Genomic DNA, 62,995 nt, shown 5'->3' with positions numbered 1-62,995 from the left:
TTACGCGTATAAAAAATTATATAACAAACTAAAGGACAGAAAAGAACCCAAAGAGCTAGTAATAAGGGCATTTGAGTGATTATGAGTCACATTTTTTATGTGATCACAGCATTATTTTTGTAGAAATACAAAGACACAAAAGCTCTAGCAGGGTGTATTTCATTAACCAAAGTGTTCTTTTTTGATCACTTTAGCATTACAAGTATTATTACTGCCAGTATTACATCTAATTTACTTTTCATGAAACAACCCTGAGCAGAATTTGAACAAATTCACATGTTCTGTATGTATCTCTTCAACATTGTATTCACAAAACATAATTTCAAAATTCTAAATAAGAAGTACTGTGAATATCAAATGCACAGATACAATTCATCTTCGAATACGTTATTTCCAGGGCCACAAACAAGCTGAGCCTCACATTCTGTGAGGAAGGGAACAACTTAGATGAAGAGAAGTAAATAGAGAAAAGACCAACAAAGAAAGCTTAGAGTGTGCTTTTCCGTGCCCTCTTTAACCCCTGCTGCTATAGAAACAGCCCTGCAGTACAGAGTTCCACACATGCTAGTACAGCGAACAATTTTTGTATGACGTACGAGTCTAAATTCAACCAACACCAGATAAAAAGAGAAAATGAAAACTAATGTGTAGAAGTTATTCATCAAGTCAAATACAAAAACATTTAATTGTTTTAGCTTCTCAAATGTAAGACTCTTCTTCTTTGCTTTACTTTTATTTAATAATGTAATTTCCAGTAACACATGTCTAGATACCACTTGGCAATCCCCTTGCCAGGAAAAATGTGTATTTTCTGACTGTTTATAGTTCCTGCCAATCCCTAGAGGAAACAGATCACAACACGGTGCACTGAAAACCTCCCTGTGACTGCTTTGCTTACTTGCAGGTTGCCGCATTCACCTACAGTTTGCAGAGGCAGAAGTGAAACGGTGAAAAGTATGATGCAAACAAGAAAGGAAACTGTTTCTCTTCAAAGTAAAGTGTTTGAAGCTTCTTGAAACATGCTGTTTGGCACGACTTTTACTGTGTGTTTCATGTTTCCTTTGCAGATTTTCAAGTTCCACTATGGCTAGAAAATTAGCTGATGTTCATAGACAAGTTAGTGTCTTACATGTAAACTATGGGTAACTGTAGCAATATGCTAGTAACTGATTTCACTGAGTGGCAGCCAACAACCTCTAGTGACTATTTGCCAACTGATTGGAGAATACACATTTTTCTCTACAGACTGGAGGTACCTAGGGAGTTCCTGACTCTAGGCCTGTGTGATATAATATCATGATACTATATATTAGAGTAAAAAGGACACTAAAGGAGGGCAAGATCAGTCTAGTCTTACCTTGCAATTGATAAGTAGTTGCAATATGGGCATGCAGCATCCTTCAGTGTCCCTCGCTCATGATGTTTGATTTCAAAAACCAAGAAAAGTTGAGCTCAAAGCCACACAAAAGACTTCATTAACCAGTGGGTAATGTCACAATGGCTATATCCATTTGTAATATTCACTCTATGACTAGGACTTATGACAAATGCTCAAGGCTGATTTCAGCAAAATAGAACTCTATTTTTCTGTGTATATTATCTAACAAAAATATCCCTGAATAATTTGTCTGTCAACATTGGTTTTGTATCACACTTTGCCTACCATGCACAAAGAGTTGTTAATATTCAATCTTTAGTTTATTACAGAAAATAGATGGCTGTTCTTGGAAGGACATAATATATTTCAAGGTGTTGTCCAGCATTACAAAAAAGAAATTTGATTAAACAGCATAATGACAGGTGGAAATTTAAATCAACCCAGACAAGGACAAGCACGAGTACACTCGTATGAAGTAGTGATGGGTCGTTCGCGAACGAAATGGCTCTTAGAGCCGACTCTTTGACGTGCCTGTGTATAAATACACAAACAATACACACATGCTTTCAATTGTGTAATTTAAGTGATCTAGTAGCTCTGCTTTGGAAGTTCAGTTCATGCTAGAAATGTGTTTTGGAATTTGTACGTGTTTTGTCTCTAAGGCCCACCACATATATTTATATATAAACATATATAAATAAAACCACTTTTTTTTTTACGTTAGTAATTCCTTTTGTGCATAATTTTATATTATTGTTATTAATAAATTAATTAAAGCAACAAAACAACCTGAAGAGCCGGTTCGGAGCCGAAAGAGCCGGCTCTTTTTAGTGAGCCGAACCGAAAGAGCCGGATCTCTAAAAAGAGCCGGAAATCCCATCACTAGTATGAAGTGTATGTCCTAAAAGCGATTTGTACTGTCTCGTTTAAGTGAATGTCATTCAGGTTGCTAGCCCTTGTAAGGTTTTTACAGCCTGTACAGAGGAAAATAGCCTATGGCCAAGGTGATATGGAGAAGAGGTGGGCGACACTGAGCCAAACAGGTGCAAAGAGAAATGGCCATTACATCCCTTTAAGCTTCTATTACTTGACAATGTTCACTGAACATCAAGAGATTACATTGCCTGCAGTAATAGTTATTATTTTACAGCATTTTGCTGAAGGTGTTTAATGTGAAGCACAGTATAAGAAAAAAGAGTGGAAATGGCAAGAAAGCTGAATGGTTCTTTCGAGCACTCTTTTTTTCCCTACTTAAAAGAGTTTAAGTGTTGGTGAGGTGGCCTCAATTTCAAAACAGATTCATAACCCGCTTTTTTTCATAATGCTTTTCTCTGAACTACAGCATGATGCTCAACCTCTCGAGAAATCAAATTGTAAACCTGATTTCTCTTTATAATCTTATTTATGAGTCAAGAATGTGGAGTTCTGAAGTTCCAAATCCATCTGTAATTTCCATCCCTTTTTTGTGGACAAAGCATATTTTTGCTACTTCGTGTAGAAATAAGATATATACAGTTATTTCCTCTTTTTTCCCATGTATCCACCATCCACATCCACCATAAGTAAGTGGGCTTTGGCTGGCAAATACAGCAGTTTATTTTCATTTAATGGAGTTATGGGAACTTATTTAAACTGATAAAGAGCAAATCATATTTCACTAGCAGATCTCAGTCCTACTTGGCATTGATGTATTACTTTGGTCAAGACCATTCCCTATTAACTGCATTGGGATTCCAGGTTCTGCACACTGGAAGAAAAAGCTGAAATGTAAACAAATCAGCAGTATTCAAATTTGAAAACACTCCCAAGGGGATTTTTTTTTTTTAATATATATATATATATATATATATATATATATATATATATATATATATATATATATATATATATATATATATATATATATATATATATATACATACATACATACATATATATATATATATATATATATATATATATATATATATATATATATATATATATATATATATATATATATATGCTTACACATAACAGCAGGGTGCAAGATGCTAGCAGGCAAGGCATACATGGAACGCCATAACCAAGTGGCCGGCATAGTGTACAGGAACATCTGTGCCGAGTATAACCTAGAAGTCCCGAGGTCAAAATGGGAGATGCCCCCAAGGGTGGTGGAGAATGACCGAGCTAAGATCCTGTGGGACTTCCAGATACAGACGGACAAAATGGTGGTGGCTAACCAACCGGACATAGTGGTGGTAGACAAACAGAAGAAGACGGCCGTAGTGATCGATGTAGCGGTTCCGAATGACAGCAATATCAGGAAGAAGGAACACGAGAAGCTGGAGAAATACCAAGGGCTCAGAGAAGAGCTCGAGAGGATGTGGAGGGTGAAGGTAACGGTGGTCCCCGTGGTAATCGGAGCACTAGGTGCGGTGACTCCCAAGCTAGGCGAGTGGCTCCAGCAGATCCCGGGAATAACATCGGAGATCTCTGTCCAGAAGAGCGCAGTCCTGGGAACAGCTAAGATACTGCGCAGGACCCTCAAGCTCCCAGGCCTCTGGTAGAGGACCCGAGCTTGAAGGATAAACCGCCCGCAGGGGCGTGCTGGGTGTTTTTATTTTTATATATATATATATATATATATATATACACACACACATACTATAACAATGTTGTCTTGGGCAGTAATATGTGTCACAGGTAAAGCTCTCAATGACAGAAGGTTTCCCTTTTGGGGGCAAATGCTGCCTTAAAAGAAATGGGAGAACCCTCATGAAGTTCGTAAAGAGTCAAAACTGCTTTATTATGGTAGTAATAGGAGCAAACGGATAAAGATGTGTGATCTAAACAAAAATTTAGGATTGAGTCACTAATATGTGTGCAAAAATGTTTGTATGTGTGTCTGCAAAATCAGAATCATGAAATGTGTACCAGTCAGTTTTGTTTGTACTACTGTGCACATGTTAGTGAATCAAAATCAATATATATCAACCAGCTCATGGTCACTATCTGCAGTCTGCATATGCCCACACCCAGATTTCTCTATACAAGCAAAAATATTTGCCTTTAGGTGAAGTGGAGAAAGAGCTGTTGTAAGAGAGAAGCCTGTATCACTAAGAGAAAAACACTGAGAGAAAGACAGAATGAAGCCTGAAGAAATTAAAGCAATAGTGTCCAAGGAGGAGGCCAGAAAATATGCACCTTTCAAAAGTGTTTCACAGGAGTCAAGATGTTTAAAAAAATAACAGTGAAATAACAGCGATTCTAAATATCCTTTCCACTCATGATGGCTCAAGTAAAACGAAAATCCTTGACAATACAAAAAAGGGAGAAGACCGGTGGAGACTACCTTGAGATAAGAAACTCACTGCAATAATAAACATCCAGATCCTCCAGCATTTGTGGGAAAGTGCCAAGAAATTAGACTATATTAGACAACATTTAGATAGGATGGGGGTCATCGTTAATGATAAGACAAGATGACATGAGAAAAGACATGACAAGATAATGCCTATAACAATATGGTTTTACAAAGTTTAAAGTCTACACTAGTTAGCCCTCTTTATGTAATTTAATATCTCATGTGTTCAATTCAAATTATCTTGCTAAAACTGTAAATAATTACAAGTAAGAAATAATAATAATAATAATAATAATAATACCACTAATAATATAATAGTATTATTAGTAGTATTAGTGTTATTACTATTTTTAGTATTCATTTATTATTAGTATTATCATTTTTAGTAGTAGTATTGCATTTAAAGCTGTGTAATTTTTTTTTGACTACTTCCAGGTCTTCATCATTTGTTCACATGCATGTTCTGCATGAGGCAGTTCTAAATATGTATGTAAGAGTAAGAACAAACTGACATAGGAACATTTGCACACACGGTTTTCACAGATGTTTTTGTCCGTTAGATCTGTCAATAAGGGTCAATGTTCAGATTTTTTTTTTTCCTGAGAAACAAAGCAAGCGCTCTTGACACCACCCCCTTAAGGAAAGCACAAAGCCATCTGGACTCAACACAAAGCAGAGGCACCGCACACAAACACATGCGCACAGGCACAATGGTAAGAGCGCAAGCACTCACACTCACTTTCTATACGACAGTTTTTCAGTCCAAACCTTTTTGTGGTCAGAACGTATAAATCCTCTTCCAACATCGTTTAGAAACTTGGCTTTAATAAAAAAAGAAAGAAAAAAACCCCACTTCGCTTACAAAGAGGAACAGAAGTGCACAGAATCAAAAATCCTGCATGGCCACCTAACACTGGATCAATAGTAGAATTTTATTATTAAATAGTGCCTGCTTGTATTCATAGAAACCTAAAGAACGGTCTGGTACTATGACCTGTTTTCTATCTTTTCTAAAAAAAAATAACCTTGACAATTTTCCAGTCAAGATTGTGTAGGTTTAATTAATCTTTCTTTACAGCCCAAATTCCCTTCTGTCCTCTAGCAGACTGCTGTTAAAGCATTTGCATAAAATTTGCATTATTCATTGTCACCTGATATATTATTTTAGCGCCTACAATAACAATACTTAACTCATAATGCAAATTACTATATGCTTTACGGCACGTAGTTGTTGCAGGTAGTGATGTAAGAATTTACATCGTCTGATTGTACAATAAAATGCTTGCCAAGTGATACTGTTGCCAGACTATTTAAATAAATAATCCAAATATATAAACACTTGTATTAGCTGAAGAGAAAAATATCTGCCATCTAGCAGTACAGCCAGTTAAAGCAACCAACTCTTTAGTTATACATTACCTAAGGTGATCGAAACCAAAGCAAGCATTCTCCGTTTCCTCAAAAATAATTGTCTCAGTACTGTCACAAAGACCCTTGCTTATCAGTATATTCTGTAAATGAGGTGTGCATTAGTGTGATCACAGATTAAACAACCAAATAAATTCTCTGTTCTCTCTGGTAATGAATGACAGCAGAAAAATTCAGTTTAAAAAATGACCTGTCTTAATAAAACAATTTACAAAGCCTTTAATGTGACATCTATTAGCCACATTAACTTCATGTTGTTTGTTGTCACTGTTTGGCAAGAGGCAAGTACTTTACGAGGTGCCACAAATAATATAAAAGCTCTTAAGGTTGAAAATAATTCAGCTTCACAACTATTACATATGGCCATCCAATTAAGTGAGTGGAGCACATCTTTGCATTTCCAGTTTCGTCTTCCTACCATTACCGCACCACCTAAGCCTTATTGCAACAGTAACTAGGTTAGTTCTGCTACCTGTGCAATACAGATTAATTAAAACGTCTGACTGTATGTTCTGCAGAAACACCGGAGATGGATGAAGCTCTAAACCATTTCTCCTGATGGATAACAGATTTGATTTTGGATACAGCAGCTAATTAGGCTTGACCAAGGACCCTGTTAGGCAGCCAATATCTTTCTGCATACTGCCTGCCCTGATTATCTATAATGTCTCCAGAGTTGCTGATATTGGGCTCTAATGAATATAGGAAGTAGGTGCTTGCTTTAAAGTTCTATAGGGTATTCTTTTCATGACACAGGAGGGCTGGGACTTATTATCTTAAAAACGGTGTCTTCTCTTTTTTGCTTGATAGAAGTATTGCATTTTTTAGGCTTACCTTCCTATTTTATGTCACATAAAAATAAGCAATACGACTGCAGTGATACAATTTGTGCAGATGAAATGAATACCTGCTGCCGCTCACCTGCATACGGACCAGTTTTTTATTACAACTTTTATGCTAGACAGCTCCCTAGCAGTTGCATAATATGCAATGCTTTTCCAATTTAAAATATGCTTCTATTGTGAAGACGTTCCGATGAAAGCACTCTCCTCATCTAGCTTTAACATTAAAGGGACTGACAGAAACAGAGAGAAAGGGAGGGGGAGGGAGGGAGGGGGAGGGGACAGGAGGGAGCTGTTGAGTGTCTGCTGATGGGCTAACTCAATTTCAGGGAACACAATGGAGCCAGAGGCTGATTTCCAAAAGGCAAATTGTCATTCTGGTGAGCAGTATGGCACCTGTCTGGTGAGTTCATCTGCTGTGCTCCTGTGCAGTGGGTGTACTTGGGGGAGGAGGCTGGAACCAGAGGAGAGGACCGCATTATGTTGGGGCCCTGTGATGGGGAGAATTGAAAGTGAAACTGTAATGTGTCTGAAATGCATTGAAATGAAAATTGGGCAGGCTCTTACTGCTGCCTTTGGAATCCATTCATACAAGCACTCAATTGGTTTTGACCAGATTGAGGGGGCACACAGGTGGGGATCGAGTGAATTGACCCAGACAATGATGCTGTTGCCCCGGTGACAAGCCAAGAACCCCCTCAGCCCCAGGAATACTGCCACCAGTCCCTGGGCTCTCAACCCCAACCAAACACCCTGCCATACACCCCTGCACATGCACCCATCCTCCACCTCAATTATTTCTTGATCTTACACACTATGAGCTGCTCTTCATGCAGTGCTCCAATTACAAAGCTGTCTGCACAGATTAAAGACGAAGCCCATCTGACAGCAGCTAAACACTTTAAAAAACACACCAACATGCGAACAGTGCCGTGCAAGTAAAACATGTAACCCCATCAACTCACACACACACTCTCACACAAACATTTGTATAGCCCCTGACTGCATGGCATAACAACTTACCTGACATAAACACATCTGTCAGCCCAGCACCTCGACATTATCAGCTGTACACACGCCTACGCACAACTCCCTCACAGCACCCAGCATGTCTTTGCTGTTGTTGTCTGTCACCTTCAGGAGGAAACAACTCCTAATTGAAGGTGCAATTTTTCTTAATTGTTGTGGAAACAATTTAACAGGGTTAAACTATGTGGTCCTGCCTGTGTAGGAGTGTAGTCACATCTGCCTGAATGCTTTTTGCTTTGTTTTTTCAGCTCATGTATCTAACCTTTGCTCGACTGAAGGTCCTCAAGTGGGCTGGTTAATATTCTCTCAGTTTACTGTAAGTCTTTTTTGTGCTCCTATCATTTACTCATCTGTTATGTGAACAGTGAACTCGTGCTTCAACCAAAAATAAGAGAACAGAAGAATGTAGTAAAAAACTGTCAGACAAATGATGACAAATTAGAAGGGTATAAAACGAAATGTAATATATTTGATGTCTATTAAAAAATAAATGCTTATCTGTTGGGTAGTGTATAGGGATGGGTACCGATAATGGCACTGGTTCTGACTTAAACTGTAGTAACCAGACCAAAAAGCAGCGCACATTTCGGTGCTTTTTTTTCCTGAGCTGTGATACACTTTAGATTCTAGCCAATCATTTTACCTTTCCAAGGATAGTAGGCGGGCCCAGGTACGTACGTTCTTTTAGAGCAGAGCTACAGATTAAAAATGCCCAAGGCGAAGCGGTCAGAAGTCTGGCTGTACTTCACAGCAAAAGATGCAAACTCAGCAGCCTGCAACAAGTGCTTTAAGGTGATACTGTGCAAAGGAGGTAACACCGCGAATCTGATGAAACACCTGGCAACACATAGCGTTTTTTTAAAAGCCGAGAAATGCACCGTATTTGATAGCTTACTGCAAGACCCCACACCGAGCACATCTACTGTGTGCCTGTTATCAGACCCGGAGTTAGCAACATTCCCCAAGAACCTGAAGAGGAGAGTCCTGGCCCCTAGCCCTGCCAGTGTAGCACCCGTTCCTACCAAAGGAGGTATGTTGTATCAACAGAAAAGGCTAACTTGGTTATGATTTTGCAGGAAAAAAAGAGACTGCTAAAAATAAAAACATAAGAGGTTTTTGGACAAAGTTTGTGTTCTCCATTCTTTAAGCACTGGTTTGAGCACTGTTTAAGCACCGGCACCATTTCAAAAGTACCGGTTTGGCACCGGTATTGGATAAAACCTAAATGATACCCATCCCTAGTAGTGTATAGTTGCCTTGGTTGTTTGAAGACAACAGTGAAGAAAGAGTTAAGTAATAAGCAGTGTGGTTGTTCCATATCATACCGCCCACAATAACATCATTTTCATTGGTTACATCATGAACTAAGGTGACTCAACAGATGGATTGAACTCAAAATCACAGCATTTATGGGCTGGCAAAAAGGTGACGAAAACAATAGCAGAACTGGGTAGGAATTGTCTGGTAAACAGGTGATGACAAATAGAAGTTACACACCATGAAGTGTGAAGCTACACACACAACAAAAACTCAGAGGGAGATGCAGACAATTTACACAGAAGAGGGAAGTAAGGCACACCTGGGGAACACAGCTGAAAAGAATCTGATCAAGGAGACAAGGAAAGAAAAACTAAAAAAAAAAATAATGCACCTAAGATGAGTGACTATCAAAATAAAATAGGAAGTGACATAGAGACTGTGACTAATGTATACACACTTGACAAAAAAGAGAAAACAGACAGCACAGGGAAGCCAGACAGACATGGGGGCTCGACTGGGGAGGCAGAAAGTAATCCGTAAAGTGATCTGTTTCCTTTTATAATATTGCTATCAAAGAGCATAGCAAAGCAAATACATCTTCAGAAATGTATAGTTTACAAAAACGTAAATCCCAGTTGTCTGTGAAGGTTCTCAGTCATCCAGGTCATCAGTTCAGAAGAAGAAGAAGAAGAAGAAGCTTCTCGGATGAGAAGTGAAACGTCTTCAAGCAACTTAAAGAAGTCCAGATGCTTTTCTTTCCAAGCTCCTTAGATTAAATCCCAGTTAGATACTAGCTTGCTTCTGGGTATTTATTATTTTTAGCAAACACTGTTTAAATCAAACTTCTCTATATAAAGTTTTTGACACACAACACACTGATCAATAATTAATTATATGTTGCGATCAGTTGCACTTATGGAAAAATTTAACACAGCTTTGACTCTTTAAATGAAGATAAAGCTGAAATGACTTTATGACTCTAAAAAGAACTACATGTTTATTTAAAGAGAGTTTTGAAATGCAGCCTCCAGACAGTCTCTGTTCTGAACATTTTATATTGAAATTTCCTCGCAGTTTGTATTATTTATTCAAAATGATTCTCCAGAAACTTTACTGAAATATTTAAAACCAGTAACAGTTATGACATGTCTTCCAACATGTTTATCATTACTAGTTAAGTAGTGCCCTTTACCTTACAATATAAAGCATCTTGAGGCAACTGTTGTCGTGATTTACTCTATATAAATAAAATTGAAAAACTGAAATTGAATGTATCTTTTAAATCAAACTTATTCTGTCGATGGTCGAGTGGACCAAGCTAATTATAATTATTTTTCCTCCTTCATGTTCATTGTTTCAGTTCATATTCCTGGGTCCACTGGATTAAAATGTTGCCTCTGCTCTTTAAATATCTGCTGCCATGGTGAATCGTGGTATCAGAGTGCCACTGATGACCGCTTCCTTTCTCTTATACATACGTGCTTAACAAACTGTGAACTGATTAAACTTATTCTGTTCTGGAAACAAAAGCTCAGAATTGCCAATTTTAGAGTTAACCAACTCAGGGTTTATTTTTAAACTCAGAGTTTGTCACTATAGGTAGAAAAAAAACAAATTTGTTTCTTTCTTTTTTTTTGCCTGTCCCGTTTGGCTCTTTTGCCATCAGAATTGTTGTCTAAAGGCAAAGAAAGATGCCCAACGGATTTACTTTACCAAATTGACCATCCCAGCCTTGCCGTAATGGTCCATTTGATTCACCTTTTATTGTTTATTTTATTTTCACTTACTGAATACGGGACAGACTTGACTGGGGGAAAGAAGGGGAGAAAGAAAGGGAAAGAGAAACAGCTGAGAAGAGGGACGGGGGAGAAGGGCAAAAAACAAAAACCAACAGAATGAGCAGAAAAAAAAAAGAAGAAGAAAAAAAAATGCATATATCAATCACCTGGATCACCTGCTGAGAAAGAAAAAAGAAAACAAGCAGAAGAGAACAAGAGTAATAGAATAAACAGCATCACAATGATATATGGGAATATGACAGTAAATACTAAATATTAAACATTATTGTGCAGCACATAAGATCAACAGAACACAGTGTGCTTTGAGGTAGGAGCCAAAAAGGGTGTAGTTTGTGGGTGTGATCACCCGTGTGTACACCTGTGAGCATGGATGCGCTTGTTTTTTTTAAAAGGTTCCTTCATGTAATGATCTGCTAGAGGGTGTGGGGGGGCCACAGCCCCGTCCTCCAGGGCATGAAGCAGGTATGAAGGAGATCAAAACTCCAGACATCCAGAGGCCCCCAGAACACAAGAGACCAAGGAAGACCAACAGAGGGGCAGCCGCGCCACTGTCCCAGAAAGAGCTGAGGAGAGTCCCAGATGAGGGCTCACTCAGCAGCTGCGGAGCAGAGGCCAGGGGGAGTTGCAGTGACGCGCCCGTGAGCTCCGCCGGCAGCCAGCCGTGCCTGAGTGACCGAGCCCCAGGCCGAGAGGCCGGGGGCACCCCACCTCCGAAGTGGCCCGAGCGAGCCCCAGGCTCCAGGCCCCGATAAGCGGCCGCCAAGGAGTGAGCCGGTGTGTACCTGGACGCCCACCCCCGGACACAAAGAACCACCAACGCACCGATGTCTGAGGGAGTCCGCCACTGGCAGGGGAAGTGGTGGATAGGGGGAGATAGGCCTCCAAACCTTGGAGGGCCTGAGATGTCCCCAGAGAGGTGGCACCTGACACCCAACCTGACATATAGACACAGAAATCCAGGCACACACATATACAAACATCCATTCCCACCCTCACCCCAAATTTGTTTCACCACTTGAGGCAAAACACATCTTTGAGTACAACCAGGTATGAAGAGTTGCAATGAGATGCTACCAGCTGATCATGTGTAAACCAGCAAACATTTTATCCAAACATTGCTGGAGCACTCACTAGATGCGCTTCATATAACAAGAAGAGCAAACAGTGGAAGGAAATCAATGATACAAGATCCCAGGTAGAAAATATTCCATTTCAGCTTTATTATGAGACAATGTTGTGCAGCTCCTGAAGAGCTACAACCCGAAGTTCCTTTGGTCATTGTTAGCTAAAGTGTTACACAGTTATATCATACTTTTTTTTTTAAAAAAACATTGGCTACTTTTGTGCTGACATTTGACTTGTGCTGTGTCACTACCATTGCACTATAACGCTGCTGCTGCTGGCACCCATTGCAATAGATTCACACTTTGAATTAGGTAGTCTGTCATCAATGACAGCAGCTCATTGGAAAAGAGGGATGGAAAATGCCTTTCATTTCATTTGCACTAATAAATGCTGCTGTCTGCAAGCTGCAACCACTGATAAAACACTCTTCAATATTTTTTTTACTCACCGTCTTAAATATCACTATTGCAAATTTCCTTGAAATATAGTCATGTAATTTTGAGGCTATATCGCCCACCCTTAATGGGCAATAAAACCCAAAAGATTTCCCAGTGTAGAATGGAACAGCCCAGCTGGGTAAAGCAAAGCTTTTCGACATGCACATCTGATTGTAATACTAATGCCCGTTATTAAAGCTGCAGGACAGCAGTGAGCACAATAGAGTGTGGGCCTTCTTACTTCTCAAAATAAATTCCCGAGAGCCTTTGTAGGTGTACTCTTTTTTCTTTATTTTTTAAGACATATAATTTTGCATACGACGATGTCAGTGTGTACAACATTACTTCAGGATTGTCACAGTATAACCAACACAGCAAAGCAGCACTGATTCTCCCTGTCATGAAGTGAGCTACTGCTGAATATACCGCTGCTCGAACACCCAGCCTCAGGGGATTTGCAGCAGCTGTAAAACAGCCTTTACTTTTTTTTGTTATTGTGATGTTGTGACTGTGATTCTCTCTTTTTAATCACACACACTGTTTCCATGTTTCCCCCTGTGACCTCTTTTTGATACTTTCCATCCACTACAAAAGAATTTCTAGGAAAAAGCAGTTGCGGCAGAAATTAAAGGCATCTACATCAGCCTGTTGCCAAGGCAAGTATATTGCTATTCATTATCCACAGAGACTGATTAAGCTTCTCAAGGTGGTAAACTTGGATTACTATAGCTGCAGAACATCACTGTCATCACCAGTAGGTAAATAAAGCTAAAGGATCTGTACTTGCAAGTTTTTAGCTTTATCCGACAGCAAGTACTTAAGAACTCAAATACCATTGCTTCATACAAGCCTCCAATGATTACAACAACAGCTGACAAATAGTGCAGAGTGATCTCTGATGATGTAGTACATTGCCTCCTTTTACCTTGAGAGAACGGGGAGGAGGACGGCCTGTGAAGTACCGCTCTGATGCTTGGCTGCTCATGTTCACAAGGTGTATTGCTGTGAATAAAGTGAGACAAAGAGATTAAGAGGATAGGAGGTTGGGTCTTGTATGCAGTGAGACAAACCCGCTGGAATACAGAGTATGAGGATTAGTTCTCCTCCTTGTCTAGACAGCTTGAGCCAAGGAGAGGTGAAAACAGCCATGTGTTTGACTTCAAAGAACAGAAAACAAGCACCAATTGTACAGTCTTACATGTCAGTGCTTTGTAGACAGTGTGTAATTGCAAAATACACCAGCACCTTCCAAAAACAACAGAGTGTTACAGCTTTCGAATCCGCCTAATTTCACTTTTCTTGTTCTGTTTTCACACTATAACGTGAACCTGTACATTCAAGTGAAATTCCCTGAACTATAAGAGCCCCAGCTATTGCTCAGGACAAATCCCCATGACCTCACCATGAAATGATACACTCTATTGCCTCTCTTCACACTGCCAGATAGTTCTCCAGCCATTACTACAGGCCCATCTCCTTGCTCAGATACGGGAGACGGGAGGTTGTGGTTTTGGTTTTGGTGAGACCGGAGTAGGAACGAGCAAGGCATGTCCCGTGGTCTTCCAACCACATCACGAGCAAACAGGGATTCTGACTGCTGATGTGTGAAGCAGAAGAAGTCACACTTCATAAATCCCGCCTATCATGGGTTAGAAACGGGTTAGATGGCCTGGGAGGAAGAAAGCACAGTGGTGCCCAGCTATACAATATACAAGCTATACAATATGCAAGCTATACACCTGTATTATAGTGTTTTGTCTTCAGGCAGTATGAATATTATGTTGCTATATCTTGCCATAAGCAAACATTTTCTGAGTAATCTGAAGTGTATGGTGTTTACTTGCTTGTCACTTTGTATTGCTTGTGTCCTCAAATATGCAGTTACATTATATTCTCTTTACAGTACTGCTAGTAAAGTGTTTTAAATCTCTTGTGATACCAGAACTCGACTATGCTCCAGCCATCTCGCAATCTCTCAGCAATTTTAAGCTGTGAAAACATGAATGGCCCCCTCTACACTGCCTGGAAGAGTAACACAAGACAAAGAAGAAAGTGAGCTCTCTCCATGTGTTTATACGAACTCATCTCCAACCCCGAATGAAATTCAACACTGCCTCATAGTGTGATTGAATAAATCACAACTGATTGTGCTTTGTAATGAAGGCAGCGGAGCATATTGTGCAAATGCTCTGCTTTTTAATGACTTAATTAGAGAAACCTCGCTCAAACTGGAGCAGAAAATTTCAGCATGGAGATGAGTGAGAAGCCCTGCCAGAAAACAGCACCATGACTCAAGATCCTGTTAATTGATGCAGCAGTCGACAGATGTGCCTCACGCTTCTGCCCATTTTCTGCTTTATTAAAATTAGCTGGACCCCAAAGAATGCCAAATGTTGTCTCCCTAAACTAAATGATTTACGAGCACTAAGCACCATCGTCTCACTCTAATTTCCAACATACTCTGCCTGGTTTCTTCAGCTTTTAGGCAGTTGAGCTTCTTAAATCATCAACTACAGGTGTCATCAACTGCTGAACTGAAAAGAGAAATTGAGTAGATCCTTTTGAAGTTCCTGATACGTTTAAAACATCTTCAGTATACACAAGGAATACGACTCAGTCTACAGTTTTCTGACCAGCTGATTATCCCACCTCCCCAAATTTTAACTTTCTAAGCAGAAGTCCAGAAGGTCCATCAGTGCAGACGGTCATCTGAACCAAACAGGCAGAGCTCCATACACTGCAAGTTCTGCCCCAGCACGGATGCTGTGTCCCTCGGCTGACAGCAGCACAAGCATTAATCATCCAACTCATTAAGACAATCTGCGCAAGTGCCCACAGCTCATAAAGTCTGCAATAGACCATAGTGATTCTTTTACCTCCTAGTGTATCGGCTTATTTACCTCAAAACGGTCGACCACCTATTCAACCCTTTCACTTGACAGGGTTTTATGACGTCTAATATCCATCATTCTTATTCACAGTTTAAACTTATTTCAAAAAAGTCATTCAAAATCATGTCCACTTTACTGCTGGCAAAATGCAGCATCGGTGAGTGGGTTGTTTAACCCTTTAAAGCCGGTCGGAGAGGGCACGCTCCGTTTTGCGTAACTATTTTTAAATCCCGGTAGCACTGCAACCATGTAAGCTAGCAATAATTTTTTTTGCATATGAAACCAGAGGAATTGTACTTACATCTTATGCCATCAGCTTGTTCTAGGTCACAGTTTCCTTCTACATATAGCTTTGCAAAAACTGCATAAAAAAACCACTTGCAGCAACAAAAACATAATATTCCAGAAACACGCTTTGCCGATCTGATCAGCTGTTCTTAACACTTCCTATGTCCATCAGCGCGAACTATCGCATATCCGCCATGACCTGCCCGAACCCGGAAATGACGTCATTTTCGCGGAAATGTAGTTTTTTACCATCAGGGCCTTGTAAGGCTATACTGGTGTTTTTAAAAGTTATGTTTGATTTTATGACTTTCTGTGTCGTTTCTGGGATGCTTAGAAGTCAAATTGCACTGCTGGAAATAGTTTATTTTGATGCACATGCTATTTTTTTTTTTTTGCAAATTTGCATTATAATACTTATTTTCGTTTTTCCTGCAGTATATAAAAATTGGTGAATTTCAAAAATAAAACTATGAAGACACTCAAAATAAATTTCCTGTGGTGGGAAACTATTTTGTGCAACGTTTTTGTATTTACAGTTTTGAGGGATAAGCCTCTTAAATTTCTCTAACTAGAAATATATGTTAAAAAAACCAAAACGATTTTCAATTTTTTGGTAGTTTATTGCACTTTTTTGCAATTTATGTAATTACTATGCACTTAATGCATACATATTATTAAAATTTGGTCTATAATGGTTGTATTGGTGTGCAGCAACTTGAAATGCTCCCAGAAATGGCACTACAGCATGTAAAAATATAATATAAGCTCTGGCGGACTTAGTTCAATGGTAGGTCTTAAAGGGTTAATGAACCCTAAAGTTTATTAGTTTGTCTTTAGTGTTAAATCACCCAGGTGACACACTGTTTTTTGGCAGGTGAACACTACAAGAAAATCTTATTTTTCACTAACATTGTTGAGTTAAGAAATTGTACTGAAATGGCAAACATGGGAAATATGGCAAAGCAATGGATTTTTTTCCCCCCAAATGCCGATGCTCTTTTCTCAACAAGATCAAACTATTATAATGAATAAAAAATGAGCAATATATGTATCGAGGTTTAAGCCGATTCTATTGTGAAACCTAGACAAGACTGCTGGAGGCGAACTGCAGATAGTGTAGCCTAAATGTTCATCATTTCCAATGAAAAAAACATGTCTCTGCATGGGGGGGGGGGATAATAACAGCATAAAGTTTTGTTAATAGATGTATACTTTGGTATTTTAATGCAAAAGGAACCCTTTTAAATTCTGTGTTTCTCTGTCACCAGGAACCTCGAAAAATATCAGTGCTATTCTCTAGTATCACTGATGGGTGAGGAGTCAGACTTTTACATAGTTGGATCTGATAACCTGCAGGTTATGGGAGCTGCCTAAGTTACCATGGTGATACACACAGAGTGAAAAGTGAGTCACTGCAGTGAGACCACAAAGCCAGCCAGGGTTAAGCCCAAAGTTAGTTTGCTAGCCACTAATCCTGCCTCGTGGGACATAACCCAGAAACAGAGGCGACAAAAAGTCAGAGAGCAACATCAGCCGCTGAGGTGAAAGAGAAAGCAAGGATGGCTGAGGGAGGGAATACAAGGATTTAAGTCGTATCAGTGACATGAGGTGAAGATAATCCTATAAGTTCAGGGGCCAGAAATGTTTCACTGTGGAAAAAAGAATACTGAGATGTTAGAACGGAGACACGAACAAAAGCTGATTATCCACAAGCGCGGGGGGGGGATCAATGAATATTTTTAGAGATAAGCAGTCAGAACAGCTGCGACAACAATAACAGGTCTCCCCTTTGTCACCCCACCTCTAGGCCACAGTCACTGTCAGGTGGGAACAAATGCACTTTTTCATTATATTCATTAAGCTTTTATGTTGATAGTTAGATGAAGAGATCTAACATATGTCCATCCGTTAAATGTGACTGTAACCAGGAGCCACTCAGTTTAGCTTATAGTAAAAAGAAAAAGGGGGGAGAATGTTAAAGAAACAAATAAGCCTACAGGTATACTTTTCTTATTTGTATAATACCTTAAGTGTAGAAATGACAGGTTGTGGGTGTTTGAGAATTCTGTCTGGGCACACTGACTTCCTGGCAATGTCACAGTCTCTAACTATGCTTTTTAATGGATACAAAAAGAGCTCCTGCGGGTTCTGAGGACGACTGGCCACTTGCAGTCCACCTTGGCATTATTAGCAGCCAACGTGGGCACAAGTTTATGGGTCAATGCCATCTCATCACTCACCCAGCGAGCGATTGCCGGCCAGGTGGGCTTCCAGAATGGCTACGGGCCAGAAAATTAGTTTTGATGTGGAAAAATATGAGCACCTGCCAAATTAATTCAGGCAGTGTTTCTGATTAACAGCTTTACAAAAACTCCAAAGATATATTGCACATTCATATATGGATGGGTAATATATTACTGCAGCTTGAAATCACAATTTATTCTCAATCTCAAATACTCGACAGGGTGCTGCAGGAGCTGCTGCACAAACCGGGGCTGTAACGTAAGGCTCACAAAGTCAAAGTGTGAGCGAGCATGCTGCTGGTTGTGCAGAGGGTAAGGGTGGTGGTAGTGGTGGAGGAGGGGGTCCAAACCTTATAATACAGTCCCTCTCCCCAGCCCCCTGCACAATTTTCACGGAGGCTGGGTTTCATCAGTTTTTGTATTTTAGACCTATTGATTATGTGCTGTGAAGGGGGGGCACTGTGACAAAACCTCAGCAGGAGTTCTCCATCTGCAGTGGACCATGTGCCAAAAACAGGCTCCCTCCTTCACTCACACTCACTCACTCACTCACACACACACACACACACACACACACACACACACACACACACACACACACACACACACACACACACACACACACAAAGAGGGGGGAGAGGGAGATTTGCTCTCCTGTGTTATTGGTTCCCAGGTTATGAAACTGAGATATGGGGATATGCTCGCTAATAAAAGCACTGAGAGGCCGATATTGGTTCTTTTATAGGATTATCCCATCACCCAAACACACCTTCATCTTAACACACATGTAACATCTTTGCCCGTTTCCTGACGTCCTTGGGAGAAAATCTCAAACCCGGGTTAATACTGGCGGCAGCTCTATATTTAAGTGTAGGCCATTTTTAGCATCTATGCCTCATCTGTAGGTTTCTGATCAATGCCCCTCGTCCCAATCGATTCTCATTTCTCTGACCTTTTGCGTCTCGCCTGGGAGGACAGCAACGAGACCTGGGGGGACAAACAAGAAGATGAAGAGCAGTGCAGCCTCTCACAGGCCACGAAGAGCGGGATCAACTTTATTTTTTTCCTGCGTTTAATTATTAATCATGAGCGCCCGGGACCTCAGATGAAGATTAAGAGACTTAACCTCCAGCCACGTATAGCGAAAGACTGTCATCTAAATATTTTTGACGGAGCGAGACTTCCACCTGGTGGCAGGAAAGAAAAGCGGTCATGCCAGAACGTCACAGTCGTAAAAACAACACAGCGAGGTTCCAGCGCTTTACGGCACGTTGTGATTTGAAGTTTTGACATGGCTTCCTCGTTGCTTTGCAGCGAAACACAAAGCAGGTAGAGAAAAAGCAAAACGAGAGAATGAAAATGAGAGAAATGTACTCACCAGTGCATAGATAATGTACTTGGCTGTTGTACGTGTTTGGACGGCAGCCTGTTACTGGTCCTTGAGTCGTGAATCTTGTGTTTCTATTCTCATTTCAGAGTGAGTTCAGTGATAAACAGAGATGTTAAGCAGTATGGAAAGAAGTACATGTTTGACTGCAATGAGGAGACATGCTGGAACTCAGACCAGGTAAATACAAATATAGCAATGGACCCGTTCCTCACAACCTATTGCTAAAACTGTTACCAGAAACCTAAAGAAAGGTTAGTTTAGTCTGCCCTTTAGTTTTGAGTTGCTGGAAGACTGTCTGAGATGTAGATACAAACAAATTGCAATGCTTTGCAAAGTTCACAGAATTTTAAACCGAAACCCTATTTTACTGTTTCATTAAGAATAATAGCTCATTTTAAACTTGGTGACAGCAACATTTCTCTAAAAAAGCTGGGACAAATGTAAGTGGTACTTCAAAAAAAAGAAGTGCCAATTAACATGAAACTAGTTAATTAGCAACAGGTCACTAACATGGCTAGCTATTAAAACAGCATCTTAGAGAGGATGTTTCTCAGAAGTAAAGATGGACAAATCATCATCTATATGTTGTGGAACAATTAATTTCAGAGACTAGTGTGAATATATGGTCATCATCTACACAGTGCATAATGTCATCGAAAGATTCAGAGAATCAGGAAAAATTTCAAGGAGCATAAGGCCAAAAATCATTATTGGATGCCCTTGATCTTTGGGCTCTCAGGTGGCGTTGCATTAAATGCAGACATGATTCTGTCATGGAAATCACTGTATGGGCTCAGAAATCACTGTGCGAACAAGTTCGTCTTGTAATCCACAAATACAGGTTAAAGCTTGATCATGCAAAGAAGCAGCCATATGTGAACACTATCCACATAACTGCCATCATCTCTGAGCCAGAGCTCAAAATATGGGTTTATATCACATGTTTATTTTCTCAAGACTGGACTTCTGCAATTCTCTCCACTGGCATTAATGAAAAGTTACACTCTCATCTTCAACATGCTCAGAATTTTAAGATTTTACTGATTACTTCCCAAGCTTTCCTGGGTCTGTCCTCAAGCTACATAGTAGAGCTACTGACCCCATATAAGCCTACTCGCAGCTTGTGATCCTCAGGTGGGGCCCTGCAGGCTGCTTTGAAAATCAAGATTTAAATCGAAAAGGTGACTGTTTTTTGCCATCAGGGCCATCTCGACTTTAGAATGACCTGCCTGAGAAAATTATGTTTATAGGCTTGCTTTTAAATGATTCTATTATGCGTTTTATCTCTGGTCTTTCATTAATTTTATTCATGTTTTATGCCTTTGTGTTTCTGAGTGTATTTGTTATTTCAATGTTTGTCTACCCTTATAGTTTTATAATTATAATAACATTGTTATTATTATTATTATTGTTATTATTAGTATCATTATTATTATTATTATTAAGAAGAAGAAGAAGACGATCAGACCAATTTAACAAAGAGGGCAAAACATTTTACCAGATCTTAAGCTCCCTAACAACTTTAATTCATTTCCATCAATGCATGGCTCATCTAGTACTCATCATGTAGTACAGTTAGTAACTGTACTACAACTAACTAACTGTACTACATGATCTGCACAGTGGTATGATACTGGTTAAAATTGTTAAGCTATCCCCAGTTGTTTATATTTTGCTTAGAAAATGGGGGGACAAGGGGCAGGGATTTATTAAAATATGTGCAAACATATATACAAATGCAGGAATAGTCTTCCAAGAATTCTCCAGGTTTCAAGGATATTCAAAGTTGTGTAGTAGTGTTTTTTGGGGATCATTGTCATGCAGAGAAATGCGGGGTGGCTCAAAATCTGATCTCACGATACATTTCTGTGTTTATAATTCCATCAAGTTTAAGAAGACCCCAAAACCACTGGCAGGATTGCACACAGCATGGATCGTGTAGACACTCACTGTAGTAACTCTCCTGACTTTCGTCATACTTTTTAAATTCATTGCTTAGAAGACCCGTTGCCAAGGATTTTTTTCTCTTTCTGATAAGGCTTAGGTGAAAGCAAATGGATCTCTCAGGTCCTGGGCCACGTCTTTGCTGGATTTTTTTCCTATTGAAGATTTGACTTTCAGATACTTTTGGCCTGCCATAAATGGCTCTTTAGGTCTGTGGCTTCTTATTTTGTCCTCCACTTGTTCAGTTTCCCCAACATTTTGATACACTGCACACCATGCTGAGATATGCTAATTTTTTTAACTAATAATATGTGTGTAGATTCTCAGTCATCCAGATCATGTTTGTTTTGTTAAAAAAGAAAGCAATCGGACTTTAAGTTTATTGAAGACATTTCACCTCTCATCAAGAGCTTTCTTTAGTTTTAAAATGAAAGGGTGGAGAGTCCCTGGTATTTAAATCCTAGTAGTAGTTGTCCCTTAGGAGGTGGTCGTTGACCCACTGTTATTCATGTGCATCATCACAAAATGATAATTTTTATCTTGACTTTTGATGAATTTCCCAACTTTCTATGTTCTTATATTTCTTATTTAAATGCTTTTGTCTATAAAATGATTAAATGCCCACTTTGTCAATACATGTTGTGATTTGTGTAGGAAAAAGCCTGAAACATGTTGAATTTATAATAAAGAAAAAAAAAGATTGACACAATTCTTGATAATCTAATATATATTTTTATAAATTAATTAAAGGATTTCTATGTGCTATTAATTTATGCAACTTATGATAGTACTTCTGTCCTTCTTGACCAAGACACTCTTGTAAAAAAGATTCAGATCTCAAATTATTTTTTTTCTGGTTAAATAAAGGTTATTAATAATTGGGGCGATCGTGGCTCAAGAGTTGGGAGGTCGCCTTGTAATCGGAAGGTTGCCGGTTCGAGACCCGGCTTGGACAGTCTCGGCCGTTGTGTCCTTGGGCAAGACACTTCACCCGTTGCCTACTGGTGGTGGTCAGAGGGCCCGGTGGCGCCAGTGTCCGGCAGTCAGTGCGCCCCAGGGTGGCTGTGGCTACAATGTAGCTTGCCATCACCAGTGTGTGAATGGGTGGATGACTGGTTGTGTAAAGCGCTTTGGGGTCCTTAGGGGCTAGAAAAGCGCTAAACAAATACAGGCCATTTACCATAAATAATTATAATCTGCTTACATGTACAGCATTGTGGACCCCAGGAAGAATAGTTGTTGCTGTGGCCACAGTTAGTGGGGATCTGATAAAAGAACGACTAAAAGTTCCCATATTCTTGGCGACAGAGACAGTTATTCTCGGCATCCTGTTTTTCACAGGCAAATGGATGTTTTGCTGTACACATCTCTGTGTCATTATGAGTATTATTTTTCTGACAGGGTGAATGTCAGTGGGTGTCCCTGGAGTTCCCCAACTCTGTCAGAGTGTCAGAGTTAAAGGTCCAATTCCAGGGAGGATTCTCAGCAAAAACGTGCAGACTGGAAGGTAAATCCTGAAGATAATATTAAAAAATGACTTCCTGATTAAAATGTTTCACTTCAAATTCAAGCAGTAATAATGAGATAATGTAAATTACTTTTCCACTTGTGCTTTCTGCAGGTTGCCTAAAAGATAAAGACTTTACAGTGCTCAGCCATTTTTACCCAGAGGATAACAACTCTCTTCAGATATCCTTTTTCTCACTATACTGAATTTTCACAAGGAGATTTGATTGCATATAGGGCTTCGACCAATCTTTTCCTTAAATTATCAGTCAAGTGGGGAGCCATTGTTCTTTTCTATACTCCAAATTAGCAGTCACTGCTGAAGTAGCTATAAATGTTATATTTAACTACTTAATTTGTGCAAAAAATATTGTTCACAGCCACTGATGATGCTGTATGCCATTAAAAATATTTAAGCTCAGCTTATTCTATCAAGTAGTTGATAGTGTTCCTTTAATAAACATAATTCTGTTATAAAACATCAGTCTTGGTGTACGCCAACAACAGCTCAAAGCTGTACCTGTCACTACAGGAGCATGGTGCGTTTCCTGCTTCATAAAAAGCATTGGACAATATTTTCCTGGACATGCTTTTCATCATTACCACGCTTATCTTGTTCTTAACTCCACACCCACAGCTTTCCCATACAGGAGGCCTCTGTAGTGGACAAAGTAAAAATAATGTTTGAGAATAGTGCTGACTTTTTTGGGAGAATTATTGTTTATTCCTTGGATGTCCTGGGGGAAAAAGCCTCCTGACCATTTTTCAGTCCTCTCATGAGAGAGAGGAAGTGACCCCTGAGTGAAAGTACAGGATGTAGGATGGTGTGGTGGCACTTGGGAAACATGTCATCTGTGTTGCCACCTCATGAACTCTTGTGAATGTGGCCTTTTTTGGTATGAAAGCTTCGATGACCTGTCATACAGTGACCCTTTGCACATTTTGATTGTGCACTTGTAATCTGCTTTTTATACCTTTTCTGTGCCTTCAAAATTAAAGCGCCATTCCAGTATGAAAATAATTTATTAGAATTTTTTTTTTGGTCATTCTTCAGCCAAGCAAAATAATACAGCTGCACAACTGTCACATTTCAGTCCTTGTTTGTAAAACATTTTGAACATTGCAATGCATATAAATGGAATAAACAGGTTAAAAATCGCTGTTTATCTGGTAAATGTTTGTGTATGCAATGATCCGTTATGACCTTAGCTTGTGACAGACATTTTTGTGAAAACCAACGAAGGTTTAAGATCAGCTGAGTGTCACACTGGCAACTCCATTAATGTATTTTAATAAGTGTCATGTTGATGGCTTGTAGAGTTTCAAGATGTGGTCCTCCAACACTTTCTGGACTATAGGAGAAAGGAAGTAAAAATCTTACCTTAGCAATACATTTTTATCTTAGTTTTTCAAAAAAGAAAATGTGCATTGTATACCTACTTTTCTTATGCCCAAGAGCAACTGCCAGCGCCATTGGACTGTATCCAGAGTCAGACTCTATGGTCATATCTGCTCCTCTGGCTAAATTAGAGAGCGATAGGAAATTAGTGACGCAATTTTAAAAAAAATTTCTAGAATATATAATGACTTAAAGTCATGCACTGTACCTAGCAATGCCTCTACACATTTGATATGGTTCCCTCGTACAGCATAAAGAAGAGGAGTTCCACCATTCTGAGAATAATATACAGTGTGCAGTAAAATAAAAATGTTAAAAATATAGTATTTAGATTTCTTGCTCCTTAAAAATGATAGATTTTATGATGGAAAGTCATAAATTCATAACTATACCCAGTCATAAGTGTTAATGTCCACTCCATGTCTGAGGAGGGCTTCAACGATGTCCACATATCCTCCAGAGCTGGCCAATGTCAGGGCGCTTTCTCGCTCCCTCGCAATTGTTTTGGGGTCTGCACCCTGGAAGAAAAAACATGCATTAACAATAAAGCACGATACCATTTCTTCTTTTGGCTGTTCCCTTTAAGGGAATCTTAACCTGTCCCTAACGGCCATCCCTCTGCATGTCGTCCCTCACTACATCCATGAACCTCCTCTGAGGTGGTCGTCTTTTCCTCCTGCCTGGCAGCTCCATATTCAACATCGTCCAGTATATCCACAATCCCTCCTCTGCACATGTCTAAACTATATAAGTCTTCACCCTCTAATTTTGTCTTTAACAAAGTTAGAGAGGTAGGGCTGAAAGACAATATGATTCATTTTGAGATTTGAAAACAGTGACCATTTTTGTTAACACTTTTTATCATCAGTATGATGATTTGGCTTCTAACGGACACATTTTAGAATAAGTTCATTTTCTTTCTAATTAATAAAAGGTTTTTTTTAAACCACTGCCTCTCATTCATCTTCTTAATCACATGTCATCAGTCTGTTGCAGTGAGAAATACATCCTATATATGGCCAATCTAGAGTCATTAATTAACCAAACATGCATGTCTTTGGCCTGGGAGGGAAGCTGGAGTACCCAGAAAAAACCCACGCAGACATATGGAGAATATACAAACGCCTTGCAAAAATACTCCAGGACCCTCTTGTTGTGAAGCAACAGCACTAACACCACACCATTGGGCCACCCAGCTGCCCTTCAGTAACTTATAACTTTTGTGTTCTTAAGTACCTATGTGCATGCCTTATTTCTAACCTTTTCCAAGAGAAAGTCCACCACTGCTTTCTCTCCAAACGCTGCTGCCCACATGAGAGGTGTAAAGCCTCGCTCATCCTGACTGCTAAGCAATGAGCTGTCTGTGAGACAAAAAAAAAGAAAGAAAAAAGGATTGGAGTCCTTAAGTAGGATATTTGTTTAGTTGTATACTGGTAATAAAAAAAAAGCTTGTTAGAGATTTCTCACCTTTGCTCAGGTGTGCAGCTACTTGTGAAACCTCACCTTGAGCTGCAAGCTGATGTATGGACAGAGCTGATGGGGGTAGAAAAATCTCAATAAATGAACATGGTAAAAATAAGATAAAATAAGTACAAATGTTTCCCTAACACCTGAGTATCTTTATCAGATCTTACAGTCTAATGTTGCCGGGCGTACTGTAACCTCATTCCCACGCTGTTTGTTGGTGAGAGTGGTGGAGTGTTTGAACAAATCATCATCCACCTCCATGCTCTCTAGAGATATAATCAGATGAACCACAGCCATGTGAGTGGAAGCAAGACATTTACTGTTCAACTGATTATAGCAAGAACCTAGAAATCAGGCAAATTCAGCTGTTACACAGAGCAGGATAAAGTACCATTGGCTTTTTCATCTCCTGATAGGGATGGACATGCATTAGCGTTAGATGGCTGAACACGTTGGCCATCTGCAGCCTCATCATCACCTCTGCCCTCCATGATCGCTGCAATAAAAACAAATAATCTGGTTTAGCCATGCAGAAAAAGTTTTTTAAAAATTAGGCAGTTCGTAAAGCCACTCACCACATTTAGCCTTCCAGTCCAATTGCGCTAACTTCCTTTAAGGAAAACTGAAAGTAAATAAGTTCATATCACATAATGGATCCTGCTAGTCTTCGATGTGTTCCGATAGTACATTAGCCGTCGTTCAGATGATTAGCTATTTAATAATCCCGTTATTTTCAAAACAGGCACTGAAAACACGTTTGATTCAGCCTGTGTAACGTATCACCGCATCTGGCACAATTTCAAGGGAGAAATGTTTTCTTTATTTTTTTACAGCCCATATTTCTATCCGGAATGTTGTCCTGTGACACACTACAACAATAATACGGAAGAGGTGGGAATCAGGTGACACCACTGGCGTACAGCTGAATTGTAGTTCTGACAGTAAAAACCAGACTGCATTATGGAGGACCAGGAGATGCAACTGAAAGTCAGAAGGGGTAAAAATAAATAAATTAGCAAAAACTAAACTCGCGTGCAGCATAGCTCATTGTTGCCTTGATCCACTGCTGCCCCCTCGGAGCTGTTAGCTTCATCTAGCCACTAAGCTAATGCATTTCCAGTATAGAGTCGCAGGGCTATGATTTTGGCTGTTTTCATCATTTTGTTTTAGCTTTCAAACACGGGCCATTTGTTTTATGCAATTGTCTTCCCTTCGTTTACACTACAGTGACTGACAAGTTCACGGAGAGCATGTACGTCCTGGCTAACGAGCCGTCGGTGGCTCTCTACAGGCTGCAGGAGCACGTCAGGAGGTCGCTGCCAGAACTAGTCCAGCACAAGGTATCGTTTATCCTCTCGATGACATCGCATTAACTCTGCTTGTAACCCATCTAAGTGAATGAAGGGAAAACGACCTCTGCCAGGAAACTTTATGTTTGGAAACAAGCGGCAGTCTTTACTGAAAAACCTAACTGATGACTTCAGCAGATCAGAGGTTGGGGTGTTTACGTTCTTTTCTCAGGAAGAAGAAAAAATGGCATTTGTATTTAGTCATTAAAGGTTGAATAACACCCGATTTTGAAACGTCTTCTTTGGGATAAGTGAAATTCTTTAGGTATATACCCTCACCAGACACTTTATTAGGTATACCAGGTTATTACAGGTTTGACCCCTCTTTTATTTGCACCTGCACAATTAAATATTAATTTCCAAATTTACTATCTACCCTTTTTACTGAAGCCTTAGAGGCCTTTCTGTGAAACTGTCACCCACTTTGATAATGAAGAAAGCCTGTCACAATGACTTGCATTGCAAAATATATTGTCCCGTAAATAACAAATTAAAGAATGTTTTCATATATGTAAAAAGTAAAGCTGCAAAGAGTAAAGGTAGTGAAGGTGGCTGAGTGTAAATACCTCGGGCCAACTATCCAAAGCAATGGACAGTGCACAAGAGAGTTGTAGAAGAGGGTTGAGATGAGTGTCATGGATGATTTGTGGCAGAAGAATAGCAGCAAAAGTGAAAGGGTACTAAGTCCTACTATGTTGTATGGTTTGGATATTAAGATTTTTACTGAGAGGATTAGAAATGAGTAGATCCGAGAAACAACTCAGGTTGAGCAATTCAGGAAGCAAGGATGAAATGGATGGATGTGTGTAGCGGATAGAGAGTGAATATACTGAACAACGGGTATTGAATATGGAAAGAAGTAAAAGAGGAAGACCTCAGAGGTGGTTCGTGGATGTCGTGAAGCAGGACATGCAGGGGGTTGGCGTGACAGAATTATGGTAGCGATATGGTGCAATGGAGGCTGGTGATCAGCTATGCCAACCCTTAAAGGGAGAAGCTGGGGAAAAAAGAAAATTATACATCAAAAGACTGTGTTATTTCATTGATATAATTCTCATATAATAACATAATAATCCAAATAAACTATTTTAAAGCTAGGTGAACCTTTAAAATCCCCTATATAAATTCTTGGCCTAGGTGTTGCTGTGTTGTGTGCGATCAGAAATAACAGTAGAACATCTTTTTCTTTTAATTTTAAATGCATTTAAAAGCAAGCACTGTGTCTCAGTCTTGTTTTATTCATGACTTGGATACATACTTAGATTCGTGGAAAAAATGTAACTGGCATTGCTTCAGTTAAAACTGAGTAATATTTATTTTGTGTTGTTGGTAAAACATATCCTTTGTTCTGCTCTTTTTCCTGGAAAAACATGTTGATGATATGAACAGTTTCCCATAATGTTTTGATGTATGCTCAATAACCCAGGTAAGAAAATCCCAGAGAGCTGACAGAACCAACTTTCTGGGAGTTTACTGTAATGAAACACAAACCTCACAAGTATCATAATGTCATTACTCGCTCGCTCTCTCTCTCTCTCTCGCTCTCCCTCTACTGAGTTTTAATGGGTTTCATTTCTTGCACAGACAGATATGCAGAGCTGGGAGGAACAAAGTCAAGGAGCCATCTACACTGTAGAGTACGCATGCAGGTGAGATCACACATATTTAAAAGCTTTCATAAAAGTAGCTCACCATCCACCTGCCCTGACTGTTAATACTTGTATTGATCTGCTGGCTTTTGCAGTGCCGTGAAGAGCATGAACAACAGCAGCTTATATTTCAAAAACATTGACAGTCTTCTCCGTCAAGCCATCAGCATGAAGGAACAGATTAATAATTCTCAAGGGCGCAGGTAGGAGGCGGCAGTGAATGTGTTCACTGAGACATGGTGGTGAAAAAGCACAACGTTGTTTTGATCACACTGAATGCTACAAAGTGGCTTTAATCTTCTCGTTAGTAGCAGTTTTCCCTCTCATTTTTTAGTTGTGCTTTACCTCTAGAAACATGTTACGTGGACATAACCTGACTCCATCTATTTTTTTTGTTTCAAATTCAGAAACTTTAATTCAAATGCAGAGCCTATAAGGGACAGGAAAGCTTGACTAGTTATGACAGCCATTATCATACACACCTTTGCTAAAATGCAGATCTCTACAATATGCTTTTTATCATCTTTATCACTCAAATATCTAGGTAATATAACAAAGTTTTTTGCTTTGTCTTATGCTTATGTCAGTATGTACTTCTCACATTTTTTTTTAAAATGAGAGATAGTCACTGAGCAATTATTGTTATCAGTACTTAATGTAAATACGTAAAGCCACAAAAATTATAGAATATTACTTTTTTGATAAGATCTCCAACGTCCTTAAGGCTATAAAAAATATACTTGTGGGTCTTTATATGTTCACATTTTTACTCCCTCAGTATCTAAAGGATCATTCTTTTTACGTATTTGGGGTGACCATGGCTCTGGTGGTAGAGCTGGTGTCAGACGATTAGCTACCAAATGGAAAGGTGGTGGATCCATCCACGGCTCCTACAGTGTGTTAGTTAAAAGCACTTAAGTAAAAATAAAAGCACTGTATGAATATGTGTGTGGTTGGGTGATGAGACTTGGAGTAGAAAGCACTTTCAGTGTTCAAATTGAAAGTGCCAGTCCATTTACAATTTACGTAACTGTTTTTTGCACTACATCATATCGTTCATCATTTGTTTTTGTTTTTATTCATTTTATTTATTATTTTATTTTTATTTATTTTATTGTATCCTTCATCTAATGTAATATATCATTTAATATATTGCTTTTCATTAAAGTTTGTTTCTCCTGCAACTTCAAATTCGTAATCCAGACATTTCTGAATACTTTGTAGTTACTAGAAGCGTCATACTTTCTGTTTGATTTGTCTGTTGTTTTTATTTTATTTTCCACCTTTTTCCCTCCCACACTGACAACTGCATGCAGCTTAAATGATGTGAGTCCCTGTCCCAGCCCCACTGTCACTGCTCCACATGCCCCATCCACTTCCTCATGACAGACAGAGGTGTCCAAGGTTAGTAGTTCCTTCAGACGTTACATTATTAGTATCTGAAATGAGTAAAATTAGCTTTTCAGATAACAGGCTTGTGTGTTCAAAAAGTTCTTCTTTGAATTATATATACTTCTAGAATCAATTTATTTAATATTTATGTGAAATAATTTTACAAAGCACATAAAACACTTCTGCACATTGTGCACATATTTGGCAAAAAGCAGATATATACAGCAGAATAAAATATTTACATGATTATAATATGATCGATAAATTCATCAGCTTGATATATGGATGGCATTGGTGTGCATAATTTGGAAATTTAGATCAAATTCATTAACGTGAAGCACTACATTTTTTCCCCCCACCAGGTTAATAATACTTTTGTAACCTGTGTTGGAGAAAAGGAGAAAAAAGTTGCTAAAGATACTTTTTTTTTTTCTTCCTTCTTCTTTTGTCTGCAGTCATTCTGGATAAACTTGTCGAATGTTGACAGTATTACATCTGCACTGCACTTGTTGTTGTCACCATATAGTATTTGTAGGTCATTAGTCTTTTCTAGCCACTGATGCAAACTGCTAATCTTATTTTATGTCACACGAGAGTAGAGTCTTTTGCACAAATCCCTGACTTTCGTGCAAGGACGCTCCTCATCTCATTGTTGACCCCATTCCAGGGTTTAGCCTGGGCCTGTAGCAAACCAGATTCAGTAGACAGTGTCCTGTGCATTCGGGGATAGCTGCCACCACTGCTGTAAGCATCTTTATCACTAGAGTGGCCCTGTGAACCTCCTGTAGGGGAGTACTGCTGCTGCTGATATTGTTCTCGCTGTCTCGGGTCGCCACATTGAGTGAAGGCAATATGATGCTGGAGGTGAGACTGGCTGCGAAGGATCCGCGGTTTGTCCACTCCAATTTTTAACTCGCAGGGCCGAGAAACTGGTGCGCTGCTACTTCCGTGGTCGTTACGATACAGGGTGTCAAGATGGTCGCTGTGATAGTGCTTTCCAGTATAGGAAGCTTTAACCAGAGCGTGTATTACAGCCACCAGCAGGATCAGGATCCCAGAGGAAAGTACACAAGCACTTGCAATTCCAGTCTCCATCTCGAATATTAGGAGCATAAAAATGGACATGGCTGCCAAGAAAGAGAGTAGCAGGGAAAAAATTAGAATTTGTATGTGTGCAGAAACACCAAGTGCTTTTCTCTGTAATCAGCTAACAAGTTGCACCTCTACTGGGCCAAATAACTTAAAGCAGAACACAATGAGTGTTACAGTTTATATTACAGTTTCCTATGTTTTTCTGCAGGAAAAGGACAATGGACTCAGGCATGCTGAAGGAGGTGGGAGAAAAGCACAGCTCTGGGATGTGATGCGACTTCCTAAGTTGGTGGCGTTGCCTTTAAAGTCTTGCCCTGCTACCTATTGACTGTGGCTGAAGTGGGTTCAGAAGGGTAACACCTCCTCATCACAATAGAGTGGCTGCCTACGCTGACCCCCCACCCCCCGTACAAGCCTCTCAGTGGAACAGAGCATACCAGTGCTGCTAGGTCCAGCATTAAAAACACTTAAGTCATGGCTGCTCAAAGAATGCATTGTTCTGTTGGACTCACTGGTCGGTTCAGGGAGACAGCAGCACTGCCGTTTTGCCACTGCTGTTGAAAGTCCACTGCACAGCCAATGTTTTTAAAGTTAGTTCTTTTTTTTATGTGTTTGTTCTGTTTAACATTTTGACAGATGGTACAACATATGCTTATACAAAAATACAGATCCTTTTTTTATTGCTCAGGCTTACCTATTAAATAGACAGAAACCCCCAGACAGAAGAGTCCAATAGCCACATGTCGTACAGCTCTGCTGTCCAGAAGGAACCAATCTGCTCTGTTAAAACAAATCTGATCTGTTTAGTGCACAAGGACATTGCATTACTTAAAATAACAACAATATATTTTGTTTTGTTTTTGATATGTTCATTTTCTTTGCTACATAATAAAGTTATAACTTTTTGTCCTGCAAAATTAGGGCTATTTGTTTGTTGTTTATTTTTATAAATGCTTGGTCATTTGTGCCATGGATTTAAAATTTCTAGGAATGTCTCCATTGTCAGGGAGGTGCTGTGGTATGCCGTTAGATTTGTAAACCGACGTGGGAAAGGGCCAGCTAGAGGCTGTGTGTTGGGTACATAATGAGAGGAAATCCATTGTTTAGCTGGGATTCATAAAGGGTTAGAGAGGTGTGTGTGTGCAATGCGGGCCTCTGCACTCTTGCACAGGACACCCATTTTATCCTTTTGAAACTATGTTTTCTTTGCACGAAACCTAATTGGTACATTTACTATTCAAGATAGGACTGTGGTTTGCAGGGTTAACAATTGAAAAACATGTGGGCACAAGGAGAAGTGTGACATGAGCACCTCGACAGTGCACTATCCTCAAAATAGGAACCCATATAGGATGTTGTGCAAAGCAGCAGTCTCATAATAAGTTACCGCACCTGAAATGTTAAGCTTTTTGAAGCAGCTGATCTTAATTCCATACTTAGATTAAGTGTAGTGCTTTGCGTCTTATTAAAATATATGTCGTCATGTTAGTTTTACACTTTGCATGTGTAAAGGAGAATGAAAGTAAAAGTTGAAATAATCCGCAGCCGTAAAACCTTGGACAAAGTTAAACTGAGATCTCTTACACCCTGCAAAACACAAAGAGGGAAATGAAGTTTAGTCATGGTGTGTTGTATCGTATTGGATTTATTTGGCACGCATTTAAGGGTTTTTTTGTTTTTCGTTTTTTACTCTTATTGCCATTTATTTAGTTTTTATTTAGTAACACATCACATCACCCATAAGTGACTGAGACAGGACTCTCTTCTAGACACTCTAAACCCACCGGCACAATGTACATTTCAAATTCCTTTAATTTTAAATATGTTCATAATGTGTATTTTGTAAAATAGTGAAATTGTCTATTCTTATTTAATTCACTTAATGTACAGAATTCACCTGCTTGCTGCAAACATGCTACTACTGCACTTTCACCTAATGTATATATTATATATAATGTTCTTATACTTGTATAACTATGCATGTGACAAATAAAGAACCTTGAACTTTGAACCTTGCTTTGCGAGCAGTACTCGACTACTTTAACAAGGCCTAGGGGTGAGGGGGCAAAAAACGCGCAGTGCTGCTTCAGAGGTCGCCTTTCTGGGTAAATAGTGGTTTTCTTAACTGTCAAAGGTGTGTCACAACTGACCGGAACTGCCTGTTTGAAAAAACCGGATCGAGATTGGGAAGAAAAAAAATGGAAATGAGCACAGTGGCTTTGAGTGCTACCACAGCTGCAGGTGCTGTCTAACAGGTGGTCGAAAAGAAATGCCTTAACGCGCAAGAACAAATACCTTTCTGTATCCTGTTCTCCTCTGCAGACCTCGGTTGAAAAATAGCTGTGGAGGAGACACACAACCACAGAGCTCAAGTTGAGAGTGAGGGACAGAGCGGAGAGCACTGTGGCCACTGGCAGCAGGACGGCCCAGACATGAGCGGGTATGACCGAGGAGGTGGACGGGGGTGATTCCTTCACCGCCGTCTGCTGTGACTGCAGCTGGAAAATCAAAATCACCGATAAAACCGACATGATGGCCGATAAAATCCCCAGTAAAGACAGAACAATTAAAGACCGCTGGCTGTACTTTTGCGTCATGATTATCTTTAAACGTTGGTGGTCAGATTTCTCCTGGAAAAGGGGGGAAAGGGTTTCCTCGGTTCTTCGCTCTTAAACACAATCCTCCAGCGATCCTAAAGTCCAGAAAAGTGCGCTTGCATTGCGGTGTGAGGATAAAGAACGCCTTTCTTTGCACTTCGGCAATAGTTTGCCTGTGTTTCGTGGAGTGCTCCGCAGTCCGGTCTGAGCATGTGATGGGCTTTAAATCCCCAGATTAAAAAGTTCGCAACAACAATGGACTTTTTTTTCTCTCTTGGATCAACAGAAACAATGCCTCGACGTGTTCAAGGGAGACGCTGAGCTCACTAAATAAAGACAAAACACCCCGAGAGAGTAAAGACATATTTACTGTTATCCCATTATTAACCATTAAAACAGGTTTTAAACTTAAGGTGTGCACAAAAATGTATGCTTTAAAAAAAAAAAAAAAAAAAAAAAAAAAAAAAAAAAAAAAATATATATATATATATATATATATATATATATATATATATATATTCTAATCAAGTTTATTTCTTGATATTTAAATGTAGGCAGTGTAGATATGATGATAACAGGGCGGTGTCTCTTTTTAGATTAACCTACTTCTGCTGAAGCCTCCTGTCCTCATAAAGCGATTAAAGGATTACTGTATGTCTTTTAAACAGGCAATTGATTGTCATAAACAAGACACAGAAATAAAATAAAAAGATATGCAGTAAGTTAAAATAAATTATACAAATAATAAGAATAATATTAAAACAAATGAAGGAGGAAAAAACCTTGTCTAAAGTTATTCTTGGGCATGCTAAATAGGACCATGGCAAGTTTAGGGGAATTTGAAAAAGGATAACCACCCAAGATAACCTCTGTTTAATGCGAATATTCTTGCCACACAATTAACTTTTCACAAGTAGCTTTGGAAGTATGCACAGCTTGACAGAGATGCGCCTAAACTCTCATCTGCCCTTCCACTTTTACGCCCACTTTTATTGCCTTGTATAAAAATTAATTACATCTCCAGAATTTGATCAAATTAATATTAAATATTCACACACTTCATTCACACGCTGCTGGACCACAAGCACCCTGACATACTTTTAAGTCCGTGACTTGAGTTACAGAGGCCTTATTGTTCTGTTAGAGGTTGGGGTTGGTGGGGAGTGGTGGGGAGGTAAAGGTGTAACCCTTATTCTGTTGAGATGCAGATAAGACTGTAGCTATAAAGGTACTCAATGTGAACAATTGCTCTCACACATGTAGACTGACCATGAAGGCTATTTCTGAATTCGACAGCCTCACCACATGCTCTAAAAGGGTCGCGGCTGATCTTGTCGAAAGCAGAAGTGAGAAGTTTCAGGAAAATGAAAAAAAATGGACTTGATACGGAAAGTTCTCAAAGGGCAAAGGCACCTTTATCTTTCTGCAGCTTCTCTCAACTTCTCTTGTCTTAGACATTTATCAGTAATTCTGACTGTGTGAATGTGAACGCAGTTCAGATTCCACCTTCAGTGCCTACACCGACGGCAAAGCTCTCGCTGTGTTTAAAAGAAGAATGCACTCTTTGCTATGCGCAAACACAACGCATAGCAAAGACATAATTTCCCCTTTGCTGCAGGTGATTAGCTTGCTTTATTTACAGATGGGGATTTGCTGTATTTGCCGTCAGCACGCTTGGGCCCCACACAAATGAATCCTGGAGGTGAAGACTGTGGTAGCCTGCAGGGATGTTACTAAGTATTGCATCAGATGCACAGTTTAAGCTATCTCTTGGGATCTCAGACTGTGCATGTGTGCTTGTGTCACTGCATCTCCATGTCTGTGTTGATGTGTTTGTCTTTGCGTGAGAGAAAATAGAGTTGTTATCCACACTTGCAAAGATGATCTGTGCTAATAAATTGCCACCATATTATATTTAGTACATTGTGTAACAACCCCAAAATAGTTAATAATGCAGCTCATGCAGTGATTCAGTTATTAACTCTAAATATACCTATTAAGCTGACAGCATGTCTGCTTTCTGTTAGTTTTTTTCTTTGCTTTGATCATTCTCTGTCAGTTTCCTCTCCTTTTTACACCCCATTTACTTTCTATCAATACTACCCAGGTTAGCTGATGAACATATATCCAATGACATCAGCTCTGCATGGGCTACAGTGCACATGGCACTTATGGAATTCTGACTGAACGATTTTATGTGCCATGGTTGATTTGGCAAAGAGGAATGAACAACTTATGAGTAAAGCATTTACAAAATAACAGCACGGATGAAGTTAGTTTCAGTGTTTGCTAGTTATAAATAAGTATTAGATGTCACAGTTAGGTGTCACCGGGATCTATCATTTACTGATGATATGGAGAAAGTGGGAACATTTGAGACTATTGACTAATATTCAGAGATGTGCCAAAGGGTATGTCAGTGTAGTTAATGCCTGTCAATATGAGGCCTCTTCTGATGTTTTTGAGCCAGTATTCACAGACATTTGCTTCCAGAATATTGCTGAGTTAAGTAATTAGATCTTGTGGTTAAGGGCATCAAAATTCAAATGAAGCCTCAAGAAAAATCTTATAGCATTGCTATTAAATCAAGACATGCTGCTGTAATTAAAGAAGTATTTTTAACATCAGTTGTATGTTTTTAGGCCAGTAGTTTCCAAGCTCTTGATGTACAGCATCATAAAGAAGGGTGTCGAGTTTTATCTAGGTAGGAAACAGGAAATAAAACAACATAAGTTACATTTATTTTCTGTCCTTTTCCGCTTTCTTTGCCTTTTTTAAGCGATTTGTTTATTTTTGCATAGCTCCTTGTGCCTCAAATATTCAGGCTAGACTAAAATGAGGAAATCACTCTGAGCTGCTCTCAACTTGAAAGCAAACATTGCTTTGAGCGCTGATAATGTTAACTATGCCCTCGTCGTTCCAAATTTTGACTTTTCATCCAGTATTTTGTATTTGCTTTTTATTTCCACACCTATTTATACATAGTTACTCCCTGAATGCTTGATTTTTAAATTACTTGATGTACGGACAAACAGGCAAAACACTAAAAAGACTCTTAATCTTAAATAACTCATTTTGTAGTTTTAGAATTGGCTATTGCAATTATGTTGTATTTAGGCTTTTATTGGTGTAAATGTGTGATTAGGTTGTCACTGTTTCTATGGCAGAGAAATGTGTAAAGGTTGAATTAGTGACAGGCCACCACAGACTCTGGTATTGAGCAATGGCCTGTGGCCAGTGTTCAGGTTTGCTGAGCATAACGCAGTGTTTCAGTTGGTACTGTGCAAATTGACTTTAATGCAAAGAGATATGTGTATCCCGATAAACAGTTAACATTTACTGATGTATCCTTTTCCCATAACAGCAGCGAAACACCATAGTCAACCTCCAATAACGAAGTCTTTAATTCATCAGTCACAATAAAAATTTTATGTCAATACTAAAAAAATGAAAAATTCCTTCCAACCAAAGAGGCCAAAATGTTTAAATATTTTTATCAAAATGACCGTGAACTCTAGAAGAGTGTTCCTCAGAATAGTTTTGCTCTATTCTCATTGCTGAATGACTTTTGGATCAGCCTGTAATTCTTTAGGTTCACTGACTCTGCTAGGGGCTGATTTTAAAAAGCACATTGTATCTTCTACTTTTTAAGGCAAAGCAGGATTTACATTTAAGGGGATTTTTTAAAACAAAATAATAGCAAATATCATAACAAATATCGACCATATCTACTGTAGAAACATAACATATGCCTATTCCTATTGTGTGCAGTACATTTAGTAACAGAATCTCACACCTAATGTTGTGCCTTGCATTGTAATTGGGGAAGAACCGCCATACACCTCAGCTATGCTCCATGCTCTTCTGCTTCCTTCTGCTTTGCGTTCAAATGCTTGTAGCTTTGTTTAAAAGTAAATAAATCTTATCATTGTCACATTTTCAGAGTTGATGTACTTTAAAGTCAGCCATAGCACTCACATTTGCACAGTATATCAAATTCATGTGACTCACCCCTCAATTTAAGTTTTGCAGAATCCCATTAAAGAGATTAATTCAAGTCATCCCTTAAATTTAGCTCATAAAATTTTATTTAAAAATTAAAAAAAAAAGAATATATTTTTGTTTTTGACATTTTGCAGGACATGTTGTAATGTCCTGCAAAAACCTTGTAATATTTTGTGGTACATGAATGAATCACAAGCAAAAATGCCCTTTAACCATAGATATATACATACATTTTAAAAGATAACATTAGAACTAAATTGCTTCATAATGCAAATCTTGAAGGCATAAAGGACTTTACGCAACTTTTGCTGACACCTTATAGTGACGAATGCGTTTATACGCGGAGGGGAGGTGGAAGAGTGTGTCCAATAGCATGGCCGAGGAGGCGGTGTGTGGTGACACACACAAACAGAGTGAGAGGCGGGCTGTAGCGGCCAGCTGTTGGAAAGCAGCGCTCCTGAATCATCCGCAGCTTCTGCATCAGGTGAATATTTCTGCATCTGCACAAGACCAGAACGCACAACAAGACTCTCGACGCTCATTTAGTCATTTATGTTTCCTATCAGCAACTATTCCTGTTTGACTGGTCCTGATCGAGTGGGTGAAACTAAGAAGTAAACAGAGAAAAAGAAGATCGAGGAACAGGTGAGATCAGATGCTCTATTTTTATTTTTAAGCACGTGTTGAGTTTCTGTTTTATCTTCTTATTTCGGTTTTTAAGGCAAATGAGCGAAGCTTCCTGGGGTTTCCTGTGTAGAGCATTGCATGACACAGCTGTGAGTAAAGTACCTGTTGCTGTGTTATTGAGATGAGGCTATAATAGACAGGAGTGCTTGGCAACTCGGGGACAGACGGGCTATTCTTAAACTGTCTATTTGAAATGACGTCAGCAAGTTATTGGGAATAATTGCCCATAAACGGGTTTAAGCAATGCATTTCTACTTCTTTTTAACTTTTATGATTATTATTATCATTATAATAATAATAATAAAAAATAGTTATTATTATTACTTAATTCTTGCTTGGCTTGCTCACTGTGAAAAATGAATCAGAGTCCTTTGAAAGCAAACACATCCCATGAGTCCATTCTAAGTAGACTGCTTCAACTTTTAAGAAGAATCTCGACTAACTTTGCTCTTATTAGAAACAGATATAGATAGATATCTAGACAGACAGGTAGATAGCTCTTTCATCCCTTTACCTGTTGTCCTTAGTCTAATTTAAAGCAAGCATTACTGATTCTGATGTCTTTAATCTTCTGACATTCCTTTGTGCTGGACATGTATCTTTTTCCATTTTTAATGCCCTCAAAGAGGTTTTCCTCTTTTAGTGCGAGGTGTGGCTCATCTTCACAGATAGTTTGAGAGGATGTCAGACTTTCTAACCTTTTGGAAGACTAAAAAAAAAACCTTTTTTCTCTATTTATGGAAAGATCAAATGTTCAGCACATGCCTGCATGCAACATTGCTACTCTGGCTCTATGAAAAAATATCAAGGCAATTCAATTATACCCAGTTAAAATTAGACAAATATTCCCTCGCTATTGCACTGCAAAGGCCCGATGAGCACATGAACCATTTGACCCCAAAGGTGGCAAACAGAGACATATACAGCTAGGTATACTGCAAGATAAAAATAATAAAAAGACCTCTTTTGGTTACCATGCTAGCTATGCAAAGCTTTGTCGAGAACTATAAAGACTAAGAAGCAAAGTGTTCCCCTGGGGCCTTTATTTTATGAGTATGCTTCTGTTTTGATTTGAATAAGTGAGGCTGTCACTAAGACTTCAAATTTTTCAAGATTTGGCATTCACCTTTTTTAACTTTAGTTCAGAAGGATGTATGTATATGCTCTAATACATACAGGGAGGGAATGGGTGAAGACAGACATCGGCCCACATAACACTGGCCTTTGATATGACATTCACAAGCTGATAAAATGACTAAAGCAGTGAAAACAACAACCCTGTTAGATTTGATTCACACACTGCTTGCAACAGTTAAAGCACATTATACCCATATAGTACAGTAGACATTTTAGGTGTTGCTTCTCTTGTTATCACCATAGTTGTGTAACTAATGCATTCACAGAGCAAAACATGAAAAAAATAGTTTAGCAAAAGCAAAACCCTTTTCTCAAACCATCTTTAATTATCAGTATTTTAACACTACCATTATATATCTTGTCATATTTAACATTCAGTACTGCGTAGAGAGCAGGGCAATCTGCTTTTTCACCATAGAAGAAACCATTAACCTCCCTGCTTACAAGTGTTTATCATGTTTTTGAAACATTTGAAGCCACCATGCTCTGAATGACTCATGGAAAGGAAACCATTGAAGCAGAACCCCCAATACTCTACAAATGCCCTACTTTTTCCCCCTTCTCATTCATGCATACAGTTCACTGCAGCAAGAAAACATGTCGCGTGATACATATTGTTAATGAGCAACATCAGCAGTGCTAATAAGACCAATTAAAATTACCTTGATGCGCAGGGTTTTCTGTACATGTGCACTGTTGTCCCAGGTAGTTCCCTGGTGATTAGTCAGACGATCCCGGGGTAAAGCAAAGCTCCTGCTGTCCTTGTATGTGTCTGTGCTCAGTGTTTTCCACTGTCTCACCTTTGGGAAGGTATCTGTCAAAGGCACTGTCCTTCCCTAGAAGCCTGAGGCTCTGGGGAAGGTGTGCATGTGCTGAACTATTGGACAATGACAGGTTAGATGGTGATTCTGTTTTTCATTCATGTCCATTTGATGGCAAATGAGACAAAAAGGAAGATTTGCTTGTTCCGTTTCATGTCCACCTTTTCCCCGAGATGTTCAGTAGTTGACCATGGAGATGAAATGTCACAGGCAGTAGGTGCATGCTGTTTTTTGTTTCTGTGAATGTGCAGACCTCAAATGGCAGTTGTCAAATGGGAAAGTATCCAGATTTAGCTGTGAGGCACAGCCAGGCTTTTCCTGCCCACCTCGGCCTTTAGGCCTTTGACAAACCTACCAAACCACATAGATTTTCTATAGCTAACTCCACGCCGGTTTGCTGGAGGGGCAGCTATATATACCCAGCTAGCCATAGGTTTTAACAGAGCTGTCAGCAGCTCTAATAGTTGACATTTGGTTGTATTTGAGAGGAGCGGAACCTTCGGTAAAACCCTGTGATAAACATCTTTCAGCCTTTTTTAGAACATATGTCCCACTTCCCTCTCTTCTCTACATTAACATGCCTTGATATGAGGTGAAATTGTCTCACTTCTGGTCCAAAAAAAAACCCAGAACAGCTTGGCCTGGTGTGAATTCTTTGTGGTAGTTGAGTTGTTAGTTAGACAGACCAGTGCTGGTTTTGTGGTTCTATTTTTCTGTTGTGCACTTTGTTTTACCGTACAGACATTGGCAAGGATGAGTTTGTCTGCAGCTGTTACTTTTGAGGTTTGTCTTGGCTCTGCAACATATTCAACGAAGCAAATAATGCAAGACTTTATAAGGTAATCGTAAGGGCAACGAGGTGGACTCTTCCAGACATGCCCCAAATTTCTGTGTGCCAAGCTTATGTTGAAGGACAGCGGGTACTTTAGGGGTCGTGGGAACATGGGCTTTATATCCGCTCAGGCACCATCAGGAGGGGCAAGCAACTAAATATAGAGAAGTCACGACGTCTAGAATTAGGGGGGAAAACCAGTGAAAACTCCTCTGGGCTTTAGAGAAATACTGTATGGCCCAGTCAGAAGAGGCAGACCACCACTTAACACAGTTGTTTTACTGATAGTGAGCATCAAACGGAGACAGCTCATACAGGGAGCAAATTTATGGATACATTTGATTTAATGTTGTATTTTCAGCAAAGCCATCTCTTAAAGCGTCAATGTAATTAAACATTCAGTTCCACGTTTTTCTGCTTTGTTTTTGTTTCTATACAGCAGGGATGGGGGGCATTGTTTTCTAGCCCAACAAAAACAGAAAAACCACGGGTGTGAGTTTCAAAAATGGACATTCTCAAGCCAGCCACGTCTTTGCTATTTGCCCCTGAAAATCCTGTTTTGTTTTGTTTTTTTCTGACCTGGCCGTGCATGAGAGAAGAGTGGGTGGCTTTTAGCATTAGCCATCTTTCAAGAACACACCGTTTTCCTTCTACTGTTTGGTTTCAGCTATTGCCTGCTGAACCTTTAAAAAGAGCTATGGACTGTATTTTTAACCCTGTCTCTTGGGGCCGCTTGGTGCAGTCAAGCACTGTGCTGTTGGCCCGGGGGTAACCCAGACTGTCAGGGTGTCATTCTGTGTGGACTGCTAGCCCCACAAGAGCCACGCTAACTTTAGACCGCATCGCTTCATGGTGGTAAAAATAAACACCCTCGCCCCACTGAGGGGAAAGGACTTGAGTCACTTAAAGCAAAGGGATGACATTTTCCCATCAGAATTGTATTAAAGACTGAACATTTATTCTATTCTTATTATAATATGTGATCATATCACCTCAAATTTGTTACAGTAATTAATAATTAGTTCAACTGCTTACAAATGCAAGCTTAAGTATCGAGGTAAATCTTTTTGTGATCTTCGAGAGTAAAGGTTCATTTAATGTTTTAGGTCATTTCATTGATGCTGATTTTCACACATTACTGCAAATGTTTAAGTATGCTGTTTTATTCTAGTATAACACTGATTTTCACTTTGTTTGACAGGTGTCAGACTAAGAAGAGACGAGAAAATGGGAAGAAAGAAAATACAAATTTCTCGTATTCTTGACCAGAGAAATAGACAGGTGAGCACACATCGTTTCATGTTACGCACACACAGACACATATGTTGTTTTAAAAAAAATATTTCTCAGTAAATATTATCCAGTCCTACTAAAATTATAGTTAACTGCAGGAAGAATAAAAACTTCATCCAGATTATTTGAACAATCAGATACATTTTCTTGTTTTTTAAGTGTCAAATATTATTACAGTGTGAACGTGTGGGCCTTTTCTCTAGTGTAAAAATTGTATATCAATCCAAGACATTTAAAGACATCGCGCTGATATCTCAGGAAATGTATCAGGCAAATTTTTAACGTTTTCCTCTTCCAGATATGTTTTAGACTCCGTAATTAAGTGTCACTTAAGCTGCAAGCACTGAGTTGCAAAAATAGCGGTACATGTTTCATGCAAATGTGCATGTTATGTAGCCGACGCTGTGGTTGTTTGTTGTCCAACATTGCACTGCAAATATTTAAAACATAGGTTCACTGATTGAAATGCAAATGCAAAGGCATGCAAGGATGACTATTAATGAAATATCAAATTACGATATTTATACTAGTGTGAAACATTATTAAAATCGTGCAGTTTACAACATCACTAGCATTCATTATTTTCTACCCAACGGTGGTAATAGCAAATATTTTGAACGTAAGTGATACAATAACCTAAAGCTGTGAATTTATCAAAAGCCTTAACACCAGTTAAAGTGAGATTATTTTATTTGACAAAAAGACAATCTTTCACACTGAACAAAAAAAAGGATGTGAGCGTGCCGACAGTCGACACTAGATTAAGGAAATATTGTTAAAATTTAAGAACTAACAAGAAAACACACCATTAAACAGAAGAGGAACTGCTTATCAGTTTGATGCTAAATGAATCATGACAGCACCGATTACATATACAACATAGTACTTACATCAACTTATGGCACAGGAGTTACACCGCTCTGCAATACCACAGACAGATATTATCATTTGTACAATACTGTGGCATGAACAAAATTGCTTGCATCATATTTATAGCCTATTCGTGCATTAATATTTGTTCAAATACTACAATTCCATGAAACACCCTAAATATTATTTAAAGTTTTAGCTGTGTTAGGAAAAACACATGATATGCATAGTGAGTTTGTGTACACATCCAGAGCTCTTATTTAACTGTTTTCAGAATGCTGATAAACACAATTTATTTCTCATATCTGATCTTTTTGACTGAAAGTGTTGTGGTGATAAGGTTTGTGTATCTGAATGAAGTGTTTGGTGATTGAACGTGTTCTGCACTGTAAAGTCTCTCTGGGATATTTAATTTAATTTAATTTAATTTAATTTAATTTAATTTAATTTAATTTAATTTAATTTAATTTTATTTTATTTTATTTTATTTTTAATTATCCAACTTCCTTAATTCGTCATGCTCACAACTTTGCAGAGTTAACTGGAGGGAGTTAAAAGTGCAAACCTGTTTTTCTTCTGTCACAGGTGACCTTCACCAAACGTAAATTTGGCCTGATGAAGAAAGCTTACGAGCTGAGCGTGCTCTGTGACTGCGAGATCGCTCTCATCATCTTCAACAGCACGAACCGTCTGTTCCAGTACGCCAGCACAGACATGGATAAAGTTCTGCTAAAATACACCGAGTACAGCGAGCCACACGAGAGTCGCACCAACACGGACATACTGGAGGTACTATTTTAGGAGCTTTTTAAAAAGAAGTATGTGAAAGCTTCTCATACGCAGCTGATCTGAAACATAAACCAATTTTTAACAGAACATGCAATTATTCGATATAAAGCCTCTGGAAGGATATTGTAAAAAAATAATTGGAAAAACAGGTGTTGTATTTTGAGTGAAAACCCTTTCCCGTGACATTGTTGTGGTTCGAAACCATTGTGCTATTGTTGCCAGTAATTTTCCATGTGCACTTTCTCTTCTGCATCAGACCCTGCGTAGGAAAGGACTCGGACTTGATGGCTCAGAGCTTGACAGTGAGGAGAGCATGCAGGTGGCGTCAGACAAGTATCCTCTAAGTGAGGGCATGGATCTCTCTGTGGCTCGCCAGCGCTTCTATGTTAGTGACCACATACTTACTCCTTACTCCGTACTTACACTCAACACTCACAGACCAAACACAGACAAACTGACTTCTAATTAGAATTCTGTGTTACGAAAGCATGTTTAATTAACTGATCTTTAATCCATACTGTTGTCAAAATTACACGTTATGTGTTTTACTCTTCAGGGTCCCTCTCTGCTCTCGCCAGAGGCACAGTTCCTCGTGTCTGCAGGTTGCGAGAATGGTTTTCCCAATTCATCCGGATCCGGCATGACCTCCCACAGACCCCCGAGCTTTAAATCTCTAAACTCCAGATCCAGCTCGGCCAGTCCTGCTGCACCCCATGCACACACTGCATTCATGTCTCCACACTCGGGTTAGTCTCATTAAGTCCTATACCAGAATCATCATAACTACTAAGGGTAGTATCTATTTGTGTATGTCTTGTGTTTGAAAAAAACACGTCAGTTTCTATTGCATCTATGTATCGCTTTTGACAAGTTCCACAAACTTTGGGCCTTTGTCAGGTTCATTCAGGCTCATTTGTGAGTTATTTGTGTTTTTTTAACGCTTTCATGATGAAACCAAAGTCTAAATGATTTTTTAAAATTTCATCTACCACTACAAATAATCTACCAGTATTATTCTACCTTTAAACAGAGTCATAGCTTTTCACATGAAAATCCACGAGCCACTCTTCTAACTTCTTGTTAAATGCTTTCTGTAAAATTCGTGTGTACTGTCAACCATCTGTGCAGCTGGCTGTGAACTCACAGGAAGTGTGTGTGTTTGTGTGTGTATGTGTGCTTGTGCGTAGTCGGTCTGTTATGTGAAACTGGCCCTCCAACAGTGTAACTGCAGCTACAACCAGCTCTGTGGTTTCTATTCAGAATGCATCACACCTGCCTATCATGTCAGCCATCATACAGTCGCTAACTATTTGGATGCACTGGGATGTCATTAAATACTGATCACTGACATTTTTAGTGATTCTAAATGCACTGCTCTGTTTTATCTAAGATTTGACAGTGATTGTTGGTTTACATTGCGTTCGCAATGGACTCTGTCACATGAGTTACAGTATATTCAGTACAGTTGCACATATTATAAGTATTCAGACCTGCCTGGTGTCTCACGAAGGCTTGATACTCATTCAAAGGTTAAAGGAAAAGAAGAAGTTCTTTTTTTCAAAATCACACTTGTATACCGCAACAGAGGGAGGTGATGATTGTATCACAAAGAATAAATGACAGTAGTGGAACGGGCTTAGATCGCTTTTCACTTCCTGCTCCTTTTTTTTACTCTTTAGGTATCGGCTACTCTGTGTTTTCCCATGGCAACCTCAATCGAGCTCTGGACATGAAAAGCCCTCCTCCTCTGAACGTGGGCACTGAAAACCTGCGGGCAGATGGTGCTAATCAGGCCATGGGGGCCACACGTGCTAACCACAACTCCGCTGTAAGTAGCTGTGCTATCCAGTGTGATCAAAACAAATAGGTGTCAGTGCCTCTAATAGATGTCGTACTGCTTCTAAAAACTAAGGTTCTTAATTAAATACCAAAACACATAAATAGTTCTGCAAACTTGGACAAGAAACTTCACAGGTTTTTTGACTCATTCACACCTCTCACAATTATAATGTTCACAAGTTTCATAGTGTTCATACACTGACTTCACTATATCAGTACAAACTCAAGATTTCCAGTATGACTGTTTCCCTTTCTCTGATCATCAGAGGGGTCTTTTATACCAGGGCCTGCACAGCAGCAGCTCCATGGTGGCTATGGGGAAGGCAGGGCTGCTGAGTCACAGTTTGGGAGGATATGGTCTCCCCTCCCCTGGAGCCTCTGGTATGTCATCTGTGTTCTGTTACTATAGAAAGAAAGAAAAAAGAAATATATGAAAAATATATGGCAACTAACAAAGTAGTCATACAGCAATAACTTGACATGTTAACAGGTTATATCAGAGTGTTAATGCCACTCTCATGTCTGTATGGCAAAACTAAACCTACCACACATATACTCTCTTAGCATAGCTTAGGATAACAACTGCAACGCAAGGATACTGACTGACTGTGGTGCAGTTCACTCCAGAACCTCATTATTAGTGCACAAACCTTGTGTAAAAAGGTTTGGAGTTTGTGCAGGACCAGGAGCTTGGAGAGTTTCAGGTGGTTTTCTGGTGAATTTATCATGAGAAAACATTGCCTTTCTTGCTAAACCCAGGCAGGAATTAGTTCCACAGAAGGTAAAAATAAATAAATAAATAAATAAATAAATAAATAAATAAATAAATAAATACATAAATAAATAAATAAATAAATAAATAAATAAAGAAGAAGAAGAAAAAGAAAAAGAAAGGGAAATTTTGTTAGGGTTTTTTTTTACACTGTTCCAAATTAAGCAGAACATCTTCTGACTCTAACTTCATCTCTAGTGTACAGACATGAGTGATGGGAGGTTACAGTCTTCTTATCTTGTGCTCATCGATAAAAACTACAAAGGGTATTTCCCAAAACGTCAAACCAGCCTTGCTGTGAAGTTTATCTTGTCTTAAAATGAAACCATTTTATTAAACTGTATCTTTTCTCCTGTTTCCCCCCCTGTCCTCTCCAAATCGATGTATATCTATTCTTCCTTTGCAGAGTACAGCCAGCCTGGTTTTTATCACTCAGTCAGTTTACAACGAGGAACAGTAAACCCCTGGCAAGCGGCGCAGCCACCTCAGGAGCCTCATGGGCCTCATATAAATCCTGTGTGAGCATATCATATATTATTCTGGACATAATACAGTAAATCCACTGTATATATAATTTTGAACCATTAGTGATAGTTGACTCTTAAATGCCATGTTCACAAGCAGTTTTGACTGTCTTTAAATTATCTTCAAGCTACTTCTAGTGCCCCTTAGCTGTAACTCCAGGACTGATGACGTGTTTCAATCCAAATTCATTTCCTCCACCCTCTTGTTGTTTTCAGAGGGTCCAGCGGGGGATGCTCTTTCCCCTCTCAGTCCTGCACTCCAACCTCTCCGCATCTGCCGTCCCTCAACCTCAACATCAAATCGGAGCGTAGCTCTCCTGAGCACATGGCCTCACCTACCTCCCCTCCTCTGCACCACCTCAGGCAGCATTCTCCAATGAGCAACCCCGATTCAGCTCGTCATACCCCTCCAGATAGCCACCCAGCCAATGGCACAAAAGAGTTTGCCAAAACCGGCTACCCACAAGACCAAGAGGAAGGAGGGCAGTCGCTCCGGCAGTTAGAGATGAGCGACGGCTGGCAGAGATAGCCAGCTGCTCCGCTCTACAACCCACTCTCAGTCAACATCTGTCTTCAGACAAAACCATAAAGGGTCGACATATGCCTCTCTTTGTCTCCTCAAACAGAGCTGGTCTCTCCTGGGCAGTGGAGAATTCTTCTCTGCATCACTTGCTTGATCCCATGAGGAGATAGATGCATACAGACTTTTGCTTTTTGTTTGGTTAGAGTTAGTTTTCTGTGTGGAGCTAATGTGAATCAAAAGTACAAGTTGGAAATGTGATTGTTTTCTTGTGACTTTGTTGAAGTTGGGCACAGCAGCAGTGTGGGACCAACTGAATTTCTCTGAAGTGCACATATGAAAAAAAACAAAACGTCCATACATATTCAGCTTTCAAAGCCAAAATAAAATAAAATATAAAAAAAAAAAATAGGAGGTACTAAAAAAGTAGCTTGACTGGGGTTTTATGTGATAAGGTTACACAACAGGGCATTTAATTGGATACGTTCTTAAAATAAAAGGTTTTTTTTAGTTATCACAGTTTTTCCTTTTTCTCCTTTCAGATGTGAAAATACCTTCGTAATGGAATTTTAATGAGAGAAATCTAGGTATGAAAGCCACTGTCTATTTTTTTTCCTTAACAACACATAAAATTCAGCTAACAGGAGGTTTCTTCTGTCTGAATTATTTGTTTTGTCCAGACAGTGTTTTATTGCTGTTGCTTTACAAAGCACATTCTCATGTTAAAGCAAAGGCATCCTTTGTAGAGAAACAAAGAAAAAGGAAGTTTCGCTCTGAAAACATCCCAACTTAAATGAGACTGCCGTAGCCTCAGATTGTCTTCCTGTGTCTTGGCCCCACATCTCTTACAAATGATTCACAACAAAAGAAGATATTTGCAGAACTGGAGGGACATTTTGCAGCAGTATCATCTAAAAAAAAAAAAAGAGTTGAAAAAATGTGAACCCACCCTTTTAAGATTCTGGGCATCAATCTGTGTCAGAGATTAGGTCAATGAGCTCTTTGGGATGTAAAAATGGTTTTCTTTTTCAAGTGTTGTTTTGTTTGTTTGTTTTTTAATCTTTAGTATTGTTGTAATATGATCATTTTATGTTGTCAGAAACACTCACAGCAGTCTGCTAAGACCAAAGTGTTTAATTATTGTCCCTCTGCATTGCACACAAATACTGCAACAGCCCAAAAAGGATCTATTTGTCTTTATTTGGTCGATTTTTTCTAAACAGCAGCAATCATGTGCTCTTCCTGAAGGGCTTTGTGTAGTAAGTGTTTAGAGTAGATATTCCTGCGTTTATGATGTGTTAAAACACGAGACAAGCTGTAGTAGATGAGTCCAAATATCCATTCATTTGTTCATTTATTATCCGGGCTTCATTTATGTATACATTTACTTTTTAATCTTGTGCACTGGATACCTCTATGTCTTTTAGTTTTGCGTTTTCAGTTTCTGATCTTCAAATGACAAAAAAATAAAAAAAAAATTTTTTAAAAAGGAGATAATTTTCATTCACTGTCCACAAGGGGTCGTCTTATTTCACACTTTTAATCTGACTGAGACTGGTTAAAGTGCAGAGCAGTGAAGACCAGCCTTAAAAGGTAATTCTTTATCTAATAAATCGGTTAATCGGCTCATTAAATTAAACTCCTGCTAAAATCCAGCTTGTGGAGGTTTTCAAATACAAGTTCCACTGTCGATTTATCTCTCTTTTCATGATATGTGGATTTTTGTGGATTAATATTAGCATGAAACATGAAAAGCCAAGTTGTCAGTATTCTGATGTTTCTGGTTGATTTTTTTAAACACGTATATACATACATATTTGCTGGATGCTTCACTAACAAAACAGAGGCATTTTTTGACATTTTTTGTGAATCATTTTAAAATAAAGACTGTTTACTTTGTGTGTTTGCCCCAGTCTGAGTTTTTTGTGTTTTTTTTTTAATTTTAGGACATTCAGTTTATCATTTTTCTCAGATGAAAAAAATGTCATAATTAATTAATTAATAATTAATAAATTAATGGCATAAAAGGGAATCATTTCCCTCTGTTTTTATGTACATTAATTCTGAAAGCAGGTAAAGTGCCCTTCACTGTGTAGCTTTCATGTGTCCATTTATTTCATTTTATTCACCTGCATTCTATCTTTTGAATACACACACACTCCCTCATTATCATGTCAGGGCCCTGTCAGGCAGCTCACCATGCACCCACCAAACGAGAGGAACAAAAATAGACCACGCAAAAGCCTGGAAACCTTTATTTCTTCCAAACAAGACAAAAAAGGGGGCACAAATAGGGTCATTTCCATAGCTGGTTGTTTCATAGTAACCATGCCAAAATGTTTTCCTATGCTGCCTCTATGGAGAATTGACCTGCCTTTTCACGGTGGGCACACACAGAGACACACACACAGTATTGAGCTGTCGTCTCTCCACCTTAAATGACGAGACTTTCACTGGGGTCATGTCTGGTCTGATGAGACTAGACCAGGCCCAGTCTGTAAGGCATATCTGGGTCCTATGTATACACACACACACACACACACACACGCAGACATACATTCTAGCCTCTATAGCAACCACAGCCGGCCATGGCTGTCTGACTTGCCTTGTTGCAGTCCATAGAGCAGACTGAAGGGGCCCGAGGCCTCCAGCACAGATGCGTAAAAGTAATATCACCATTCAGTTCATGAGGCCAGGCATTCTTACAGGCCCACCAGAGAGAAGGATGAGCTTGACTCAAATTAAACCGATGTTCCACAGCAACAAAAACATTGTCCTAGAAATTTTTCTGCACTTACTGAGATGTAGGATTTGCTAACTGGTGTGCTCTCAAATCTGTTTGCTTCTCAGTGGCTTTGCGATTGTTAATGTCTTTCAGTTGTCCATATAAAAAGACAGTGAGGTGAGGAGCATGTCCCTTCTTTTACTGAAGGATGCTCACAACGTTTGACTGGAGGAAGAATTTAAATCATGTCAGCTTTTAAACAAGGAGCCACTCTCTTCTCATTATTGCAAAAAGCTGACGTGACAATTGACTGGCATGTGATTTTGAAGGTTTTGATGTCACAAAATACATATGAATGATTTAAACTGCACTGTCAAACAGAGATTATGCAGTTCACTGCATAAAACCTGTCCATTAACTGGATTATTTTGCTGCTACAGCCAAGCTCATCCACCGCAAACATTTCTTCTCAGAGTCCAGGGGGCATTAGGTTCATAATAATTACCAGTGATTAAAGAACGATCTTCTCAGGAGGTTGGGGTCAGAGATCAGCACCCTGCACAGCGACTAGACGCTCCATTGTCATCCATGTCTTTTGTCAATGGAGTACCAGTTCTTTAAAAGGAAATGTTCTATCTGTAACATCTCCCACGCTCCGTGGTGGAAGGAGGAAATAACGGAGAAAGTCAAAATGAAGTGAAAACAGCAAATCTTTTTATTAGGACCACACATGGGGGAAAAAAAAAAAAAAAAAAAAAAATCAGGTTACAGCCAAAGTGTTGCACAACATGCATTCAGAAAATCTCCTAAGGGAACATTTCATATCAACTTCACAGTATAATGATATCAGAGCATTCAAATACGCCATCTAAAGAAAACATACTAATGATCAAAACCATCCACAGAGTTAATCAATGTATCATAAATAAAATAAATAAAACACACTGATGAAGACTGATTCAGAGAAGGTTTTGATTAGTCTGACATATACATGGCTGATTGGCAGCAACAACAAAACCTATGAAGTAAAAGACACGATTAAGACACTGCAACTAGCATGTTGTTCATGGGTAGTGTTTGAAAATTAATGGGTAAAACAGAAATGTACCTGCAGTGTTCACTGCAGAATATCAGCTTGTTCTAAATACACATGAACAGGGAGGAAGGAGATTTCAAAACATTCAAAATCCCTGAGCTCCCAGGCACTTCAAGATAAAGAGCAACAGCTCCACGGTGTTTGGCTTTCAAACACTAATACACAGCCACACTGCATTACACTCAGTAGGCTCGATCTGAAAATTACGCCCACACAGAAAAACAGGAAAAAGAAGCAGAAAAAGACACGCACGCACACATACACACAAAATCAAAACAACACAAAACCAAAAAAATAAAAAATCCCCCCCCAAAAATAAAACTCAAAAAGTAGCACTCGTGAATCGGTTCTTTAAGGACTGCAAAGAGTCCCTCACAAAAATATGTCTTATTACTCAGGCATTAAAATATTCATACTTGTCCTGGTACCTCCAAATATCATAAATGCAGCATTTAACAGTGTTCCTTTGAAAATTAAAAAAAAAAAACAACAAAAAAACAAAACTCAGTAACACTGGCATAGATACATGTGAGAAGTTGCAGAAAAATGTTCTATTAAAGAAGTTATTAGATAACACTGGGGTCTGTATCACAAAGAGAGCTCCGTAGGTAATCCAGCAGCATTTGGGATTAACTCTGGTTTAACATCATCACAAAGCTGGTTCAATTTTAGCCTCAGTAAATAACAATGGTAACCAACACTGTATGATTAACCTGCTTCAGGCAGGGTTACCTTTCAGGAAAACAGACTTTAACAAGTCTTTCTGGGAAAAGAGAAAACAAAACAAAAACTGGACTCTTCAGTATCCTGACAATTACTGAGCACTTTGCATTTAAAACAAGAGTTTTAATAAACAATTCGTATACCAGTTTGTCTTACTCTCATCTAGGGTGAGGCAATTATAGCTGCATGTCAAGTAAGCATACGGTTACAGGCACCATTCATTAACAGTTAAAGCAAATGCACTATTTTGGTCAGATAAACAAATCAGATTTGTTTTTGTTTGTTAATCTAAATCCAGAGGCAATTCCTGCAGAATTCCAGGTTTTATCAATGCAATATCCAAATTAACTTGCTGGTGAATATTTTGAACCTGAATGTGAACTCTGTCATATTTCATCACAAGACTATCACGGCCTGCATTAAATTCACTGTAAGAATAATGTGATATCAACTGACTATAAACTCAGTCAAACGTATCCTTCATTTTTGTGGATAACAAAGTTTGGTTTGGCAGCAGCGTGAACAAGGTGGATGAAAGGTGGTTACTACTGCATATCAAGTTAGACTAAACACTACCAGAATTTCACAACACCAGTAGTGTGCGTAATAGACGCTACACACCTAAAAAGACTGCACAGTTGACCCTTCTAACGCAAATAGTACACAAAAAAAGAAAAAGAAAAGGGCTTTAAGTTTCACTTCATATTTTTCACTTTGTTGTATGCGCCCCACCTGCAGGGACTGCCCCAATGTCTGACAACTACTTTTGCGTTAACCAGTGTGTAGAAACACTGCACTATAAGGCTGTAATAACACCTGCGCTGACATATTTTTTAATGCAACATAATTTTCTTCATTTGAATTATCACCGCTATCATCAGTATCGGTATATGGTGCCACCTTCTGGGCCAATTAAACCCAGATTTTACTGAGCCAATTTAGAATTAGCATTGTGATACATGTTAAGGCGGACTAAACTACCGTTGATTTGTGATGCAGACCCCACTCAGTTTCTTTCTGTATATTTGTGTGTTACTAATGCCAGAGTCCTGCTGGTCTCAAAAAGTTACAAGGTCAAAAAGTAGTAAATATTGCAACAGACAGCATCCAACCTTGATCAGTTACAACCAGAAAGATGGTGCAATCCAGCTGCAGTTCTATTTTAATGAAATGTCCCCTCTGCTGTCTGCAGGCATCCTGTGCGACAGCATAATATGAGCTGATTGCTGGATGTATAGAAGTATGGCACTCCATTTTCCTTAGTTAGTTTTGCATAAGGTACTGATGGAAGTAGATGCCAAACAGAGAGCTTATGACCTGGCAGGCAGCCACCCACCAGGTGAGAAAGGCAAAAAACCCTCTGTAGAAAAGCGGTGTGAGGACAGATCGCAGCGCTGTGAAAGTCTCTGACAGTCGAGCTACTGTAGCTTGGATGTCTTCCTCCATGTCCTCCATCCCTTCTTCATCTTCATCTAGAGCTCCAGACAAGACAGGTGCAGCTGTGGGCATGATGATTGCTGGTGTCACACCAGGGGTATCCTGGGCACCTGTACTCCAGGAGAAGCCCCCTGCAACAAATAACTGGTTATGTTTCACTAACATTCAGACTGCTTGACCTGTCCAATAAATGCCCAGCTTGCTGGTCAGACAGCCTTGGAATCAAGCTATTTTGCTAATTTTGCTTCTGGGGACAACAGAAAGTTTTTGGGAATATCCAGGCCAAAAAAAACAAAAAGATCTTTCATTTTTATCTGCCGCTTGCTTACAATTCCTGATTAATAAACCTAACCTACGGTAATGAAAAGTTAATCTTTGTCAGATGATTGCCAATAATGACCTAACTCATCAACAAATTATTTTCTTTTTTGCTCTCCACATGGCACAGTTATCTGCATGCAGTCAAAACCTGATTGATGGAAACCAGAAAACTTCCAATACCAAAATTCTTATCCCTTGCGACTGGCAGCAGTAGGTTTGCAGTTTCCTGACTAGAACCAGCTAAAATTAGTCCACTTACTCGTAGCACACAGGTGTGAAATGTGTGTGTTTAGTTAGTTTGTTTGTTTGCTTGTTTTAATCGATTTTAAATCATGCTTTTTATTTGTTTTTGTTTCTAATGTCTCTGTAAAGCACTTTGAATCACCTTGTTGTTGAATTGTGCTATACAAATAAATTTGCCTTGCCTTGCCACACAAATTAAATTGTACATTTCCAGGGCAGAATATAGTAAAAGTCTAATTTATTTCAGGGGGGCCTTTCTACTTTATTAGGGTAAAAATTAAGAATAGACAGGAGGGAAAGAGAGTGGGGGAAGACACACAGGAAAAGGCTGCAGGTCGACGTCTAGCCCGAGCCACTGCATTCAGCCTCGTGGTGTATGGTGGAGCTAAATTGCCACCTACAAAAGTCTATTTTTGGATCTGGTTTTTGGCTGGCTAATTTTTCATTGATTGCACTCTGATGCGAACCAATTTCCAATTAAACCTCATTTTTACCGTTATAAGGAACAAGATCAAATGTGACAACCGAGGCAAAATGTGCAACTTCCCATTTATATCAAGCGCCGTCACTTCTACCACATAAAATAACAAGTGACATAAAAGCTAATAGCTAATTAATTCCAATTCCATTAGTGCCTTCTTGTCCAATGCCAATGATTATCTATGAATGCAAAAATGCACCACTCTATAGCATGACTCCAGGACTGCTGGTATTTTTGAAGTTAACTTTAAGAGAAATCCGTGAACCTTTTGTTCATCAAAAATATTAGGTTGGCAGTATTTATGGATACAAACTATCCACTTCAGACATGTTGAAACTATCAGAAATATTCACTTTGGTTTATGCAACAAACTGCCTGGATGGACCTTCAGGATGCAGCACACACGGCCCTCGCTCACTAGTGCTCTTAGCAAATTGGCACAATCTGACATAAGGAGCAGTCAATTTAAAAATGGATTAATGTCTGACTAATTTCCAGAGAACTTCAGGCCTGTGAAAGTCTACATGGTTGAGAAAAAGTTCAAATATCAAGATGTGAGTTTCAGTGAGCATTTTACTTACCCAGTGCCTTAAGTGACAGTGTTGAGAATAGGATGAGCAGAATTGGAATCAGATACTGAAGACTAACTACTGTCAGGTAGCAAAACACACGTGTAACCTGGAAGCGGGCACAGAAACTTTACTCGACACAGGCACTCAAGTTTTTATTAAGAATTATCCTTAAATATTTAAACAGTTTTTTTTAAGTTGTTTTTTATTAAAAACTCTCAATTTGTCTGTTTATAAGATAAAAGCATGCAATACTGAGAAAGTTTAAAACTGCATTTGACCTTTCGTTGGATGTCAATTGCAGCAATACGTCCTGCCTCCTTTTTCATCTGCTCTACCCATTTTTGAGCTAGGTTGAGGTAGGCCTGGAGGTGATAACGGGTGAGACCCAGCCGCAGCACACACGACACCACGATGATCCAAAGACGCATGCTGTCAAATGTTTCGCTGGATACTCTGCAAAGAGTGAAGTTATCAGAGATTAGCCAGGTGTTCACTAAGCGCTGCCTAGAAGAATTCTTCTATTTCCTGATTGTTAGTTCTAGCTTCTCGAAGCCAATCAATCAGAAATGAGCACTCACAGAGTAACAGAAGTCTTTCCCATAGGTGCATTGGCCAGGAAGTCTCTTGCAATGGGTTTCACCCACAAAACCAACACAATGACTGGAGACAGAAAACCCATATGCAGCAGAATCCTGTCAGGAAACATTAGGGACACAACTGAAAGAGCAGAGTAGAGCTAATGTGTAGTAATAAAAGACATGAAGCACATGCTATTTTTCATATAACAATTCTTACTGGATGAGTGGACGGTCTGAGTTCATCTGCACCACATCCAAGTGAGTTTGAGCCAGCCGCAGTCCAGGGAAGGCCAAGAGAGCTCCGATGTAGGCACAGACAGCAGCCAAACCAAGCTTCACTGTCAGCTTAGTCACTGGGATTCTGAGTTTAAAGCAACCACTAACAGTAAGTGACACCAATATTTAAGAAGGGCTACTTCCAGCACAGATATCAAACACAGTCAGGCTCATTCCTGTGCCAATTGAAAGATGACTCAACTCATATAAGATTTAATATAAATCAATTTTACTGCAACAAGCATTTCTTTAAAGACAACAGGTCAATATTTCAATCAGAAGTAATCTTTTCATGGAGATACGTACGACCAGTCAGCGTAGCCCTGCTGTTTGACAAAGATTTCCAAGTTGTCAAAGAGGCTGGAAAAACCCGGCTCTAGGCCGAACTCCAGGTAGTCCTCTCTGACAACCAACACTAGCATGGCCACAAGCAGACACAGAAAACCAAAGGCAAGGCACACTGAGCGCTCACCACCCTCCTCAGAGCGGAAGTAGTGGCTCATTAGGGTGTGAAGGGTCTTTCTGTGGGTCAGATGGTAAAGGAAACCAAATAAGAGGTGTTTTAAAAAAAAAAAAAAAAAAAAAAAAGGAGCTACATATATTTCAGTGATAATTTACCTTTAGTTAAACATGTATAAGACTTACAATTTGTAAGACATTTTTAATGTTTTTATATTAGTTTAACACTAGTAGTGCTTGTATTCCTAATAAGAGATTAAACGTTAGCTGTTATTTTTTATTCCTATTTATTCTATTTATCCCCTTTGTATACTTTATTTATATTTGTCTCTGTATTTATATATATGTGTGTGTGTGTGTGTGTGTGTGTGTGTGTGTGTGTGTGTGTGTGTGTGTATATATATATATATATATATATATATATATATATATATATATATATATATATATATATATATATATATATATAACAATTCTGTAACTGTAACTTCGGTCGTTGCTGTGCTTTTTTTGGAAGTCGAATTTCCCAGAGGAACCCACCCGAGGGATTAATAAAGTTCTATCTTATCTTATCTTATCTTAGAAAGAGATTATTAGGATTTTAGGTTCATTCAGTACTATAGATAGTTACCAACTCATCTTCATTGATATAACAGCTGCCAAGAATGTGGTGGACATATCAGGATCTTCAGTCAGGAGAACATCACAAACTAATCTGGCTCTAGATATATTCTTTCTAATCTAGAGAGTGAGTGTTTTACATTTGAAGGATACAGACAGAAGAGAACAGTCAGGACACACCAGATGGCTCCAATATTAACCTCTTTGCTGGCATCTACCACACTATAGTAACACTCAGTGAAGAGGAAAACTCCGGTTGCATAGACTGCAAAATCTACAAGCCACTGGTACTCCAGGAAAAAGCGCAGCACTGAAAATAGAAACAAGAACAAAAAAACAAAAACACAATCAAAATGAGAATTTCAATAAAGTTTCCATGCAGTGTAATATGCTGCAAACCACCGGCGGGACTTAACAGTGAAAGCTGGGCTTCGAGTAATATTTACTCTTGCACAACATTACTGTGATGTGGACGAAGAAGTATTTGTTTTACCGAGAGCGTCAATGACGTTGACTGGTGCTTTCTCCAGGTGAAGGTCAATGTCTTTGGGCACAGTGAGCGGCTTATTCTCCCCATTCTGCCGCCTATGAGCAAATAAAGGATGGAAAAAAAAATAACAATGCAAGCCTGAAGCATGAAGAAACGGATGGATGAGAAACACACTATAACGCTGTCATGGAGTAACACTAGAATCACATGATACAACTTTATAACTTCATGCTATAGCACGCAGTGGTCCTGCAGCATGAAGCACAGCCCTCCATTTCCCACCTGTCTCTCCTGTTTTGTTTGGGCATCTGCTTTCCTGCCAGGGCACACAGCTCTCCCTCTGAAGGGTGTTTGAATCGCAACAAACTGGAACAAACAACAAGCACATGTGTTAAAGCAGTTTAGTGCACTGTGTGAATTACGTAAAACCTGATTATATTACTGACAGTACCTGCCGTTGCAGAGGAGCCAGCGTGCAAATGAGCAATGTGGAGCCATCCTCTGCATTATGCTGGCGGCCAGTAAGCTGACCACAAGCTGAACTCCCATCAGCGCCTGTCAAATTAAACACACGCACTGAGTTTCCACCGTGCACTTGAGTGCATAGCGTCATTTTGTATAATGAGGATGTAGAGAGCACGAGCGCCTTGTCTACAACAGTAAGGACTCCGCAGCAAAGTTTGAAGAGCCGTAGAGCTGGCTACATCACGGTTTGTTTACATATAACAGTCTGTGGCAGAAGCTAACTCACGTAGGACATTAAAGAGATAATAGCAGGAAGAGGTTACGTTCAACAGCACTAAGAACACGATACGCTGGTAGCCGCTGCAAAATGAATGAAACTGAGCAAATGGCTATCGTGCTAAATTTAACTGGAGGTCCACCACCTGTCAGTACAGCTGGTTAGCATTAGCAAACTAGCTCTAACTGCCTCCGGAACACCTAAAAAGCGCTCGTCAGTGGGCTTCCCAGCACTCTGTAAGAAGCTGTTTTTATATATAAGACTATAAATGAAGTTACCATCTCTTCTTCCAAACGGCGTCGTTGAAACGAGAGTAACTAAAACAGCTTCTTCTCATGCAAGAAAGTCTTTGGCATCTGAACCTGCCGACATGTGGAGCTGTTAAATGTCCCGGATGTAGTCGTGGAGACGGGAGATGCCTTCAGGTGCTCCGGGAAAGAATCGTAAATCTGAAATGTGAATCCCCATATGCCTCTGAGGTGAAAGTCAATCTGGAGGTAAAAGTGTATTTTCTACTAATTTTTATTTATTGGTTAACCTTCAGAGAAAACGAACCATTGTTTTCATAATCACACATTCAAATTGCTAATGTTGAAAGATTTTCTTTTTTATCTAAAGAGTCACTTTAGATAAAGTGAACCATAGATAAAGTTAGCCTGAACCATTCCTATATTTTGCTTGTTTTATGTTATTGTATTTTTGCACAACTTTGTTGCTCGTGAAGCTTGCACACAAGAATTTCACTCACATGTACTGTACCAGCGTACCTGCACATGTGATGTGACAATAAAAGTGATTTGATTTGAACACCCAGGTAAAAAAAAAAAAAAAAAAAAAAGAAAAGAAAAGAAAAGAAAAGAAAAGAAAAAAAAGTTGCGGCCAAGCAAAATTAGAGCAGCCTAAGCCTACTGCGGGCAATCAGTATAAGAACTGAAAGGTGAGAACCCTTGAGAAAGAAAAACAGTATAGGTAGACAAAAATACAATTTCTACTACTCCTGCCCCTTCCTTTTTACCTCTTTAACATTTTCAATTACTAATATTAAAATGTGGATTTTGGGGATTTTGTTTATAATGTAGCAATTATAATGTAGCAATTAGGCATAGTATTTCACTTTCGCAACTTTACTGAAATCAAAATAACACAACAGCCATACTGTTGAGTGAACATTTTCCGATTACAACAGCCATAATCGGAAAATGTTCACTCGTTCACGTGAACATTTTCCGATTTTTATGAAGGCATCAGAATAACAATGTTTTGCTCTTAGTCCCCTGATAGAGACAAAAAAAATGCCACTGTGATAGTAAAAATATGATTGAAAATATGATTGAAAATTATTGCATCATTTCCCCCGGTTTTACGATTTGAACATACAAAAAATAATAGTGTGAAAATGTCTGTTAATTAATACATATTCTGCAGTATAAAAATGACAAACAATAAGGAAACTTGTAAAGAGGTTTTGCTTTTACTTCTCATCTCTAATTAAATGTAAAATTGTACCCTTCATCTTTCCTTGTTATTCTTCAGTGCCCCTTAATGCCTCTGTGTGATCCTTCTAATGATAATCTCCAGGTTTCATGCTTCCACCATCATGCATCTTAGCATTTCATTGGATAAAAACAAACATTATGCAGATTGTGAAGCTTAAAGTCTCTGATATGCTCCTGTTACTCTCTGATTTGGTATTAAAACACTAAACACCAGGGAATGAGTAAAGAAGAGAGCACACTTTCTGATGCTATCATGTTATTAAAGTATTATTTTCCCATTTTGATGGGTAAAAGAAACTTTACTATACCAACACAGTTATCTTCAAACCTGAAGACAAAGTGTATGTCTTTGCAATTTGACAGTGTTTTAACACAATCTGCAGGCATCGGAATACAGTAAACCATGAGTTGTTCGGCACCTGAGACAGTGCAGGAAACAGCTCGGTGCATCCTTCATGGGTGGTATAGTTTGTCTCTGAAGTTCCAAATGATCGTACACCCAGAAACATATCCACGCTTGGCCTGAACATGCATTATAATGTCAGCTCATCCCATCTAAAGCCCCCAACAGTGCCAAGTATTTCCAGCAGCATGCCCTCTAAAGATCTTTTTCCAAGACCCATTCACAGCATTTAAATCTGTGTTTAGCATGTGTGTTCATGTTATTTGGCTGGTCTCCTGAAGCTGATTGAATTTCAACTTTCTGCTAATTGGTGGCAGCCCTTCTACTGAAGATGTGCCTGATCCTTCGCCCTGTGAATTTGGGTGCGAGAGCATGGCGCTTCAATAGGAGCTGTGAATTTGATCAAATGGAGCTTTGTGCAGTGAAGCAACAGCATCTCTCGTGGGCATGTATGAACCATCAGGCAAGCATCTGCAAACATAAATCAAGTGAAATTAGTGGTTTAACTCAATATCAAGCTTTGCGTGCGTGACTGATGTTTATGATCCACCTCCAGCCTCCACCTTCAGGCAATGCGTTTGTGAGATTAGTGAGAGTTTTAATTGGAATTTCACTTTTGCATATCAGTTTTTAAGACATAGAGGTATTTGTTAAGCCATCTCTTGATGCTGCTGGGTTATGAAATACACACTGAGTCATTTCTGGCTTTGTCTTTTGTGGATAGCACAGCATTCATAGATCATCCTGACATTGTGCAAACTCTGACTTTTCCAATGCCTACATCTGGCATTGATCACAAACAAAAGGAAATAGTAATTTCTTAAATATTTTGTATATTTTTCGAGACATTAAAATGTAATTCAGACCCAGAGAAGGAATGTCTCTGTCTGGGTGGAAAACATGTCCATCATTATCATCTTTGACACAAATGCAAATCCTTCTTCCTGTGTTAGCCATCTGTGGTTGAAGTGCTGGGGCAGAAATTACTGAGGAAAATGGACACAAATAAAATGCAAATTCACCACAGACTACAAGTGGCTCCCCTCCCTCTGCTCAGATCGGGGGGCCTCTTGGTTCCCACACCACTTCCCCGTGTTTCTCCCAGGGTGCTGCTGGGATACCGACGGCTGCTTCTGAGCCTGCAGCAGAGACGCAGCCCTCCCATTGGCTTGTCTTTGTTCACCCTCATGCATGACATTCATCACCTGATTTGAATATATGCAAATGTTGCAATGGTGCCCCGTCAAAGGAAACACTCCCCCCACCACCTCTCTCGTCTCCCTTCATTTTCCCCGCTCTTTTCCTTTTTGTCTCTTTTCCTAACTGCTGCCTCCTCTGCTGTGTGGGAACCAGCTACGGAGGGCCAGATCTGCTTTGTCACATGGATTTATTTAAAAGAGTAGTGAGAGTCATGATTGTTAATTACCAGGCATATATTATAAGGAAGGTTACACTGCATCTGTTAAGGCGATTCACTGCTGAGGCATTATCTTTTTAAAAAACCTGATCCCACATCTGTTTCTACAGTGTATACAAGCCAAACACTGTCATAGGTGTCAAATATAACAGTCTGGTTGGTTATTTCCTTTCAGAGTGATCAAATAGCTTTTATTTATCATGTACATTTCTGATCACTCTCCATTAATAAGAAAAAATGCATTTCTTTGAACCAGCCTCAAGGAACTTAGTATCGCTGCAACAGGAGAAGCACAGATGTTGCATTCAAAATGGCTCTGTGCTTGAATGCAGCAGCCATACTACCAACATGCACCAGCTCAGGACCAAATATAATTCAGATCATTAATATTATTATGCACACCTGTGCCTCTTTTACCTGCCGTTATTTGGCAAAACGTGTCTGTGAACGAGGTTGATTGGAGGAAGAAAAAGAAAATCTAAGAGAGATTACTGACCAAAACCATTTAATGAGTGCTCTTTGTAAAAGCTTACATGCTATAATAAAAACAAACTGTAGTCACACACCTGTTGTGTCTCACCCACAAATGAAGCCTTTGAGATGCGTATTGGCCTTACATCTGCGTATTCACTGACCTATCATGGCCGTCTGTTTTCAGATTCAGAGACAAACACGGCAGAATTGGCTCAGCTTGATTCTGCTGCGATGCGTTAAGCTGTTGCGCTGGCGTCTCCTCACACGGTTTCTGGATTTGGGCGACATGAATGATTGCACACTTTAGATTGTAATTACGCAAATGTACGACGCTAATTCTGTTTCACCGAGTGCTTGTGTTTCCGGCAGCATAGATGATCCCATGGATCATCCACTCGCTCGCATGCACAGATGAGTGATGAACAAGTACACGCAAAAAAAAAAAAAAAAAAAAAAACCCACGAGAAAGCTGGTGCTTGAGGTATTTTTTAACTTCTCTTT

At 39.2% G+C, this 62,995-nt stretch overlaps 6 protein-coding genes across 7 annotated transcripts; 3 read left to right on the top strand and 3 right to left on the bottom strand.

Moving 5' to 3' along the window:
* Nucleotides 1-19,352: 19,352 nt before the first annotated feature.
* On the top strand, nucleotides 19,353-23,974 carry nr2c2ap (nuclear receptor 2C2-associated protein). Its single transcript, XM_085348352.1, has 5 exons — nucleotides 19,353-19,395; nucleotides 19,543-19,633; nucleotides 22,802-22,907; nucleotides 23,022-23,083; nucleotides 23,536-23,974. The coding sequence occupies exons 1-5, from the start codon at nucleotides 19,358-19,360 to the stop codon at nucleotides 23,662-23,664; spliced, it is 426 nt and encodes a 141-aa protein (XP_085204478.1). The 5' UTR covers nucleotides 19,353-19,357; the 3' UTR covers nucleotides 23,665-23,974.
* Nucleotides 23,975-24,164: 190 nt separating this feature from the next.
* rfxank (regulatory factor X-associated ankyrin-containing protein) lies at nucleotides 24,165-26,619 on the bottom strand. Its single transcript, XM_085348105.1, has 9 exons — nucleotides 26,348-26,619; nucleotides 26,164-26,268; nucleotides 25,940-26,038; nucleotides 25,773-25,838; nucleotides 25,566-25,666; nucleotides 24,698-24,823; nucleotides 24,514-24,580; nucleotides 24,347-24,427; nucleotides 24,165-24,258 (listed from the first exon to the last, which is right to left on the bottom strand). The coding sequence occupies exons 2-9, from the start codon at nucleotides 26,261-26,263 to the stop codon at nucleotides 24,206-24,208; spliced, it is 693 nt and encodes a 230-aa protein (XP_085204231.1). The 5' UTR covers nucleotides 26,264-26,268; nucleotides 26,348-26,619; the 3' UTR covers nucleotides 24,165-24,205.
* Nucleotides 26,620-26,681: 62 nt separating this feature from the next.
* borcs8 (BLOC-1 related complex subunit 8) lies at nucleotides 26,682-33,038 on the top strand. Its single transcript, XM_085347722.1, has 6 exons — nucleotides 26,682-26,769; nucleotides 27,000-27,112; nucleotides 28,706-28,770; nucleotides 28,866-28,973; nucleotides 30,087-30,174; nucleotides 31,463-33,038. The coding sequence occupies exons 1-5, from the start codon at nucleotides 26,733-26,735 to the stop codon at nucleotides 30,154-30,156; spliced, it is 393 nt and encodes a 130-aa protein (XP_085203848.1). The 5' UTR covers nucleotides 26,682-26,732; the 3' UTR covers nucleotides 30,157-30,174; nucleotides 31,463-33,038.
* tmem221 (transmembrane protein 221) lies at nucleotides 30,663-34,058 on the bottom strand. The gene is made up of 3 exons (XM_085347723.1): nucleotides 33,550-34,058; nucleotides 31,949-32,034; nucleotides 30,663-31,289 (listed from the first exon to the last, which is right to left on the bottom strand). The coding sequence occupies exons 1-3, from the start codon at nucleotides 33,849-33,851 to the stop codon at nucleotides 30,748-30,750; spliced, it is 930 nt and encodes a 309-aa protein (XP_085203849.1). The 5' UTR covers nucleotides 33,852-34,058; the 3' UTR covers nucleotides 30,663-30,747.
* Nucleotides 34,059-38,267: 4,209 nt separating this feature from the next.
* Nucleotides 38,268-48,078, top strand: mef2b (myocyte enhancer factor 2b). The gene is made up of 10 exons (XM_085348075.1): nucleotides 38,268-38,340; nucleotides 38,423-38,501; nucleotides 42,535-42,614; nucleotides 44,082-44,285; nucleotides 44,542-44,670; nucleotides 44,842-45,031; nucleotides 45,965-46,113; nucleotides 46,391-46,505; nucleotides 47,303-47,414; nucleotides 47,637-48,078. The coding sequence occupies exons 3-10, from the start codon at nucleotides 42,561-42,563 to the stop codon at nucleotides 47,947-47,949; spliced, it is 1,266 nt and encodes a 421-aa protein (XP_085204201.1). The 5' UTR covers nucleotides 38,268-38,340; nucleotides 38,423-38,501; nucleotides 42,535-42,560; the 3' UTR covers nucleotides 47,950-48,078.
* Nucleotides 48,079-51,625: 3,547 nt separating this feature from the next.
* On the bottom strand, nucleotides 51,626-59,090 carry tmem161a (transmembrane protein 161A). 2 transcript variants are annotated; one of them, XM_085347497.1, is made up of 11 exons: nucleotides 58,983-59,090; nucleotides 58,414-58,517; nucleotides 58,245-58,328; nucleotides 57,966-58,057; nucleotides 57,626-57,782; nucleotides 56,699-56,914; nucleotides 56,334-56,477; nucleotides 56,117-56,230; nucleotides 55,817-55,991; nucleotides 55,548-55,644; nucleotides 51,626-54,052 (listed from the first exon to the last, which is right to left on the bottom strand). In XM_085347497.1, exons 1-11 carry the CDS (start codon nucleotides 58,983-58,985, stop codon nucleotides 53,748-53,750), a joined length of 1,491 nt encoding a protein of 496 aa, XP_085203623.1. In that variant the 5' UTR covers nucleotides 58,986-59,090; the 3' UTR covers nucleotides 51,626-53,747. The 2 variants fall into 2 exon arrangements, with proteins under 2 accessions (XP_085203623.1, XP_085203624.1); XM_085347498.1 differs by having other exon boundaries at nucleotides 51,626-54,031.
* Between the last annotated feature and the right edge of the window lie 3,905 nt (nucleotides 59,091-62,995).

Source organism: Diplotaxodon limnothrissa, linkage group LG23, assembly GCF_057381915.1.
Source record: "Diplotaxodon limnothrissa isolate DT_005_m linkage group LG23, D_limnothrissa_male_GT1.1, whole genome shotgun sequence".
Classification (NCBI taxonomy): Eukaryota; Metazoa; Chordata; class Actinopteri; order Cichliformes; family Cichlidae; genus Diplotaxodon; species Diplotaxodon limnothrissa.
This window is presented reverse-complemented; position numbering and strand designations above follow the sequence as displayed.

Bases quoted from the DNA above. Each gene is read 5' to 3' on its own strand.
- tmem161a (XM_085347497.1), bottom strand. The intron at 55,992-56,116 runs GTGAGTGCTCAT...CACTCTTTGCAG, and splicing joins GGAAAGACTTCTGTTACTCT to AGTATCCAGCGAAACATTTG. The intron at 54,053-55,547 runs GTAAGTAAAATG...TATTTGTTGCAG, and splicing joins ACTGTCACTTAAGGCACTGG to GGGGCTTCTCCTGGAGTACA.
- tmem221 (XM_085347723.1), bottom strand. From the start codon at position 33,851: ATGACGCAAAAGTACAGCCAGCGGTCTTTAATTGTTCTGTCTTTACTG. The intron at 32,035-33,549 runs GTATTTGTTCTT...TTGTTTTAACAG, and splicing joins GGAGAACAGGATACAGAAAG to AGCAGATTGGTTCCTTCTGG. The intron at 31,290-31,948 runs GTAAGCCTGAGC...CTTTCTTGGCAG, and splicing joins GGTTTCTGTCTATTTAATAG to CCATGTCCATTTTTATGCTC.
- rfxank (XM_085348105.1), bottom strand. From the start codon at position 26,263: ATGGAGGGCAGAGGTGATGATGAGGCTGCAGATGGCCAACGTGTTCAG. The intron at 26,039-26,163 runs GTACTTTATCCT...TTATATCTCTAG, and splicing joins AGGAGATGAAAAAGCCAATG to AGAGCATGGAGGTGGATGAT. The intron at 25,839-25,939 runs GTAAGATCTGAT...TACCCCCATCAG, and splicing joins ACGCCCGGCAACATTAGACT to CTCTGTCCATACATCAGCTT.
- mef2b (XM_085348075.1), top strand. From the start codon at position 42,561: ATGGGAAGAAAGAAAATACAAATTTCTCGTATTCTTGACCAGAGAAAT. The intron at 42,615-44,081 runs GTGAGCACACAT...CTTCTGTCACAG, and splicing joins TTGACCAGAGAAATAGACAG to GTGACCTTCACCAAACGTAA. The intron at 46,114-46,390 runs GTAAGTAGCTGT...TCTGATCATCAG, and splicing joins GTGCTAACCACAACTCCGCT to AGGGGTCTTTTATACCAGGG.
- nr2c2ap (XM_085348352.1), top strand. From the start codon at position 19,358: ATGGCTTCCTCGTTGCTTTGCAGCGAAACACAAAGCAG. The intron at 19,634-22,801 runs GTAAATACAAAT...TTTTTCTGACAG, and splicing joins CATGCTGGAACTCAGACCAG to GGTGAATGTCAGTGGGTGTC. The intron at 23,084-23,535 runs CTTCAGATATCC...TCTTAACTCCAC, and splicing joins ACCCAGAGGATAACAACTCT to ACCCACAGCTTTCCCATACA.
- borcs8 (XM_085347722.1), top strand. From the start codon at position 26,733: ATGGAGGACCAGGAGATGCAACTGAAAGTCAGAAGGG. The intron at 28,771-28,865 runs GTGAGATCACAC...TGGCTTTTGCAG, and splicing joins ACTGTAGAGTACGCATGCAG to TGCCGTGAAGAGCATGAACA. The intron at 28,974-30,086 runs GTAGGAGGCGGC...AACTGCATGCAG, and splicing joins AATAATTCTCAAGGGCGCAG to CTTAAATGATGTGAGTCCCT.